Source organism: Artibeus jamaicensis, unplaced genomic scaffold, assembly GCF_021234435.1.
Source record: "Artibeus jamaicensis isolate MK-2021 breed Jamaican fruit bat unplaced genomic scaffold, CSHL_Jam_final scaffold_1689, whole genome shotgun sequence".
NCBI classification, from domain to species: domain Eukaryota; kingdom Metazoa; phylum Chordata; class Mammalia; order Chiroptera; family Phyllostomidae; genus Artibeus; species Artibeus jamaicensis.
This window is the reverse complement of record NW_026522029.1, coordinates 2931090-2991479: the sequence shown is the minus strand read 5'-3', so window position 1 is coordinate 2991479 and position 60390 is coordinate 2931090. Positions and strand designations below refer to the sequence as shown.

The following is a 60390-nucleotide window of genomic DNA, read 5'->3' as shown; positions in this document are numbered from 1 at the left end:
CAGCAGCCAGGGCTTTGTTGCCCAAACTTTTGAGGGAAAAGTAAGGATGTGCATTATACACAGGTAGTTGTTGGAGACCACTTGTGTGGTTTTGGAGGTTGCAGCCCCGCAAGAGCAGGCTCTGAAAGGGGCTAGAGGTCTCCCTGGAGAACCAGGTGATGTAGGTGATAGACCTGACCTGACTCTAACACTGAGGGTTCTTGTGGGAATCAGGCCTGATAAACACATTGTATCCACTGAAGCCTGCTCTGCTTTGCCCAGCATAGCCCCGTCATATAAACCAGATGTTTAAGTTCAAGGCAGAGGAGTAAACTCCTTATCTCATGAAATGTGTCTTAGAGACCCTCTGGCGTCAGCATGACTAACAGACCCTGACCTATGACAAATCTCTGTGTTCCTTCAGTTGTTACCTATAGATAATACCTGCTTTTGTATGACTATAGCCTTTCAACATTGATTGATGAGCCATGCATGTATGCTGTGTACCCCTGCATATACCATTCCCAATGAAAGCCGTTTGGGAGAAGGGCTCGGGGCACTCTCCACTAGAGGGAGTTCCTGCCCCCTTTCTCACTGGGCAACAAGACTGTGTGTCCGGACGACTCGTTTTTCATCCGTCACAGGAGGAGAGCTCTGCTGGACTGAGTTCCTACCACAGGCGGTGCCTAAAATACCTCGTATCTGTTCTCGCATTTTGTAATTACTTCTTACATAAAATTTCTTGTACTGTGTGTTCAAAAATAAATGCTGACATTCCTTTATGATATAAAAACAAGTATCTAAATATCAATAAAGAAAAAATTGAATTAAAAAATTAAAACAAAAGATTCTAGTCCTCAAAGTTTGGACCAAAAACGTGGGAGTACATTATACTTGGCAAAATATGGTACAACCGGTTTTTTTTTAGTGCTGATTCTTTTAGATAAGATAATGCTTTGAAGTAGCAGCCTTCCTAACCACAACACAGAAACAAACAGTGAAGTCCGTCCCCTCATTCGCCTTCAGCCCCTTTCATTCCGTGAGCTCCACACTCCGTGCAGAAAGTTCTCTCCATCAGGGTTGTAACTGGAGGTTCAGTTTTCATCAACTCTCAGCAAGGGAAACTGTCAGGAATACACTCTCTGTACTGTGTCTGCGATTATGAACAGTCGGGTTTCTTTCTTTTTTTGGAAGAAACGATGTAAAATCAAATTGATCAGAATTCCTCTATGTATAGGGCACAAGTCCTGTGGAAGGACTTCAGTGGACATGTCTGCTGAAGTTGCATATTTTATGAATTTAAAAAATTAATAACACAAAAAAACTTTTGATCCACCAAGTTAGAACGAGGACTGAATTCATTTTATTCTCTCCATAGAAAATAGTACGGAGTAGTTGTTATGTGAAGAGGCCATCCCGAAATGCAGGAATACATGTTACGAAGCTGTACCAGCCATAACTAATTGAAATATGTCATTCTCTAGATCATTGTGGCATTTATTAGCTTTTTAAAATTCAACACGTGTTATCATTTCTGTTCTCATCCTGTATAAATGTTTGCTTTTGTACCTGACTCTGTATCTGTAGTGTTTCATGCTTTTTCCCAAAGAAGGCCCTTAAAGCACACACATTCCAGGCCTCACACAAATCAGCCCCGGACCTAGACAGACGAAGACCTTCGTTCTTTCCCTTCATAATCTCGCCACCAGATTAGAGCAGAGCCGAGTGTCAGGTGACCCTCTGTCTCAAATATCAAACGTGCATCATCAGAGCAGGCAGGGGATCCGTCCCAAAACCTGTTCCGTGACCTCGGTGACGATCCACCCTGCGCCCCCTGAGGCGCTCTGACAGGACGCTTCCTGCGAGGTTTAGGTGAAGCAAACAATAATCCTCTGAAGGCAGAATTAGCTGCCCCTCTAGTGCAGTCAGATGACCGGGAATCCTCCAAATCAGCGCCTCCACCCCAGACTGTTCGGGAACTGGGCCCAGGGGAGAGGCGAGTACTTCCGGGCTCTTGTGCCCTGTTCTTCCAAGGTGGGAGCATCTCTACTGAGCCCTCTGCTCTCGACCATCACTCATGTCACCAGTCAAGTGCGTTTCCATGCTCCCTTATGCTGAGTGGCAAGCCTTGCTGATGACTAGAGATGACTGTGACGGAAGAACGCAGGGCTCCTGACTCTGGAAGGTGGCTTTGGGGGGTAAATATTAGCCACCCCTGGTGTGCATTTCCAGTGAGAGAAGTGACCATCCCTTGGGTGCGGGCCACACATTGATGTTTCTCCCCCTCTCTTCCTCCCTCCCTTTCTCTAAAAATAAATAAATAAAATCTTTAAAAAGAAATCGAACTGTATACACAAGTCACATGGTCGCTTCGGAGGCATTTCAAGAGATTCCAGAGAACAAAGATGTCTCTTCTGTTCCGCTGTCAGTTCACTGTGCCCGGAGGTGCCTGGGGCTCCCTCGGAGGCCCCCACGAGGAAGGCCCCCACGAGGTCAGCTGTGCTCTCGTCTGTTCTGCACACTGGGGTTCTGCATGCTGTTCCCATTGTGGCAAATAAAGGGGTGCTGCTGCGTTTGAAACTTTGAAAACCACCGTGCTTGCATGGAATGCCCCCTCCGTGTCCGGGACCACTTGTTTCTGACGAGGGCTGAAGCTGGGTTCGAGTCGGTTTGTGCCAGAGAACGAGCCGCTGCAGACTTGATGAGCCAATCGATGTAAAAACTGTGGCGTCCCTGATTCGTCTCCCCCTTCTCTACTCCCACCACCACGGTTTCCAATATCTGTTTGGTTGGAGTAAGAAACGTCCAAGCCTGCAGAGAATGGCTGTGAGTTTATCTGAGCCCAGCTGACAACAATTGCTGGTAAGCAAAACCTCAACGGTTCGAGAAAACGCTCGGGAGAATGGCATTTTGCAGCGTGTTTCATGCGTTCCAGTGAAAGGCGGAGGCATGCAGAGGGCCACGTGAAAATCACTGGTGGTCGATTAGGGAGGTGGGAGAAAGCAAAGCGGAGAAATCTGAGATCGGATGAAGAGGAAAAGGAGGCGATCAACGCTTCCTGTACTCGGTGGACACAGGGCAGTCAACAAAGAGCATTCACAGTGCATGGGGGGTGGGCAGCAAGGCAACAAAGCCGGGCTCTGTGGCGGGTGCTGCAGCGGGAAATCGTGCCCTGAGGGGTCCCGGGGAAGGGGATTACTCGACCTTCTAAAGGTGTGTTATCTTAGATGCAGGAAGACCACAGACAGACTCTGTTAAGGTAAAGCCTGACCTCTGTCCAGGAAGACACGGCCTGGGACAGAACTACCTGCCCTGACCCGCTTGGGGTTGAGAAGTCCTCGTTTCAGACCATCGTCCTGTGTGGTTGTTCTGAGTCTGGCGCCCCCACGCCGACCTCCCCAGAGCTTGTCAGGCTTAGTTTGTGGTACCCCCCACCTTTTTGGGTCACAGTTTCCACCACAAAAAGCCTTTTGTCCTGAGGTCCTGCTCTTTATACCAAGTTGCCAAGTGTGACACCTAATTTTCTGTGACAACCTGACAGGGCCCCAGGATGCCCAGATACTGAGCTGTTCTTTCTGGGCGTGTGTGAGGGTGCTCCTGGACGAGGCCGGTACACACGCCCATGGGCTCGGTAAAGCAGGCTGCTCTCCCCAAAGTGCATGGCCTCATTCAGTCCACTGACGGTCTGGATAGAACAAAAAGGCGGAGGAAGCTGGAATTCCTTCTCTCTGCGCCACTGCTGACCTGGGACATCGGTCTTCTCCAGCCCAAGGACTCGGCCCTCCTGGGTTTCAGGCCTCCAGGCTCGGGCTGGTGCTGTTTCAGCGGCTGCTGGGTCTGCAGCCTGCGAACGACAAACTGCAGGACCTCTCCGCCTCCGTGATGCATGAGGCAGTCCCTGGGAGTCATTCTCTCTCTCTCTGAAAAAAAATTATCCCTATCTGTCATCTATCTATCTATCTATCTATCTATCTATCTATCTATCTATCTATCTATCTATTGGTTCTGTTTTTCGGGAGAGCCCTAATACACCAAGATAGAAAGACTTCTGGACTGGGAGACTTCGCCCCACTTTGGAAAGAGGGCTTTCCAGGGAACAGATGCAGGATGGGCGGGGCTGGGAGGTAGTCAATTTTGGTCTGTTTTGCCCCTGGTCTCAGGGGTGGTGCAATCACTCAACACAACAACCTGGTGCTTCCAGGGGTTTTTGAGCTGAGAAGCAAGCCCTGCCTTGCCCTGTCCGATGGCAGGTGGTGAAGTGCGGAATGTGTGAGCCCGGAGCTGCTGGCGTCCAGGGCTCCAGCCTTGAGAGAAAAGCCCGCTGGAGAGCTGGAGGCTGCCCTGCGGTGGGCAGGACAGGGCCGGGGGTCCCAGAGGCCTCCAGGCTCCAGATCCAGCCATCGGTGATGGCCAACCCTGTTCCTGCCCCTCTAGTTTGGGTTATATGAGTCCGCAAATCTTTCCTACTGTTTCAGCTGGTTAGAGTTGTATTTCTGTCATTTTTTTTAAACTAAAATATCTTAAACAAAGTACAAGCTAAGGCAGCACAATTATAGAGCTCGATAAAAGAAATGAAAACAACAAGAGACATGGAGGATTCCTGGTGATTCCCACAAACAAAATAACTACAGAGAAAAAGACCTGCAGTCGCGGAGTCTGCAGGGTACAGAGTGTGGGTACTGGATGAGTGACCTTGGGCTTTGAGCTCAGGTTGACGAGTGTGACTGTGCCCGCTTCCTTCACCCCGGAGGGCGGGGTGGGGTGAGAGGCGGCTGTGGAAGAGTTCCTCTCTCTAAGGCAGAGCCGGCAGGAAGGGGTGCAGAGGGGACCACACACAGGGATGAGAGCGCCTGCCTGGGAAGCCACAACCAGGAGTGGGGGGAGCAGAATGGAGAAGTGGTGGGGTGGGGGGAGACTGGCACGTGCTCCCGTTGTGCAGCCAGACGTAAGAAAGGAGGGCACACTTCTGAGGAGCATCGAGGTCTGCCTGCTGGGCCGGGGCCCAGGGGCGTGTCTGGCCCTTGGGAGCAAGGTCCCAAGGCTCCACTGCAGACAGTCCGGGAGGCAGCAGCAGCGGTCTGGGTGGCAGGCAGCGGCGCAGGCACGCTGGCAGCCGGAGCTACACTCGAGGCAAAATGGATCCACTCAAGAGCAGACAAGTACCGTCTCAAGGTCAGTCTATGGGCGGAAGCCAGGCTGCTCGAGTGAGTCAGATCCACCACGAGAGTCAGGAGGAGTGAGGCGCAGGTAGAGGGAGGAACCCAGGAGCAGAGGCAGGAGACCAGAAGAGGCTCAGCTGGGGCGTGGGTGTGGACGAGGCCAGCAGCGGGGCATTTGCACGTAGCATTCCCCCAGGTGGCCATCCGCTGCCGCGCCGTCCCCTCATGCTTGTCCATCTGTGTCGGCTGTGCCCTCAGGGAGCAAAGCGTGAGGGGGCCTTCGGATGGCACCCAGGACAATGCCAGGAATCTCATCCCACTGGACTCGGTGTCTGGTGAATTCTCCTCCTGCCTCAGAGAGTTTCATCTTTCCTAATTTAAAGAAAGAATGAGAAGGGCTGCTTCCCGACCCTCACTCTGGGCATCCTGCTCAGCAGAGTACAAGTTGCAGGGACCCCGACAGAGGGGCCAGCCTCCACGAAGCTGGCAACATCCAGGGCCCGGCCAGGGGAGGGCCCCGCACCCGGTGTGAAGCAGCTTTTTGCAACATCCAGAGACGGGTTGGGTGGATCTCTTCGAGATCAGGAGGAGACAGAGGTGCCCTGGACGGGTGGCTCAGCTGCTCAGAGTGCCGTCCTGACACGCCAAGGTCGAGGGTTCGAACTCCGGTCAGGGCACGCACACACACCAACCAGTGAACATGTATAAATGAGTGGAACAACAAATCAGTGTTCCCCTCCCTTCCTTCCTCTCTCTGCCTCTCAAAAAAAAAAAAAAAAAAAAAAAAAAAGAGAGAGAGAGAAAAAGAATAAAGAAAGAAAGAGGCTAATTGGGGCTAATTGTGTTTTGTTAACAGATGTTAGCAAGAAAGCAAGCTCTTCTGATTGTACTTCACTTCCAAGCTCTCCATCGAGAAGGCTGATGTTCCGAATGGAAAAGGAAGAACTGATGCTGGTCAGTGAGAGTGAAGCCACATACAACTGCTATGAGCAGATGTCACGTGCCCAGTGAATACCTAACGGCCCCAGCAGGATCTCCCCCCCACCCACCCCCACGGTGCTCCCCGGATACTTCTGCGGGGCCCAGGGAGCCCGGCCCTGAACGCTTGTCTCCCTCCCCAAGTCCGTCCCTGCCGCCAGTGACACTCAACAGACTGGTCCTCAGGAGGCCACAGCCAGCCCGCCCCATTGCTGCGGCCACCAGGCAGCCTGGGGTGAGCCATGCCGGCCCCCCCTGCGCCCCCACCCCAAGCGCAGGACACAGCATTCTCCAAACCGCCCAGAGCACACCTGAGACCTCTCAGCCCTCCGCCGGGAACACAAGGGCAGGGGGTGGGGTCCGCCCCCCCACCCCCACTTATGTAATCTGGGGTCTGGGACAGTCGCTGGCAGGAGCTCTGTAAATCTACAACTCTCAACAAGTCTTTTCTAAACGCTCCAGAATAAAAGAAAAACCAGGCAGAATAATTAACAATAATTGCTAATTTGGGGTTTTCGGGTCCAGATTTAGGAAAGCCTTTGTACAAATTACAAAAAAGTGCCCTATTGAGTGGGCCCATGGCTTTGCATGCAGAAGATGCCTTTGTAAAGGATTCATTGGGCTGGCGAAATAGAAAAAAAATGTGTCCCCTCTCCCCGCCCCCTGGGAGTGGCGTTAGAAGGGAAGTCCGGTTGGGGGGCACGGCCCCTGTGGGCCAGGGGCTTGGTCAGTAGGTGGTACCTTTGTGGGAAGACAAAGGGTTGCCTTTCTCCAGCAGGCACAGCCCCCCCCCACCCCCCCAAGGTGACACAGCTCTGTTCTAGGCCTTGCTGTCAGCCCCTGACCAGGGTCTTCCTTCAGGAACCAGCTGCACTGTCTGCCCCGGGGCTCCCATCCCGCCAGCATGTGGCGTGAACCGGTTCAACCTCCCGTTTGCTGGCACCCTGGACTCCAGTCTGCTCTGCCCGGGATCCCCGCCCCTGCCCTGGCCCCTGCTCTTGCCTGGTGATTGGCAGTGGGCGTCCACTCCTTGGAAACCCAGGCCCGTGATCTGGTCCTGCAGTAGCCAGTAGCACAGCCCCATCAGAACACAGTAGTCCAAAGGGCTTTGGGGCCATTTGGTCTTCAAAAATGCCCCATGCGGGACAGAAAGAGTCCCCCCCAAGTTATTCTACTCCCGGTGTCCCAAGTTCTCTTTCACGGTCTCTCTTCGGGGGAGAGGCACACACTGTGGCTGAACAACCCCCCCACCCCACCCTCTGGGCTCTCAGCTCCTGCCAGCAACGGCTTAGGCAGCACACACTCTCGGCTCAGGGAGAGTGAGCAAACGCTGTGATTCCCTGCATTCGTACAGTTAAGAAATATTTTTCCCTCTCGCTAAAAGCAAGGTGCTCATAGAGGCTTCGCTTGGGCTCGATCACACAGAAAAACATACTCTGCCAAAACCAACATTTATCCTCCAGACCTCAAACCACCATCCAGATTAACAGTGACTTCACATTTGTTTCCAAGGGCACGCGCTCGGCCCTTGCTTCCCAGGTACCCATGGACGTAACACGGTGACCCACCAAGTGTGGCCCAAGGGTTGACTGACCGTCGGGGTGGATTCAACCCGTCTTCCTTCTGGGACAAAGATCGATGCAGGTTTGCCTGGCGAGTTTCCAGCACTCTGCCTGTACGGTCCTCAAAGACAGAGTGGGTGCCAGCTTCATCCAGGGCCCACTCATCACAAAGCGGTCACCGAGGGAATGTGAAAGACCTTCCTCCTCTCGGAAGTGGTGTGAAGTCTCTTGGCCTGAAACTATTTAACGCTTGCCTGTGACAAGGTCGCGCAAATGTCCTTGCTGATTTCCATCAGTAAGCTTCTAGGGACTGTGGAGAACCAGACAGCCCAGGAAGACTTGCCAGCAAATGTTGGGAATGCAGGGAAGGGGAGGAGGTGAATGTCGAATATCACAGAATGGCAAGCGACCTGGATTCTGGGGAGTATTCACGAGTGAATTGTTCAAAGGGAACTTCTGAGCACCCGCAAGGGAACTGGCGCTCACTCAGGGCCCGTGGGGGTTCGCCCCTCCTGTCGAGGCCCAGGAGCTGTTTTTCCCCTTTTGAGAGAACTGTCACACTCGGCGGTCTGCGAGTCAGCACTCGTGTTGCAGGACGGGAGCAAGACGGTCGGTTCACTCCCTCTGTGACCCTGGAAACCGGAGGTTGCAAATTGCAGTCCCATGGTTTCCTGTGTTTTGCTTGGCTCTGCCCAGCACTTATGATGCTTTGGAGTCTGTTGCCAACATTTAAAAAGGGAGTGTGGCAGCTCGTGGTCTTGCCCTAGGGATGCTCTGCCCCCCTGCCCGCGGCCACATGAGCAGCCGCGTGTCCCCCAGGAGGTCGGGGGCAGGGGCGCGTTCATCCTCTCCTCCCTCCGGCTTGGCCAGGGCACGTGCTTTGGCCGATGGGGTGTGAGCGGTGTGACCCACGCCACCTGGCATGGCGTCTGCTCTCGGCCAGGATCTGGAAGGAGAGGACAAGACATGCAGAGCACGGCCACCGCCATCGACGGTGACGGGGCCAGAAAGGAGCCTTTCCTGTTCCAAGTCACTGATAGTGTGGGACTGCTTGTCACTACAGCCTGGCCTAGAAGACCTGATGGACAGACGAGACGTCCCCTAAGTACCTGGGTCTTCCACCTGCCTCCGAGGGTCAGAAGGTCCGATGACACTGTCCCCCAGGTCCCCCACAAACGGCTGGAGATGAAGGGTGACCAGTCTCCACCTGCCCGGGGTACTCGTGCACGGCCTGCTGGCCGCTCTAAGCTCCGCCCTCAGAGCCCCACGCCACCCAGGTCTAACGGGAGCCACGGAGCGCCTGTGGGAGCCTGTCCCGGGCATTAACGCCCTCTGTTTGCGGCATTTGTCACATCCGCCACGTGGCTTCCTCCGCTCCCGGCCTTCCTCACGCCCCTGCCCCCACTCCTCACTCCAGCCTCAGCACTTCTCTAAGCTCCTCCATCGCAGGAGGTTCACCCACAGCACAAACCCCGAGAGAGGCAGGGGCTGCCTGACCCTCTCCCCCCTTTCGTGGCTCAGTGCTGGAAGCCGGACCCCCGAGGTCACTGCCGCACAGCTCCTCCACATGCTACCTGCACGCCCCGAGGGACACTCCACTGCGCCCTCCTCCCATAGTGGAGTCCTCAGCAAGTGCTCCTTGGGTGGGTGAGCGTGGGAGACGGCGGGTGGGGGTAGAAGTGCCCAGGGTTCTGCTGTGTGGGTGTTGTCACGTGGAAGCCTCTGCGCGTGAGCAAAACTCCAGAGTCTCAGAGATCTACTCCCGACACTGGGTGGCCACAGCCGCCCCTCGCTGACATCTCCACATCTTCCTCGGCCTCTGCCAGCTGGACAGCGCCAACCCCACTCATCCAAAATGCAGCTGCCTGGTCTACACACCCTGCACGTCCCCTCAGAGGGCACCTTTAGGTGCCAAGACCCTGAACACATGGGTTAAAATGTAACAGCCCTGAGTGCCTGGGCCCCTCAATAGCCTCCCTCCAGCTGGGCCACAGGCCCTTTGCATATCCATGGGCACCGGTGTGCAGCAGAGATTCATCAGGGTCCACCACCCCGGGCAGGTCACTACTGCGGGGCGAGGGAAGGCAGAAGGCAGAGCTCAGCCAGGGTAGGGAGATGCCACTGCCTTCTCCCAGAGCCCATGGTTTTATGGACCAAGACCCAGAGGGCACCTGCCCCCTCCCCTGGCACAGGGCGGAGGAAAGTGGAAGCAGCTTCCCAAGCTCCCATTGGCTAGAGCCAGGCCACGGGGTCCATGCTGCCCTCCAGCTGTTAGGCGCTGGGACCCTGGGCCGGCCCCAGGACAGCACCACACGCTCGCCTGTCCTGGCCCCTCTCCTCTGACACCCAAGCCAATCCCGTAAAGCAGCCTGACAGGCTGCCGCCAGAAAGCGCCTCCTGAATGCACCTCTGATTATGTCATTCTTGCTTCACGCTCTCTTGCCTGGTTCCCATTGCTTTCAGGATAGAGTTCAAGCCTCTTACATAAGAAGCAAGTCTGCTCATGATCTGGCCCCGCAGGCCTCCCTGCCCTCCCCACCCCACCCCCACCTGCCCTGTGTTCATGCTGCACCAAACTGCCCAGCGTTCCTCAAACCCACCAAGCTGTGGCTTGTCTCCTGCGCTCCCTCATGCCAAGGACACGGCTTCTGGCTTCTTCTCCCCGCCGATTCCTCCTCCAGGTTGCCTCCTTCAGCCAGCTTCCGACCCCTTGGGCCAGTTTTGATGCCCCTCCCCTGAGCTTCTGTGTACCCAGTGCTCCCTGTGACCGAACTGCCACCTGTGGCCCACGCCCCCTGGGAGCAGGACTCCACATGCCCGGCGTACGCATAGTTCCTGGCATCAAGTAACACTTCAATTAACATGAAAAACTGCAAAGAGAATCATCCCACTGTATCATCCTTCCTTCTCCCCACCCTGCGGTCTACTTCAACCCTTACTGTTTTTGCCATTAATCCTCATGTATATAATCAGGAAGATGGCCCTTGGGATTGCTGGTCTGTTCATTCACTGATTCATTCACTCATCAAACACTCACGGAGCCTCTACTCGGTGGCAGGCTTTGTGCTGAGTGGTGGGGACACGTGGGACCTTACATGCTAGTGGCTAGTGGAGTGAGACGGTGGCCAACAACTCGGTCACTGAGCGACAAGCTAGTAAATAGAGACTGTGTCAGGTGTGTTATAAAGAAGAAGAAAACAGTCCAGGGCATAGAAGAATGAGGTAGCAAGTGATCGGGTCTTTTATTTGGGTCACCTTAGGGAAGCCTCCCGGATAAGGCAGCATCTGAACGGAGACACGAACGGAGGCATTTTGGGGGCAGCTGGGCACCTCCGTCTGTGAGTAGAGACAGCCTGGCAGTTCAAGGCTAAGTAAGGTGGCCAGTGTGGCCGGGGCAGAGGGAGCCGGGGGGAGCAAACAGCTCAGAGAGGCCACATAGTGGGGGGGAGCAGACAAGGTCGGGCCCTGCAGGCCCCTTGAAGGACTTTGGAGTTTACTCTCTGAAATGGAAGCCCTTTGAAGGTTTTGAGCAAGGCAGTGATGTGAAATGGCTTTTGTTTCAATGGGCATTCTGGCTGCAGGGTGGAGAATAGCCTGCAGGTGGACCAGGGGAACGCAGGCAGGCTGGGAGTGGGCCAGAGCTGTCCTGTGTCCTCAGCCGGCAGGAGGGCAGGTCGGTGCAGACCCTCCCAGGGAGATCCCCAGGGGAGACTACCGGCTCCACCTCCTGCTGTGTGAGCCAGGGGCTGGGGCAGCATCAGACAGGGCCTGTGAAGACAGTTCCCGTCTGAGGCTTCACAGGCCCCACTGCGTCTGCTGCAACCCCTCACCTCTGCTGCTGGAGCGTGAGAGCAGCCGCACGTTCTTAACGTGTGAATGAAGGGGCAGACCGTGTTCCAATGGCGCCCTGTTTACAAAAGCAGTCAGCCTGCGGAGCCCGTGCAGCCCGCAGACCCCGAAACACCAGTCACTGCAGTCCGGTCTTCTCCCGTCACACATTTCTAGCAGAGGCAGCCGAGGACGCTGTCATTGCGCAAAGTTTGTGAGACAGCCACTCCCAAGGGGCCGCTTTTCTGGTAGTAACACTTGTGGCATAAGAATGAATCACGGCTTCCCGCCGTCTTTGAGCAAGTTGTCTCTTGACAAAGGAAATGGCTCTCGGCAAGACCTTTTTATTATAGTTCAGGCTCCTCAGCTATTCTTCTATAATGAGATGCCTTTATTATGTGTAATTAAGGCAGCCACCGAGAAAAGATGCAAATGTGTTCTTAAAAATCTGACTTTGCAGCAGCTGGGAGCTTCGCAACCTTTTAAAGAGCAGGTTTAAACGGAATCACATTTGGCATGTGCCAAGGTGGGGGAAGGAGAGAATAGAAGCCAAAGAAGTGAAAAGATAAGGGGCTGCCGCTTAGTGTGCAGGGATTCGTGCCTGCCTAGTGGACCCCCGTGCCCCGGAGGGCCAGCAAACCGCAGCAGCACCCTCGACGCTGGCCGGGACCCCAGCTCTGCCCCCACGAGGGCCCCCTGCCCCAGCACTAGAACTGTCACAACCTGCCACGTTCTCTACCTTCACGAGCATTTTTTATTTTTGAGAATTTCTTCCCTCTCTTTGCACGACTGGGCTGTGCAGTGTAACAAGACAAGGCAACTGGCAAACAGGAAAAGACGCTGGAGAAAGACAGAGAATATCTCACCGCCTCATTTGTGAGGAGCTGCGGAGGCCGGCAGTGAGTGACCCGTTCTCTGTGCACAGCGCCATCGACGCAGCTTCCTGTGGCACTGAACGTGTTCTGTCCAGTCACTGCCGAGTGCGGCAGCCACCGGCCCCTGCGGCTGCTGAGCACTTGAAATGGGGCCGGGGGGACTGGGAACTGGATTTTTAAATTTAACTCCATTTTAATGAATTTTAATCAAAACGCATGCGGCTGCCGTGGCTGCAGTGTGTTGACTAAGGACTCAGGCTCAGGAGTCAGACTGACCCAGGTCTCCATCCTGGCTCCCCACTGGCTGTGACCAGGCAAGACGCTTACTGCCACGGACAATGTTCGGTGACGTCATTTGCAGGCTGGGTGGAGGTGTGCCGACCACAGGAGTGGTTATGAGCGTGACGTGAGAGGGGAGGTGAGGCACTCCACACAGTGCCAGGCAGGAGGCAAACGCACATCAAACATTCACTGCTTTTGTGACTCTCCAAGGACCTCAGCCACCTTCCAGGTGGTTCTGAGAGGTGGCTCCTCAGGCACCGGTGTCTCCCACTGAGGCTTCCTCGGTCGTGAGTGATACTGTTACCGAACAACAGGAGGTCCGAGGGAGGGGCAATACAATATTTGGCCCACCTAGGGATGCCCAAAACTGCTATACAACAGGGGCCCCTCCCAAAAACAAAATACTAAAATCTACTGGGCCCTTCTGTCCGCCGCTAATTGGAAAGACATCCTTAATGCCAGAGATTTGTGAAAAGGAAACAAAATGTTTATTTAATGCTATTCAGGCCTAATGCCTCCACTAAAATATTAAAGTCCTTTAGGTTGTACACCTACACCCACACAGCGTTCCCTTCTCCCACTGTCCCAACTCCGGGTACCGTAAATCAGGAAAAGAGCACACGTCTGTGTTGCAGGCTGCTGGCACCGTCAGCTGTGTCACTGTGCAGGATCTCGAGTTAATCCAAAGTACTGTGGTACCCTCTCATGGTCCACTGGCAAGAGTCCTTTGTACCCAGTTCCAGTCAAAGTCTCTCTTGTTTTCCAGGCCACGCGGCCAAAGGGGGCACCCCAAAGCCGCGTGGGCCTCTTCTACCAAGGCTGCAGGAGTCCGCACTCCACCAAAAGCATGTGGCTTTCTTCTTTACCTGGCTGCAGGGATCTCCATTCTGGCAAAGCTGCATGGTTTTTCCCTTTCACCTGGGAAAGAGGGGGTCCACACCCTGCCAAAACCACGTGGCTCCCTCTTTCACCTCACCAAGAGGGGGTCCTCACTCTGCTGAAACTGCGTGGCTCTCTCTTCATCTGGCCAAGCGGGGACCCTTCATGTCTCGGAGCCAGTCTTTTCCAAGCTCCCACCCAGGCCTTCTCACTCAGGAGCGCAGACCCTTGTTACATTCTGAGTCCAAGCCCTTCTCGCTCAGTAGTGCAGACCTTAATTACATCCTCCTGAGTCCCCGTCCACTACCTTCTCCCTCAGGAGTGCAGCCCCTAGTTCCCATCTTGAGTCCCTGCCACAACCTTCTCCCTCAGGAGTGCAGCCCCTCGTTACATTCTGAGTCCAAGCCCTTCTCACTCCGGAGAGCAGCCCTTAGTTCCCATCTTGAGTCCCCTAGTTCCATCCTCAGTCCCCACTAGTTCCTTCTCTCTCAGGAGTGCAGATCTTAGTTACATCTTCCTGAGTCCAAGCCCTCTCACTCAGGAGCGCAGCTCCTAGTTCCATCCTGAGTCCAAACCCTTCTCACTCAGGAGTGCAGCTCCTAGTTTTTCCATCCTGAGTCCCCGCTAGTTCCATCTTGAGTTTCCAAGCTCTCCTCACTCAGGAGAACAGCTCATAGCTCCTATCTTGAGTCCCAGCTACTCCCTTCTCCCCTCTTCCTCGGCCCCAAACTTGGCCACAGTTATTTAACATATCTATGAAACCAGTTAAAGGTTATAGATATGTTAAATAATCATTCCAGAGGTTAGCTGCAAAACTGTTGCTATGCAAAACAGCTCTGAATGGCCTGGCTCCATTCATCCCTTCCCCCTGGGGGGGGGGGCGGTGAGGACATCTTATATGTCTCTCCAATATTTTCATACACTTTGAATTCTGGACACCATTCCAAATCTGTTTCTTTGGGCCCCCCCTCCCCTCGCTGCACCCTGTATCAATACCACACAAAGAAACAGAGCTGATAGCCACCAAATGAGACCTCTCACTACCTCTGACTGTTACAGAACAGAGGTCCAAGGGGGGCAATATTTGGCTCACCCCGGGATGCCAAAAACTGTTACAGAACAACAGCCCTCCACACAAGGACAGTATACTAATATCGTCTGGACCACCTACTGGGCTTGTCTGTCTGCCACCAGAGGAAAGATGTCTCTCAATGCCAGAGACTTGTGAAAAGGAAAGGAAAGATTTATTGAATGCTATACAGACTTAAAGTAGTGACCCAACATCCCCATTAAAATATCAAAGTCCTTTAGGATAACCACAGATGCCCACAGTGCTCCCTTCTCCCTCTGCCCTAATTCGGGGTACCGTAACTCAGGAAAAGAAGCACATGTCCGGGATCCAGGCTGCTGGCACCATTCGGTGGGTCGCTGTCCAGGCAGGATCTCTAATTACTCCAAAGCCATGTGGCACCTTCTCATGCTCTACTGGGAAAGAGTTCTTTCACCCTTTTTCCAGGCAAAGTCTCTTCTGCTTCCCAGGCCAGGCAGCCAAAGGGAGTACCCCAAGGGCGCGTGGGCGTCTTCTACCAAAGCTGCAGGGATTTGTACTCTGGCCAAAACCGCATGGTTCTTTCCTTCACATGACTTCAGGAGTCCCCACTCTGCCAGAAGCATGTGGCTCTCTCTCTTCACTGCCACAGTCCTGTGGTTCCCTCTCCTTCTCACATGGCTGTGGAGAGCTCCATTCTGGCAAAGCCACATGGTTCTTCATCAATGGCTGCCGTGTCTGGGTTTTAAATCCTCACCCAATTTCTGACTCCTCCCACAATTGGCTACCCCTGCCAGCATTCCCATATATATTTCAGCTTTACTGGGCTGCCATAGTGAGTCTGGGCAGGCGTGGCCCCATGGCGGGGAGCCAATCATCTCCAAGCTCTCACGCAGGCACTGTAACCAGGGGTTACATCTTGGTTACATCTTGGATGGAAGTCACTCCCTTCTCCCTGGCTCAAAGCATGGCCACAGCTATTTAACATATCTATGAAACCAGTTAAAGGTTACAAATATGTTAAATGATCATTCTAGAGGTTATCTGCAAAGCCGTGGCTGTACAAAACAGCTCTCAATGGCCCTGCTCCATTTGTCCCTTCCCCAACTCACACCTGTGTCAGGGGAGGGGTGAGGACATCTTATATGTCTTTCTAATATTTCCTGGACACCTTGAGTTCTGGACCCCATTCCAAATCCCTTTTGGGGCCCCCCTCTTGGCTGCGCCCTGTTACACAACCACCACGACCAGACTTCTTTGGTGAGGCAAAGACTTCTAGTTGCCCAATTCAATATTTAGGTGGCAATGTGCTCAGTTAAAAATACTGTATTTCCCAAGCTGTCCTGAAGTTAGAGGTGGTCAATAAGAAGTAAGCCAACATTGTTAACTGAAACTTTTCAAGAATCTTAAGAGGGGTCAGGCAGTATATGCCCCCCTTTGCCTTTTATTCTTTCACCATTCCTCCTACTTCCTACCTGGAATTCAGACATAATGGCTGGAGCTCCAGCAACCTTCAGGAGGTGTTGTGAATGAAAGCCTTGAACTACTACAGACAGAAGAGCAAAGATAAGCTCATGAACAGCTTATTCATGAACACTGAATGAACCTGGGCTCATGAACACCATGGAACCACCATACCGGCCTGGCGCTGCCTGCCTCAAGATTTCTTTTTCTGTAAAAGAAAACTCCATAACAGGGTAATGCCATTGTTCTTTTTGTTTTCTCTTACAGGTACCAAGGCATAACATCACCCGTGGATCATTCCTGAGCGACGATAAACTATTCACACTCAGGTTTTTATGGCATATATTTGATGCATAGAAAGAGCTTGAGAGCATCAGTTCAGTCCTTGTTCCTCCATCCTGCCTGCAGAGGGCGCCTAAGCCTAGGAGTGACATTAGAAACCATCTATTTTGGTCTTAGAAAATATTTTTTTCTTTTTAAATCATCAAGTCTATTCATTATTTTTTCTTCCATTGATTTCAAAATGTTTCCCCCCATCGATTAAGTTTTGGTTGGTTTGCTCATCATGCAAACATTTACCAACCAGAGTGGGCATCTGTCACTTGGGGGCGGTCCAGCATCTGACCCTCTTCCTGTATTTGGGGAGTTCTCCTAATAGAACAGAGTCTCTGAGACTGATACTAACGTGCATCTCTGTCCTCTGGCCACAGGACAGGAGCACAGAGCGCTTCAGATTAGCCAACCGGATGGTCTCCCCGGGCCTTCGTATCTGGAGTGAGTGAGTGACACCAGCGGGGCCACCGGCAGCAGCATCCTGTGTCCTTGAGTGGTGGCGCCAGCGGGCCAGTGCCTGGTGCCCAGCGCACCCCAGCCAGGCTGCTCCTGTGGGGTGACCTCGGCCGAGCGCCTCGTCACTCGGTTTCGCCTGTTCGCTGCCCACGCCCGGAGCCTGGTCCTCCCACTGTTCTGTGAGTCCTGGAGCTGGCTGACACCTTCCCAATGCACTGCTCTTTTCCTGACGTTAATCTGACTTGCTTTCTATTCTTTGCAACCAAGAACCCTGCCTGATGCCTGTGCTGAGCGACACGGTTTCACTTGTGATCCACACTTGCGATCCTCACTGCTGACAGCATGACAGCCAGACCGAGAGACAGACTGCACATGAGCCAGCGGCTGTAACGGGGTAAATGCACGCCTTCCTCTGAGCTTTTAAAACACTCAGCGTAGTTTTCTCCATTCCTCCCACTGTGGGTCCCTAAGGACTAGGAACTCCAGCCTGAAAACCCGCCAATCATTGTATTTGCTCATTGGACATATAACGAGTGGAATCCCAGGCTGTTGAAGTGACTCGCTCCACACACCAGGCTGCGGAAACGACTTCCCAGTGAGGGCCACGCTGTGTCTCGCCTGTGAACGCGGCCTCTGGAAGTCGGGGGGGGGGGCAGTGGGTGATTCGCATGGAATGTGACCTCAGGTAGGGGCCTGGCGGGGCAGCAGGCACCGACTCTGTTAAGGACCCGATGAGAAGGGCAGCCCAGAGCAGGTGGGACTCTGAGGGCGGGGACCCAAGAAGAGGTTTGGTGGAAAGTCCGGAAAGTTCCCGAAGCCACAGACTGACATCCAGATGTGCTGCGTCCTGCTGTGGTAGCGGAAGGTGGGTTCGGCTGCCGCCGTATTCGGAGCCACACATGTGAGACCAGTGCTGTTCCAGTGCTGGCCACCTGAGAACACGGGGCACCCCCGTCCCAAAGCCGATCTTAACACCTCAGGGCAGGCAGAGGTTTTTGTCCGGAGGGAGAGGGAAAGCCGACGAAAGGGGGAGGGGCCGTGGACACGCAGGCCACGTCCTTGCCGGGCCCCGTGTGCGCTGTCGTGGTCAGCGTTGTCGTGGTCAGCGTTCTCCAGCCGGCCATCTGGTGTTTTGTCAGCTGAATTCCTGTGCCTGGGCCGTGAGCACGAGCCAGGGCCTTGGGGTCAGGCTACTGCTTGGGTTCACGCAGGAACTGAATCTGCTGAACTCGTCAGTATATACTGAAGACTCCTTTTGACATGCCAGCTTCGGTTTTGAGAGAAAAATGGGCCGAACACTTACTGAGAAGGAGGTGAGTCGTCGTGTGCGAGCAAAGTTGCGCTCGTTCCCCACCACACCCTGAGAGTGTGTGACGAGAGGCGTCTGAAACCTGCAAAGCAGACTTCTGAGATCACTCACTGTAATAAACAGTCCTTCACTTAAACAGAGAAAGGGACACCGATCTCTTAGGTGGCAGGAATTTTGCTTTGCTTCTTTATTTGCTACAACACCTTGAGGCGGTGTCATGATCCCCATTTCCCGGATTGAAACCCGGGGCTCCTACAGATGAAGTGAGCAGTCAAGGTCACACCGTCTGGAAGCGGCGGACCCAGACCTGCGTGGCGGCCTTGTCGGGGCCCCAAAGGCCCAGTGCTTCCCATTCTCCCCGGCCACCTCCCAGGCTCTTCTGACTGAAGAGGCTCAGTTCACAAAGATTAGCTGTGCAGGCGGTTTTGAGAACCATCCATTGCACACAGCATTATGTGTGCATTATGTAACAATATAAGGATAAATATGGATCCCGTACAAAAGAAAGGGAAACGATAGGGGAAGTGTGGCTAATTAATGCAGCAGGAAACCGAAACACTCCAGGAGCAGCCGAACACACATGCCCGGAATATGATACAATAAGCAGCTTCATTAGGAAGACAATGCATGTGGTGAGAGAGATAATAGCAGGAGAAAGGAAAATGCAAAAACAAATTAGTCTACTAGAAAACACTGATGTGAGAATATTTTATAATGATTGATTTGTTAGAAATTTCTCTGCAGTAAACATCCACGGAATCCTTGCTTTTAGAGATCTTAAAAAATAGGTCAGTGTCTCTGGGTTGGCAACATGTAGGAATGACTTTCCTCTTTGCGGGGGAAGGGACCAGCTGGGTGTTTCCAGAAGTTCCCTTTAGTTGAGGATTCTGAGGTTCCACTATGGGCACTTTCTACGACTGTCATTTTTTAAAGCTGGTCAACTCAATGGCTTTATTTCCCCCCCCTCTAAATTCCCCACAGGGCTTTAACAAAATCAGGCCACATGTGGAGTCTGTGCTACTTTCTGGGCACCTCACTTAAAAGGGACATTGACCTGCTCTGCCTCCAGAGAGTGGAACCAAAGTGAACGGGTGCAAGTCGCTCAGAGGTGCCTTCTGACTCCACATGAGAAACCCCTGTCTCCTGCCATCCGAGCTCGCTGACGATGGGGTCGGCTGCTTTCTGAGACAGCTCGGTCCCAGGGGCGGGAAACGCTGAAGCAGGGGGTGTTTCAGCAGCTGTCAGAGTTGCTCTGGGAGAGATTTTTATAAAAGTAAGTTTCCTTTCAATTCCAGCACCATATGATTGATTGATCATCTAACTCTTCCATATGTTTTCAAGTCAAAAGCTCCTTTTGAGTTCCTTTGTCTTGATCAGCAGCCTTTTCTCCTTCCACAAAAAATTTAAAAAGAAAGTTGGCAGAAACAGTACAGAGTGACAATAGCTGTTACAACACCCAGGTCTTGCTGTCACACTGTGCTGTGTTCCCTCCACTGGGTTGTCTATTGATTATCAAAGCATAGGTCTGGAGGACAATCGGGGTGGCGGCGATAGTGCCGGCACCTTCAATGGATCCCCGGGCAGGCCCCTGCGCACAGATGGGGAGCCGGGGGACCATGCGCCCCCTCGGCCTTGCCCTGTCTGCTCTGCACCTGTGCACGTCTCCAGCTCTGTCCCACTTCGAGCCCCCATCCTGGTCCCTCCAACCTCCTTTCCACCCACATCTTCTCCCTCGGGGGCGCTTCGCCTCGGATCTTCCAGGTGCCGTGGAGGAATCCTCTTCCCACCCCTCCTGGCCTAGTAAAGGCTCACTTGTCCTTCCCATCCCAGGCAGGGGTCTCCTCTCAGCCCGCATCCCCTTGACCTCGCTGCCAGACCGCATGGCCCTGGAATCCGGGGCACAGCTCCCACGCCTCGCCCTCCCAGCACTTCTCCCACCTGCAGCTATAGCTTCACTTCTGTGATGACTTGGCCTCTGGGAGGGCAGGAAGCGTGCCCAGGAGCCCCCGAACCAGTGAATGCAGAGAAGCTGCTGCTTGAGGGTCTGCTCTGCGCTTCCAGGGGCTTCCAGAGGCCAAGGAGCCACCTAGACGCAGGCGGTGGGCATTGCTGCGGCGCTCTCCAGCCCTGGCCCCCTCCCCACCCCACCCCTGATCTCAGCAACCACCGAGGCAGCAGTCTATGCCTTGGTTAAGCACTGTCCTCACATGCGAGTCTTCTTTGTGACGCAGTCAAGGGAGGTGAGGTGCCCCTAACACTTGAGTTTAGCCAGCAGTTTAATCTATTCCTAGAACTCTCTGGAGAGCAGTATTTGAGTTATACGAGAATACTGAGCAGCCTGGAGGTGGAGACCCTGGAAGGATCTGGGAAGGAAAGGAAGGACTTCTGTACCGAATGCCAGGCACTGGTGCCTCTTGGCCTTCGCAGATGGGGCCCCTGCTGTCTGGGAAGTGCTCCTTTGCCCCTTGTCAAAATCCTAGTCACTGTCAGAAGCAAGTACAAGAGACCGTCACCTTCAGAGCCTTCACTGGTCTCCCGGAGCAGAGTCACTTCTGCTCCGAACCACCAGGGCACCTGGCCCAGATGCCCACAGGTACTGGGCTCATCACGCCATATTGCGAAGATTTGCTTCTAGGAAGGTGTCCCCTTGCCGGGCTGTGAGCTCTCTGAGAGCAGCGCCCTTGTCTTGACACCTTGGTGACCCCAGTGCCCGTCACAGTGTCCGGCTGTATTAGTCCAGACTTTTGGCTACACATTATAGAAATCAATTTGATCTCTTCACTTCAGCAAAAAAAATAAAAATAAAAAAGACAAGCCGCTCTTGTTCACTTAGCGTGCCCCGGGCTCACCGAGCTTCCATTTCTCAGTAGCTGAGCAATCGTGTGAGCGGGCTCCTTGCAGGGAACAAGCCAGCAGAGGTGCGTGGGACACGGGAGGGTAAACGCTGGAGGGGAGAGGGGGGCAGGGAGCACGGGCCGAGGGCAGGAAAACGGGGCGGGAGGGGTGAGGCTGACGACCAGCGCACCTTCCTCCCCGTTTGCTTTGGGGCCGTCGCGATGTTCCCAATGCACCAGGGAGTAGGGGGTGCCGGTCAGGTCTCTCCTTCCAGTTTCCCCTCCTCACTCTGCTCTTCTTTCCTCAGCTCAGCTCTGTGAGCCCATTAAACTGGGGAAACTGAGAGCACCACGCCCACCGCGCCAGTGCGCATGCGGGGCTGGGGCCGTTCGGGCCTCCGTGTGCTGGGTGCAGACCGTGCCTGCAGAGTGTGAGGACCAGGGGCAGACGCCTCCTCCCTGTCCGCATCTGCGTCTCTGAGTTGTCCTTGCTGTTTAATTGCTCGCCTTCTTTTCTTTGTTTTCCTAGTTGAAGGCTAACCAAGAATGGGTTGGGTGTTTCAGCCCGTTTGCGGTCATCATTAATTTTACGGTCCTCTGCATTTATTAAGTCTTACCTCCTCCCCATAATCTCCTTTCCCGTGATATTTGTGAAGGCACATCTTATTCTCTCCCTAATTGCTGCGGCTGGTGTGATCGCCTTGCGATTTTCTGCCGCTCTTATCTCTTCCCAGGAAGCTCTAACTGATGCAGCATATTCTTGTTTAATTCTCCCCGCTTTCCTCCGCCGGCGGAGCGCCTTCCCTTCTCCGCAGCTCTCTCGCCAGTCTTGGGGGGAGCCGCACGGACTGCGTTTTGCTTCTCCTTTACACTAAGTGCCCGGCTGGGCTTTAATTATGGGTGGACGCCCTCCTCCTCCACATGCTTCTCCCCTGGGCTTCACCCAGTCTCTCCTGTCTTCCATCTGCAGCCAAACAAGTGCTCATCACCCCTCACGGGGAGGTACCGCCTCCTCTGGCCGCCTCCAGAAGGCTGTGCCTGGGGCAAGAAGGGACAGGGGAACTGGGGCCACCCATTAGCAGCTCAGGCACGCGGGCCGCAGGTGGTGAAGCTCACGGCTACAAAGACGCCGCACACCTCCAGGGGTCGGCGCAGGGAGAGCAGGGCTCGTTATCGATGGCAGAGGGGCCCAGTCCTGGTCCGCCGGGACCCCATCCGAGCGTCCACCTGACTGCTGTCCGTCACTCGCTTCTGGCCTGCAGGCACCGAGACGACTGCTTCTTCCCCTGTGTATTTCGCTTACTTAATAACATTTCTTTTGCTCTGCCTTGGCTTGTGGTTACTCATCCACGTGTTTCTCTCACGGGGCCAAAACCAGAGTCATCATCACCCCCATTTGTGACCCAAACACACTTTGGACCCCACAGCCCTCATTCCTATTTACATCACTGCCCGAGTGGTCCTAGAAATGTTCCTCAGGGGCCCCTTGTTCCTCAGCCTCCACGAGTGACAGTTTGCTGATGGGCATCTTGGATGGCACCCCTCTCTGTTGACACTGGATGCCCCCGTTACACCTGCGCTGACCACGGTACCCAGGGTCGCGGCGGACGCACACCTACCCCCTCCCTCGGTCACCACGCGGGGCTTTCTTCCCAGCATCCACGTCTGTCCACTTGCTGAGAGCTGACGTCTTCCCGTCCCTCCAGGGAATGGAGCGCGAGGCTTCTATCTGACCCCCAGTGTGAGTCACCCCTGGGTATTGTCCTGGGGTCGGGGTGAGCACGTGACCCCGTTCGGGCCAATCAGATTAGAGAGCACACTTGCGGAAGACCCGGAGAAGAGCTTCCTGATGTGGGACCTGCGTGTCTGGTGGCCACCTTTCCCCCCACGTGGAAGAGCCCGCCTGAACACGGAGCCAGCACGGAAGAAGCAGAACAAGAGACACGGAGAGACTGAGCCCTGATTTTGTTACCTGAGCTCACGGAGGCAGCGGCCTGAACCCCTCTGGGTCTTTGTCAGGCGCCTGCACCCCACAGCCGGCCTCAGGGAGGCCCCGCGGGCGCTGTCTGTGAGCTGCTCCCACACTGCAACCCCTCCTGCAGGCCTGCCCCACCTCCCCGGCCCTCTGGCTCGGACCACGCAGCAGCCTCCACGGGGGTCTCCCTGCCTCCACCCGTGTCCCCTGTGCACCCTTCTCTGCAGAGAAGACCCGAGATCCTTTGAAAACCTTAAGTCGGATGATACCACGGTGTCACTCAAAACCTCAGCTCAGGAACCTCACCTTGGCTCTCAGGGCCACATGACCTCTTTGCTCCCCTCTGGCCTCCCCCTTTCCACTCGGCCGCTCCGTCCTCACTGCAGGGCTGTGGCCCTTCCATCAGACGGCCGCGAGGTCTGCTCCCTCTGTCCTGCAGGGTTCTGCCCAACTCCACCTAGTCAGTGAGGCCACCCCTGTGCAAGCCTCCCTGAAGTGGCACCTCCTCGTCACCCTGTGTCCCCCTCTGAGCACTTCTGTATCTGTGTGGCTACTGTTATCTCTATCCGCCATTAGTATGCACACCCCACGAAAAACTCGGGCTGCCTGTCTGCTGCTACAGATCCCGCGCTCAGACCAGCACTGGCGCATGGCAGGCGCTCGGTAAGTGCTGTCAACTTACTGGCTGAGTGAACGAATGAATGAGCTGATCGCCTCCCTCTGTCCAGCATTTTCTCTTGGCTTTATGCCACTGAGACAAGGAGTTCTAATACAGCGTTCAGTTACTATGCGCCTAACAAGGGGACAAATACCTCGGCTTTGGTCAGACTGTAAGTTACAGTCTCATAAAGTAACAATACTGACCTGTGACCCCCCCCCCCATTTGAGTCCCAAAGCAATGTCCCACAGAGTGTCCTGTCAGATGCTTGTGCTGGTTTTGGGGGCCACTGGTGCCCTCCCCAATGCTGCAGGGCAGCGGGGTTCGGAGGAGCTAAGCACAGAGCCCTCGCCTGCTGCCCAGCCCCCCCACCCTCCCCCTGCTCCGTGTGACGCTTCTGTCGGCACCCGGGGCGCTTCCCAGCACCATCCGCAGCCCTGGGGGAGTGCTAGGAAATTCTGGTCCATGTGGACTTTATTTATCTAACATTTCCAAGTCCCTCATCTCTGAAAGTCAATAACACTCTGAATCTTTCCCACATGAGATCTTGGGCTCTTTGGGAGAAAGAAAAGCAGGCATATGGCTCTCAGGAAATCAAATCTGCCTTGTGAGAAAAATTTCCCCTGTAAATCAGTGCATAGCATTCTTCACAGCTGCTTTTTACGCGTGGGGGCGGGGGCACAGAAGACAACAGGCATGCACTCGGCCTTGAGTGGCCGTAACACAGGGCCACTCCTGTCCCAGAGCGGGATCCTGCCCCAGCTATTCCCCACGGATGACGTTAGCTCCCTTTTTAATTCCTTTCCTCTCGACGCACACTCTGATGTTACTCACCAACCCCCAGTGGGCATGTGGAGACTTACTCGGTTTCCCATGTAATAGATAAAACAGCAGGGGCTTCTAATCAGAAAACGTTTTCCAGGCTGCAAAAGGCTGAAGAAATCCAACCACAAAGCTCCCAATATGGCTCCAAGTTCATTAATACATAGTTGGCACAAGTTTGGCACCCGACACTGCCCCGTCCCCCATGGGGAGAGAAGAGGGATTAGTTACATGTTTACAGAAAAAACCCACAGGGGAAGGGGGCCTTCCGGGAGCTCCTTTGTTCCGTTTTGTGAATCGGCATTACTGATAAACACTCGATACACAAAGAACTGCACACGTTTAATGGAGACCGTGCGGCGAGTTTGCGCATGGGCAGAGACCCACGGTGCCCGCCGCAGCCCAGGCGTAGCCACGCCCAGCACCTTCTGAGGTTTCCTGTGTCCCTTCATTTGCTTGCCTTTGGCCATAAGAACACTTAACATGATGGTACAGTCGTTATGGAAACAGTATGGAGGGCCCTCAACAAATTAAAGCCAGAGCTACGACACAATCCAGCCATCCCACTTCTGACGATATATCCGCGGAAAATGAAATTGCCGTCTCAGAGAGGTGCGCACAGCCTCGTGTTCAACGCAGCATTCCTTACAATGGCCAAGATGTGGAAACAACCTTGGTGTCCACCAAGAAATCTACATATATAAAAAGGCTATGTATCTCTACAGACGATGGAATATTATTCAGCCATAAAAAGGAAGAAATCTTGTCCTGTGCAATGATAGGGATGAACCTAAAGGAACGTATGCTAAGCAAATAAGCCGGACAGGGAAAGACAAACACCATGTGATCCCACTTGTGTGTGGAACCTACGGAGGCGGAGTCCACAGAAACAAAGGGCAGAGTGGAGGCTGCCAGGGCTGCGGGGCAGCGCGGGGGGGCGGGGAGATGTGGGCAAAGGCACAAGTTTCCAGTCGCACTACGAGTAAGTCCCAGGGCTTTAGCGTACACCAAGTCCTCGAATACAGTTTCGTTCAACGTTCTTTTGTTATCACACGGACGAGATGCCACAGGCACTTCACTTCCATTGACATCCATGTGCCTGTGGTAAGACTGGTTTTGTTATACGTAGTTTCAAATGAAGTCCCAGGACTGATGGACGACGTTAGGTGGGAACTTCCCACACAGCCTAACGACCGTAGTTAACAACAATGTATTATATGCTCGAAGGGCGCTACGAGGGGAGATCTTAAATGTTCTCACCACACACGTGCAAAAACAGAAGCAAGCATGTGAGATGATGGAGGTATGACCTTACCGTGTTGTGGTGGTCATTTCACGAGAGATACATGTATCGAACTACCACACGGCGCACCTTAAACTGACACAGTGTCGCATGTCAATTATATCTCAGCAACGCTGGGGGAAAGAGCCCTTCCGTGAGGTCTGCCCCCTTAACAACCGGTGATGTGCACACCAGCCGCGCCGATAACTGCAGGATCCTGCTGCACGCTGCGTCTCTGGACCTTACTAGTCTCCTGTCCTAACTGAAGCCTTATGCCCATTAAACAGTGATTCTCTTCCCCAGCCCATCAATGACATTGCATTCTCTGCTCCCATGAGTCTATTTAGAGACCTCGTACACGTGGAATTGTGTGGTATTTTTCCTTCTGTGACTTCGTGTCCACCAGGTTCATCAATAGTGTCAAAATGGCAGAATCTCCTTCTTTTTAAAGGCCGAGTACTGTTTCACTGTGGGCCCTCACCACGGCGCCTTTATCAGGGGACACCTGGGTTGCGCCCCATCTGAGCTGTGGGGAAGGACACTCCTGCATGTCTGCTGGAGCCCAGTCTCACGAGGCCCAGAAACACACGGGCAGTAGCTGCTCACGGGAGCACAGTGCTACGGGTGGCTCAGGTCTTCTTCCAGTTGAAAGCTCATGTCCACAGTGACCTGATTTGCCCCGTGCGTTTTCTCACTGAGAACGCAAGCCTGTAGTAACTGGGTGGGCACAGCTTGTGTTTTTAAACAGCTGCCGATTCTTTGACCTACTTCCCACCATGAGACGGGTGGCTAGTCCCCTGGACCTAGGCTTCCTGACTCCCTCATCAGGGTGAGTGAGTGGAAATGGCACAGTGGGACGCCGAGGCCAGGCCGTAACAGGCCAGACGGTGGTGCCCGCTCCTCCTGGAGCACTGGCTCTCTGGCAGCCACCTCCCCGGACCCTAGCCCTCTGAAGGAACTTTCCACTGTGCGGAGCCCAGTCCCAGGCTTGGACGTGTGTCCCCCACGCCCAGCCCAGCTCTCCCAAGGCCGGCGTCACTCCAGCCACTGGAGTCTTCCAGGTGGGTGTGGGTGCTGGGGGAGTGGAGTCAGGGAGTGGCTGAGACCAGGACCCATGGCCGGGCAGGTGTGAGCCCTGTCCACACCTTCTGTGAGCACCATAGCACGATGGTCACTTGTGCCACTAAATTCACGGTGGTGTGCTGAGCATTCCAAGAGCTGGACCCACTGGGCCTTGGTCAAATCCGCAGTCAGACTATAGAGAAGGCTCCTTTTTCATTGCTTTGCACTCTGCAGAAAGAGCCAGACTTCACAGCAGTCGGCACGGAGTTGCTCTTGCTCTGAGCACAGCCTCCTGTGACTTCCTCTTTGGCCAGCCTGCCCCGCTCGGCCTCTCTGACCTCCTTTCCTTCCCCTCCGCCCCCTGTGCTCCTCTCTGTCCTCAGACACAGCAGGGCGGCCCCTGCCGGGTGTGCCCCTCCCCCATGTATTCACCCACCCCCAGCTTCTTCAGGTCCTTGCTCAGAGCCACAGCCTCGGTGAGCCCTCGGTACCCACACTCTTCGAAAGTGCAGGTCCCCCACCTCTCCCCGTGCTGCGTTGTCCCCTTTCCTATCTTGCTTTTCTGGAGAATTTCCACTCTCTGAACACTTACATGTTATTCGTTTATGCTATAATCTGTGTCTTCCCTAGATGTAAGTTCCCTGTGGGCAGGGGCCCATCCCAGGGCGAGGAGAGTGCTGGCGGGAGGGAAGTAGTCACTGAACAAACGGGTGAACACTGTGTAACAACAGTTTTGGTTCCGCCACTGTCCCGGGCAACAGACAGAATATGTGCCTGTGACGATACGTATTTGTCGAACGAGTAAGTGGAAAACACTAAGAACGCACGACCTTTAGGAAGGAGTATCATTTCACACTGCCCCCCCCCCCCATCTCCCTAGTGTCTTTATAAACCTGCATCCGTGAGACTTTTAAGGTCTGGCTTAGGCACCCCCTCCCTGTCCACCTGAACCTGACCTTCGTGTTTTCAAGGGCACGGTGGTTCCTGGGTGCCGGGCTCACCTCCCCATCAGCCAGGGGCCCAGGTGCCTTGCTCATCTTGCAGGAATCCCACCCCCAACCCCCTCCCACGCCTCGTCCTTGTCCCCAGGCAGCCTCAGACGCAGATGGGGTACGGGAGTCTGGGCGGCGGTGGGACGGGGACAGGGGGCAGGAGGGACGGCGCTCAGGTGTTGAGAGCTGCTCCGGTCGGTCCCCGCTGCACTAACTGACACTGCGATTGCTGAGAAACACAAACCCTGAACCCCAGAGCCTGGCCTCACCTCCTGGCCAAGTCTCCACGGAAAGTCGTTTAAGTTCTCCAAGCGTTGGTTTCTTCATCTATGAAAGTGCTTATGCTCCAAGGATATTGTGTGGATAAAAGAATATCGTTTTTTGAGGGGGAAAGTGTAAACCGAAAATACTATGTAAATACAGTTTGGATACACAGGTTAGGGGTTCTAAGCAAGTACAATGAGGTTAGCAAGGGTGCAGTTCAGGTTGTGGCCAGAGGGTGGCAGCAGCAGGCAAGGGCTTTGCCCAAGGTCTTTTGAAATAGAGCAGAACCCGAAACTGCGGAAGGGGATAGATTTCCCGGTTTGGTAACAGTGATCCCTGCGATTGTTCTTTCTGCCCAGCTCGAGAGATGGCTTGCCTTCCCGGTGCGGGGCCTGGCCAGGGACCGGAAACCTCCCCTCGCTGTCCCTGCATGTTTTTCCCAGCCGCTCTCACCATCCTGTCACGGTCTCGAAGTGTTTCCATGTGGTCGGCTTCTCATCGGCGACCGTATCTGGCCCTCCCCACAACTCTCTGAGCCACCCCGAGGGAGTGGGATGGTCCCCCCGGCCCACCTCACTGTTTTAGGCCAGATCCCACAGTAGCAACGAGGACAAGTCAGAATTCACACTTTAAACCTGCGTCTTCTACCTTGACCTCCATCCCGGCCCCACGCCTTTCGCCTTCTCTGGTCAGTCCACGCAACCAGTGTTTACCTGGCCCTTGCCGTTTGCTGGGGAGCCGCGTGGACCTCCAGCCCTGGAGGCTGGGCGGCCCCTCCCCCCGCCTAGGCCAGCCCTCAGTCTCCCCCTCACAGGGCCTCCGCCTGTCTCCTCTACTCGGGGAGCCCCCGGCACCACCTCCTCACGTCCCTGGCTCTGTTCCCAGGCCTGGCAGCTGAGAAGCCCCGCGTTTCCCTGGGTCCCCTGGGTCGCATTTTAGATGGCAGGTTCACAGGTCCTGTAGGCATCCTAGCTGAGCAGTCCTGGGAGGACACTCGCAAAGAGAAAAAGCAGAGAAAAGTGATGCCCGCACGCCTAAGAGATCTTATGGAGTGTCTTCGTTCTCGCTGGCCCGGAGTCCCTGACCGAGCCTCGCGCGCTCCTGGCTTTTGGGTGTTGCCCCCTTCCCGGTCTTCTAAGTGCTCTTTCTGCTCCCGAAGAGAGAAAGTGAGAAAGTGCGCTGGGGAGCAGGGCGCTGTGTTTCCCCAGCCGCAGCCTCACACGTCCTTCGGTCCCCATGTCTCTGCACTGCATCACTGTCTCTAGTGCTTGAATGAAACTTGTGTTGTTTTATAAATTTAGTGGAGTGTTTACAAAGCCTCCATTAATGCGGAGTGGTGTCCTGGGCCTTCACAGTCACTGCGCTTGTTCATGGCCTCACCCCAGGCGACTTCCCGGCCTGCACACTCCACTCTAGGCCAGTGCCCTCAGCAGGTGCACCACTTTTTATCGCTTCTTCTTACTCTTTGTGTTTAGATACACGAATACGTATCACTGTGTTACAGTTGCCAACAGCATTCAGTACAGTAACGCGAGGCACAGGTGTGCGGCCTGGCAGCAGCAGGCTGGACCACAGAGCCTCGGGGTGCACCACGCACAACGTCCAGGTGTGTGCAAGCTGGCTCTGTGATGTCCACGCAAGGACGATGCCACCTAACAGCGCATCTCTTAGCATAAATCCCTGTCATCAAGTGACATATGACAGTAGTGGTAAACAGGGAAGAAAGCTGGTGTTTGTTGAGGGTCTGCTAAGGGCCAGGCACTGCCCTAGACACCGGACGCATGTGAAGTGTTTGTCCTCTTTCACAAATGTGCAAACTGAGACTCAAAGACTGCGTACCTGTCTCCATGCATCTCGGGTGAGGTGCAGGATGGCCGGTGTGGCTTGTAGGCCTCTTCTTTATAATCACGGGATCACACAGCTGGTGACGGAGTTACATACTTCTCTCAGAGACATTAACACGGGGCGGGGGGGACTTCCAGGCTGGGTGACTGTTGCGTTGGGAACCCAGACTTCACACAGGAACTGTTTCCGTGGGTTGGTCTGTCTTCCCTGCTGTGTGGGCGAGAAAGAAAAGAAAACTCAGTTCCTGCCCCAGAGGAGGTAGCAGCTCTCAGAGGAGCAGGCTCTCGGACACAGGCCCCCGACTGCGAAAATGCCCTGGTGGCTGGCTGCGCGAGGCCACCCTGGTGAAAGCACCCTGTTCCTTGCCCACCCATGAAAATGGCTATGATTCTGAGCTGATGCTGATGACCCAGATACAACCAAGCAGAACATCACCGGGGCCAGGCTGCTGACACGGCATGGCCTTGGTGGTCATTGCTGAAGCCATGGCGCAGTTTCCAGTTTTAAAAAATGCTACATGCTTGCCTCTTTTTCCCTGTCCCCCCCAACCCCCAGGGCTTTTGGGAAGGTCTAACGAGGCTCCTAAGGGAGGGGACAGATGTGGTGTGGGCAGGAGAGCCGGACTTGGTGATTCCAGTGTTGAGAGGGCACACGAGGTGGGGGAGGCAGACAAGTGTGAGGTCTCTGGGGGGCGGGCACACCCAGAACCTCCCTGGCTCAGGACCCTTGACTGAAATGTGGAGAGGAGACCGGAGCGCTTGTCAACTTTCCTTCTGCTCTAAAATCTAACATTTCAAGACCTTGAACTGGGTGTGAACCGCTACAGCATTAACATGACCTGACACTCCCTGGTGCTTGACCTTGACTCGGAGAAGGAGGTGGGTGTCAGCACGGAAGGTGTTTTCTGTCCTGGTCCTCCCTGGTCCTGTCCTGGTTGGGGACAGGAACTGGTCTGAAAGCCTGACCTCTGGGAAGGTTGTCCTGCTCTTCCTCCCCCTCCTCTGTTTCCTACTGGCTTTCCTTTAGTCTATCTCCCAGGAGTGTTCGTCTGGGTAAGAAACAGAGTCGAAGAAGGTAGAGCAAGAAGACAACCCCCAGCCTGCAGTGAGGATGATGGGGGAGAAACTGGAATGAGTCATCGAGCAGGTTTTCCCGGAACCTCACACAGGAAAGCAGGGACTGCACCCAGCCTCAGTCCTGGGAGCTTTTGCCTAAGTGGGAGGCCCCCTTAGAATGAAAAGTAAACCCACTGGAAAGCAACACACATTCAATTTAGAAATATTACAATAGCCAGGAGGATCAAGGACAACAGAACAGGAGCCGTTACCCTACCACATGGCCAGCAGCTTGGTGAGCGCCTTCCAAAAGACACAGTTCCACATGCTCTTTGGAAAAACAAAAATGGGACTATGTTGCTTCCTGTGACCTTCTCTTTCCCATGTTTGGTTTGTCATACATGATTTGCTTAACCACTCTCCTCCTCTGGGACACTTAAATTGTTTCCAATTCTGACTTGTAAAAAAGGCAAGTTTATAAATCGCACAGCCAAGCCTTACCAGCCCTGCATTCGTTTCTTAAGATGAAATCACTGGTGTCTGTTTGTTAGGTCAAAATATAAACATCTGTGCTGCTTCTGACTCACAGTGACAAAGTGTCCACCAGGCATCTACACCTGCCCACATTTCTACTGACCATGCACAAGAACGTGTATTTTCACTTTTAAAATAAAAGGTGAAAAACGCATGTATATTAAAATGTACATTTTCTTGATTCTGAAGCGTGTTGCTCGGCTGTATTTCTGCTTTTGTCAACTGTCGCTTTTCTGACCTTGGCCCATTTTAATATCAAGGTCTCTAACTTTGGACATTTACAAAACAATTTTAACTTCACTTCTATATTTGTATTAACCTTAGTCATATATCTTGCAAATAACTTCCTCTTTAGTGCTCTGTCTTATCGTGTCTTTGGTGGCTGTCACACACAAAAGTGCTAAATGTCACATGCTAAGAGCTGGCGCTCCCTCCCTGTCCCATGGGCTCTCCCTGGAAGAAGTGGGCGAGACGAGAGAGGAGCAGAACGAATGTGTCCACAAGAAGAGCAGGAAGCCGCTCCACAAGAACTTAAGAAAAGCTCTCCTGAAAGTGGGAGGAGGAGGGGGGGCACCCTTCCTTAAAAGCTGAGGCAGGTTTCATGGGGCCCCCACCACAGGGCCCGGGCGGCCAGAGGGCTGCAGCTGTTCGGCTGGTCCCACAGCCGGGGAGCGAGATGCTGACGGTGCCTCAGAATCTGCACTTACGTCTGACAAAACAGTGTGACGAAAAAAAACCTTTCCACTATAAAAATAACATGTGCTCATTACCCAAATTTCCAACTTCACAGAAGCTGGTAAGTAAAAAGCGAAAATTTCCTTTCAGCCACCTGAAAATCTAAGCCCTGAAAGGAAAACACTGCTGAAATTTTGGCATAAATCTTTCCAGACTTTTTTCCAGGCATACACTAAATATACCATATTATATCCTATTGTATCATATTATTCTTACTCTTAGGTCTACTTTATTCTATTTTAACTGTTATATAATATTTCATAATATGAGTATACTATATTAGTTGTTTGCAACTTATTACAAAAAATACAAAAAATCCTCGAGTAGAATTTTTACATATTTATGCAAATATTTAGGTAAGATCAATTTCTCAAATTAAAATTATAAGGTCAAATATATTTTTATATTAATAAAATATATAATATATATTTTAAAGTTTGGTGGAAATGATCAAATTTCACCCCCTCCCCAGGATGTATGGATTTATAATCCCTCTAATATTGTATAAAAGTCCTGTTTCTCCCCAAATTTTTTGTTGAGAATGTAAATTATTATTTTTTATAATTTTGCCAATCTGATAGTGAAAATGACACTGTAGCTACGCTCTGTGTGTGTGTGTGTGTGTGTGTGCATATATATTTGGTGACATGAGATGTCTTCTCATTTTTATTGACATTTCTTCTATAAAGTATTTCTCCTATAAACTGCTCATTTATATTCTTTACCCCCTTGGAAAAAGCTCAGTTTTCTTTTTCTTACAGATAGGAACAACATGTATCTTGCATATAGATAATATTTCAAATTTATTTCAGCTCTTTCCCCCCATGTCTTCTCATTTTGCTCATTACCTCTCTGCCTACACATAAATGTTATATTTATGTCGTCAATTGTGTCCATTTTTTCTTTATTACTCTTGGATCCTACCGCGTGTCGGCAGGCCTTCCACGTGCAAAGAAAAGAAAAGGCCTTCGTACATTTTTCACACTATTATAGTTTTTTTAACATCCAAGAGTGCAATCTAATTCTGTTTTATTTCTGTGGAGGTGAGCTCGGAGCTTGTCGCACACTCGTGGGGGAAACGTTCTGTTCAGGCTCCCTTCGACCCCGTGGTGGAGACCCACGGCTGGGCTTCATTTCAGTTCCTGGGCGATGTTTTGGAGAGAATATCTACATTTGGACCTACAGTTGAAACGGAAAACGAGCGTAGTTTTTAAGATTTTTACTCCCTCTTAAGGAATAGTAACAGTGGACATTCCCCCTGAGCTCTGGCCCCGGCCGGGTCATTCTTGCGACCGAGCTCCGCACTTCTAGCAGCGCTTTCAGCCGCGCATGCGCATCGCTGTTCCTCGCCCTGCGCCTTGCATTTTCCTTCCCTTGCTCCTTCCAAGTGCCCCATCCCTTCTCGTTCTCTTATTCATTCCTTTCTTTCCTTTCTTTAACTATCACAGCATTTGCCATTTAAATGTTTTTTGAATGATTTCTCCTGGTTGTTTAATAGTATTTTACAGTTTCTATGCATTTTTTGTTTCAGAATAACTTTTTACTTACCTAACTGCGAATTTCCAATAGAGTTATACAAATGTATGCTAAATATTAGATTTGCGTATTTTGAGCATTTATAGCCAAGGCTCAGTTTGTATTTGTTTCTTTTCATCACAAAACAGTTTTAGAACTCACGAACACTTTTTTAGAAAGAGGAAAAAATCCACTTTTGTAATTATTTCGTATGTATTCTTTTCCCAATATTTATAATCATAGGATAAGTAGTTGTATTCCGCTCTTCCCTTTTGAGTATTTACACCTATTTCTACATGGTCTTCTCAGAGATATCACAGCAGAATGCACAGTAGAGGGGGCGGATGGGAGAACTCGGCTCCTTGTTAACTGACGGGTGATATGAAGACATTTCCTTGGCCTCAGTGTGTCTCTTTCATGGGGGTAACAAAACCCACCCCAGGTTGTTGTGGGAATTAAAATGTGATAAGAAAACACACACTCCTACGTGTCCTCCTTTAGCAGAGCACTTCAGCAGTGTTGGTTTGCCCTGTGTGTGTGTGTGTGTGTGTGTGTGTGTGTGTACGCACTCTCTGTGCTACTGTAAAAGAAGCAGAAAAGAAAGACACGTGGTTAAGCTGTCGGGGGTGGATTCCATCGGTCTTGCTTAAGTTCCTTTTGCAAAAGCTCAGAATCACAATAAGGAAACTAACCCCAAAGATGAGCCTCGCATGTAAAATCCTAGCCAGCTTCCTTCTGATTTTCATCCTTTCTGCCCAAGGTAAGTTGGTGTGTGGGTCTCCACAGGCACCGTGACAGGCTCCTTCGGAGACTCTGAAGTAACTGTACAGGCTAAGAGGTCACAGCCCGGCTTTCACTGGCGGTGAGTCTCAAGGCCTCAGTAACCATCCTCTTTTTACAGGGACAGATATCATTGAGGCCCAGGGTGCCCTGAACGAAAACATCACCCTGAACTTTCCCGACCAACAGCCTGGTATCGTGGATGACATCCAGTGGTTCAAAAACGGTACCAGGATTGCACGAGTCAAAGGAGGCAAAGTGCGTGACCAGCAAAAAGAATACCAAGTGTTAGCCAGTGGAATTCTGGCAATTAAACATCTGCAGAGAAGTGATCACACTGACTTCAAGATAATCATATATAACAAGGCTGGATTCGAAATATTTACCAGAACATTCAATGTGAAGATTCTAGGTAAGTCTTTGCTCCCTAAATTCCTCCATCTTAATATGGGTGCTATTTAGCAATTTGGGGGATAGCACTTATGGAATGTCCCCAGCCCGGACCTCAGCCCTGGGGGATCCCGAGAGGAAAACCAGCGCATCCCCCCTGCCTCAGGGAAGGCTCCCGTCCTGTGGGAGATGGAATCCACATGTGGAAGTACAGAGATGATACCACCTATCTTCCTAAAACTATCTCTTCTGTGGTTATGGGAATGTGGGGCTGAGTGGAGAACCTGGCTTAAGGTGCCATTAATCAGGAGGAGGGAACAGGTGTCGCCAAAGAAAAAGGTAGGCATTCCAGGGGGATGGTGAAGAGGCAAGCTAGGAGTGGAGCAGGGAAGGTGAGGCCCAGCGGAGAGCCGTGGGTCTTCCAACTAGAGAGAGAATTTCAAGCCGAGAGGCCCTGAAGAAGTAGTTGCATGGCAGGAAACGGCTGGAAATAATGAATTTAGGGGTGAAGAGACCTTTTTCTGGCCTGTTCCACATCGGAGAGGTCCAAGGCAGAAGATGATTTTGCTGACTTCTGTAGGCAATGGCAGGGTGTGGCTCCGTGCGTCTGAGCGTGGGCCGGGAGGCAGGAGTGCCTGCTGCAGAGGGGGGCAGGAGCCCAGCCAGGGAGCTGCTGCTGCTGCTGCATCCAAGTGAAGGAGACAGGGGCTGGTTTGTGATTCTTAACCCTGGTCGCATGTTAGCATCAACTGAGGTGCTATTGAAAGTTACCAGTGCCCAGGTTCCATCCCAGACCAATTAAGCCAAAACATTTTGGTGTGGGACCTGGGCATCAGCAGGGTCTAAAGGTCACCGGGTGATTCTGCTCAGCAGCGAAGGCTGGTACCCGCTGGCCTGGACTAAAGGGTGCCTGTAAAATGAGGAAGCGTGAGTGTCTGAAGTCATACGTGGAGAAAGCACAGGCAGGGTGGCATGGGTGTGGGACAGAGGGAAGAGAAAGTGGAATTGAAATGACATTGCAGCCGAAAGTTTAGGAGCTGCTTGAAAGGGGATGATAAGAAGTGAGAAGAGGAAGCTGCACTTGGCCTGGAGAGGCGGGCAGGAACCCCGGCACGAGCACAGGCCAGCAGCTCGGTGAGCGAAGAAACACTTTTGTGCTTCACACAGGAAATGCCATGAGGAGCAGAGCCTCCCGCCTTCTACCTAGGGTATCCCTCCAGCCCTGTTCATTCTCAGAATGCAGACCTGGCTGCCGCCCCTCTCCAATAATCCAGACACTGCCAGCTCCCTGCAGATGACAACTTTCTACTCCTCGGTCTTCCATCTTGAATGGAGAGCACATCCCAGAAAGGGGGTGGGGTGGAGAATGGAGGCAGAAGGGGCCTCTGCTTGTGACCCTGTGGGCCGTGGGAGCCCCGTCTGCGGACTCTTGCCCACAGGGGCTGAGCATCCTGCCTGGACCAGGAGCGGCACCTTCCGTCTCCCTCAGTAATTTATTATCAGAGCGGGAGCTGTGCCCACCTGCTGGGTGCCAAGCGCTTTGCTCACAAGATCTTAGTTACGGTCACCAACAATCCTGAGAGGTAGCTGTCGTTACTCCCTTCTCATCTCCAAGGAAACAGAAGTGACTTGTCCAAAGTCTCACAGTTTGACTGCTGCGAAGTCAGGCTCCAAACCTGGGGCTTCTTTTAGCAAAGAGGGTGACATTTCTTCTTTGCAAAAAGCTTTCACTGAGACACAGTTCATGCACCACAAAATCACCCATTTAAAGTGTATAATTCAGTGGTGTTTAGTACATTCAGAGTTGTGCAACCATCACCAAAACTTGAGAACATCTCAAGTACCTAAAAATAAACCCTGCACTCTGGGGCCAAAAGACAAAGCTCTTTCCATGACACAAGAGTCACCCCACTGTGGGGGTGTGTGTATCTCTCATAGCATCTTAACTCCGTTTGTAGTCTGGTTGCATTACTTGCCGCACGGCCCTTAGTAAATTCTCTGTCTGATCTGCATCTGATTTTCATAATATGGACTGTAGGAGGTACTCAGTGAGACAGGGCTTCGCCAGAGGCAACTGAGCAGAGGTGCCTTATGGTTCCCCGGGACCCAGTGCCTGCTGGCTTAGTGCCCTCCCCCATCTCCCTGTCCCTTCATGGTGCTGCCCCCAGCTACAGTCCTGGCCCCTGAAGGCCCTTAATGGGGGGCTGGTGCTGCTGGCTGAAGAGGCGGTGAGAACCCCTTCAAAGCAGGCGTTTGTGGGGCAAGGTTAATCCTTGCAACCGGGAACTGAGGAGTTCTTGCCTGTGAGATGGCCCTACTTGACCTGGCCTCCCTCTGCTAGGAAGCTATTTTATGGACGCCCACAAAGGTTTGGCTTCGAGAAACTGCTCATCATCGTGTGGTTTATGTGAGTGAAACACTGGAAAGGATTTAAAAGTCCCCAGCAGTTGGAAAGTTATTCATTAATTGAAGAATACATCATTTAAAAAGATAGTGGTGATGTTACTTCATATTTTTAAGGGAACGACTTTCATAAAAGATCAGTAAAGATTACAAAGTCATATGATTCAGCTTCACTTTTGAAAACATTCTTTTTCTATGTGTATATAACACAGAAAACACCTGCTAAAGATACACCCCGAAGCATTAATAATCGTTGACTCCAGGTAGTGCAATTGCAAGTGATTTTTAATCTTGAAACCTTTAAAATAAATTTTTACAAAGACTGAATGTGACTTTTATAAATACAAGAAAGAATACTTCCATTTTGAAAAGACAAGGAAATGCCTTGACTGAACCCGCAAATCGCACACGGCCCCTGTCGTAGGCACGGTGGTGTTTCTTCACCCCCTGGTCCCACAGAACCCAAAGGTGCAGAAAAACACTCAATTTCTGCACGCTTATATCTTGAGACAGAAATGGTATTTGGTGGGAACTTTGGTGCACAAGGTATTGTTGCCTGGGGGCCAGGGAGTCACGGGGAAATGAGCCGACTGTCTGCCTAGTGAATGGAGAGGAACTGGGTGGAAAAGGTGGTGAGTCTGGGGAAAGAAAGTATGAGAAAAAGAGCAGCAGACAGGAGGAGGTCCCACAGCTAGAAGTGGTGGCGTGGGATTTGCGCCTGGCCCGTGTGACGCCAAGGCTCGGCCACTTGCACGTTCTGGTGTCGGAAAAGCAGAAGCAAGAAATTTAGGTCATGAATGTAATCGACTACCACCACCGAGGTCAGTGCCTAACACTCTGCCCAGGGCTTTGTCACATGTTGTCTCGGTTACGACAGGTGCAGGGCTTGGCTTTCCATCCGCCTCCTATAGGTAAAGTCCGATGAGGCACAGTGAGTAGCCAAGAAACTTCGAGCAAGAACCCAGCCAATTTAACTTCTCAGAGCCTTGGACAATCCATTGCCAACAGGAAGAAGGACGTCAGCCTTTCTGCTTGCTGGGATTAAATGATATCATGTATGTGGAAACATTTAAAAATATAAAACAGCACTTAAACATCTGATACATTTTTTACTGATATAATGTATCTATCAAATTTATCATAAATTTGTTCTGAATGTGCTGTATAAGTATAATTAAAATGCCTTTCAAAAACTGCTAGGGTCTTTGAAATTGCCCCCGGTCTCAAATGAACTCTGTTTCTCCACCTGTAAATAGGCATGTCTATCCACCATATCGCAATCAGAAAGTTGCCTCGTAGGAATTGGATCTTTATTTTCTTTTCAGAAAGGGTTTCAAAACCTGAGATCTCCTGGAATTGTACCGACACAACCCTGACCTGTAAGGTAACAAACGGAACTGACCCTAAATTAGAACTGTATCGAGGTCAGAAGTATATCAAAGGCGGCCAGAAGGTCATCCAATACAAGTGGACCACCCAAAAAAATGCATCATTCAAGTGCACAGCAAATAACGCAGTCAGTGAGGAAACCAGCGTGGCGGAACTCTTGTGTCCAGGTACGTGACAGGCACTAGTCAGACATGCCAAGTTCACTTCACAAACACAGCCTGCCAGGCCCATGGTGGGGACCCGCTCCAGGGCCCGGGTGCCCAGGCCCAGAGGCAGCCTTGACTCAGGGTGGGAACTGGAAACATACCTCTTCCCCTTGGAAGCCTGTACGAGAAGACTTAGAGGTGAGAAGAGATGGCATTGATGGTTGCCCATCTCGGGCATCCCCCCCCACAAGAGCACAGTGTGGCTTCAGGCCATTACAAAGCTCTTTCTGGAGAAAGTGTTGCAAAGTTGAAGTCAGAAGGAGCTGTAGAGGGTACCTGATGCCAACCTCCACTTCCCAGAGAGACGGGCTCACTTGTCCAAGGTCCTTCGACCAGTCAGTAGCTACAATGGTGACTCCCAGGGTCATGATGGAGAGGAGAGCAAAAAAGATTCCTTTCTAGAAGTACGGTGGCCAGCACCTCCTATCAGAGACATGGAGTTAGGGGGCTGGGAGAAGAAGAGCGTGAGGCCAGGAAGGGCCACAGATATCGTGAGATGCCCCCCTGCCTTCGAGAAGACAGCTGGCGTCGGTGCCAGCACCAGGAAGTCCTGAGATTCTAGGAGTCTAAGCTCTTTCCTGGTGCCGCAGCCTGACGTCACCCAAAAGTTCTAAAGGCAGCTGCTGCGGTGCTCGGCTCCGAGAGCCCGGAGGCCCGGACTTCTGGTTCGGGTCTGAGTGTGGTGGGAGGGCCTTGACCGAGTTCCTGACCTTCTGGGCTTCGGCCTCTTGGTCCACAAAGAAAATAAGCCCTCGGGTCCCCAAGAGTCTACTCGTTTGAGGCCCCGTCATTCTCTCCCCAGTGCTGTCTGGTTACGACCCCTTGGGGAAACTGAGCACAAAACACAGCTATTCGGCCAGACGTCCTGAGTTTTTAAAGTGACTATGGCCGATCAGTGACCCTAGGAAGCAGCCCTGGGCTGCTGTGAAGTCAGAGTAAGTCTTTTTTATATATATATTCTTTGAATTGGTTCTTTGTTGCCACATAAAAAAATTGTCCCACGTTCTGTGGCTTGATCAACAAGTAATCATTATCTCACAGATTCTGTGAGTCACGAGTCTGACAGCGCCTGGGCGGTCCTGGCTCCGCGTCCTGTGTGAAGCTGCTCTGCGGACACTGGGAGTACGTCTGCCAATCATGGCCAGGCTCTGCGGGGGTCCACGTCCAAGCTCACTCACGTGGCCATTGGGCTGCTTCGCAATATGGCAGCCAGCATCCCTTTGAGCAGTCTCAGCAAGAACAGGAAAAAGGGCTCAGAACAAAAGCCATGAACATTTTATTACAACCTCAGGAGTGAGAGGCATCCCGGCACTTTTGCTGCATTCTAGCCAGTAGAAGCAACCAGTAAGTCCGGCCCATCCTCAGTCGGAGGGGATGATGCCAAGGCAGGAGTACCGGCGGGGGTGGGGAGCTTTGGGGCCATCCGAGAGTCCGCCCACCACACGCTTAGGCCAGCATCGTTCCATCCTGCGTGTCTGCTCGCCAGCACCGCCCCATCACGGCGGCTCAGTGAACGGAGGGGCCCCTCCCTGACTTCACGGCCCCTCTTCTCCCTTTAGGAGGCCCTTGATTAGTTGCCAGATTTAGCAAATAAAAGGACAGCATGAATATGTTCCAAATGTTGTATGGGACATACTTAAACTAAAAATTATTTATTGTTTGATTAAATTTTCACTGGGCACTTGTCTGACTACCTACCCCATTTTTTAAAAAAGCTAGATCTCATCAGCATAAAACTGTGTGTGCATCAGGGATGGAGGGAAGGCCTTGGGGACGCTGAGGTTCGACCAGTGGGACCTTCATGGCCCTTCCTCTGGGGTAGAGCAGGAGCCGACCCGGGGGGAGAGCCACACAGCGGTGGGAGGAAAACTTGAGAAGAACGCGGTCGGGAACCGGGGAGGAGGAGGCGGCTCCTGAAGGCCCTGGAAGGGGCCGGTCAGTGACCTTAGGAAGCAGCCCTGGGCTGGGGTGAAGTCCGAAGTAAGTCTTTTTCATATATATTCTTTGAATTAGCTATTTGTTGCTGCATAAAAAATTATCCCACATTCTGTGGCTTGATCACAGGTAATCATTATCTCACAGATCCCGTGAGTCACGAATCTGACAGCGACTGGGTGTTCGCTGGTGGTCACTTCCAGGCCCAGCAGCCCCCCGGCCCCGGGGACGCACGCAGCGCCCCGGAAACCCAGTGCACAGAGCCCTACCCAGGGCAGAACTTCTTCCCTTTGTGCGTTGTTTTACAGTTTACAAAGTACTTTCACATCCATTATCTGATTGGCTTCCAGCAGCCACCGGGGATGTGAGTGTCATTATCTCCATTTTACAAAGAAAGGAAGGGCTCAGAGAGGTGGAGCATCTTGCCAAAGGTCACGTACCATATTTTGCCGTGTACACTGCACGCTTTTGTGCCCACATTTTTGAGGGGAAAAAAAGATACACATTACAACATGGGTACTGATTCCGTATCTACATACATGTTTTTAATTTGTTATTTATGCTTGCATGTTAAAAGTGTAACTCTAGAACGTATCTGTATGTTTAAATATAAATGCTAAAATTCCTTTAGAATACAAAATACAAGGATCTAAATATAAATAGATTAAAAATCAAATTAAAAAATTAAAAGGTTTTTTTCCTGAAAGTTTGGCCAAAAATGTGGGTGCACATTATACACAGGAGCGAATTATACACAGCAAAATATGGCAGGTCTTGCCTAGAGGGGAACTCAGACCGCTTCCTTTAAACACCGAGTCATTGTTACCCTCCCTGCGTTACAGCACTGAAGGAGGTCTGGGAGCTGAAGATCAAATCCACTCCTGCTGCTGACTCAGTGTGTGTCAGAGCTTCTCTCGCCAGGAAGTCTGGGGGAGGAGGGTGCTGCTGTGTGGTCAGGTCAGGGCTGGGCTGGACCAGCCACGTTTACCCTTGGTCTTTGGATGCAGCCTTCTCCAGAGAACGGGGGTGGGGGAAGATGGTATAGGAGGGCAGCTGGGGAACAGTGCAGAAACCCTGAGGCGAGGTGCTGCTTACAGGAACCACTCAAGGAGATACTGTGTGGCCTCGGGCAGCTCCTCCTCCCTCTCTGTGCCTCATCTACAAAACCAAACATGGTCCCTCAACTCTTCAGAGCTAAACTGCTGTGACAGTCTCCTTTGCTGGGGGCCATGGACAGTGTCGTGCCCTGGCACATGAAGGATCTGGGGTTCTAGTCTGGGAGGCACCCCCTGAAGGAGCCTCTGGAGGGGGCTGGTCCTGGACCCTGGGCCCTTTCGGGGATCAACAATCCACCACCCTCCATGAGCTTGGCCTTCATGAGGTTGAAAAGTCCCATTCATTAAGCTCTGTTGTCTGTTTCACTCCGGACGCAGGAGCCCTGGGCCAGAGCAGTAATCACCCCTCTGCCCAGGACCCTCCCCTCCATCCCAACTCCATTTGTCTTGCAGAGAAAGGTCTGGACATCTACCTCATCATTGGCGTCTGTGGCGGAGGCATACTCCTCTTCCTCTTTGTGGCACTCCTCATTCTCTTTCACAAGAGGAGAAAAGTGCACAGAAGGAGACATGGTAAGCTCCTGCCTCCGTCCCACGGGGACCGGGCAAAATCCCCGTGGAAACAGCTCGGGGGCATGACACTTGAGTGGGGCAGGAAAGTGATGGAGACGGGTAGTTTCAGAATGGCAGGGTTGTAACCAGCGGTTACCGTTTGTTCCATTTTGTGGTTAGCTTGGGTTCTGAAAAACACATTCTCAGTGGTGACAAGGGGGGAGCTGTAAGAAGCCGAGCCCAGGCTGGCCCCGTTGGAGCCCACCACCCGAGGGCCACTACGTGCAAGGCGGTGTGGACGCAGTTTGAATGAGCCACACATTTCTACGTGGGTAGGAAGATGAGCCTCAAATCTCCGTGTCTGTGAACGAGCACCCTGTCCTCTCCCTTGGGAGAGGGAGGTGGCCACGCCCCTTGTTGTGAAGCCCGGTGTTTACACCTCCTTTGCCAATTCGCTGTTCAGAGGGGCATGTTAGGGCTCTGAGTGTTTCTTCCTCAAATCAGCCCTGTCAGATACCCACCAAGAAAAAAGAGACCGTGCTCATAAGTGGGGAGCTGGCGCAAGGAGCATCTGGGCCGCGAGAGGCAGTGAGTTCAGAGGCAGCCTTCTCCCCTTCCCTGCAGGGAATCTGCCCCAACCCCCCAGTGGACAGAGGCCTGAAGCCATGGATAGTACTGAACCCTATATATACTACGTTTTTCCTACAAATACATCCTGATAATGAAGTGTAATTTATAACTTTAGGCACAATAAGAGATGAACAATAACTGATCACAAGAGAGAAAAATTGTAACAATACACTGTCATTAGAGCTACGTGAATGGCTTTGGGGCCATTATTAAGTAAGTGAGCGTCCCTTGAACACAAGCCCTGTGATGCCTCCCCAGCTGAGATCTGATAATCAGGTGGCCACTCAGGGACTGATGGTGGGGAGCGGACACGCGTGAACACATCCGACAAAGGGATGGGTCACATCTGGGCAGGACACAGCAGATTTCATCGTGCTGTGCAGAACAGTGCAACTTAGAATGTATAAGTTGTTTATCTCTAGAATTTTCCATTTAATAGTTTTGCACTGCAGTTGACAGCAGGCAACTGAAACCACAGAAAGTGAGACCGTGGACAAGGGGGACAGTTCCAGTGGCACACCAGGTGTCTCCACAGGTGCCGGGATGGGGCTGCTGGGACCCCCGGCCGCAGGTGGGCCCAGCAGGGGGCATCGGCCACTGGCAGGACTTGCAGCCAGGTGGGCAGGCCCCTCAGGTTCTGTGTAGTCTCACCTTCACTGTAGGACTGGGTCCCCTCACTCTGGGTCTCTTCCTAGAACGGCCCCCCCCCAAGGAAAGACCTGGTCTGACACTCCAGGCAGGGTGGTCTTGGGCTGGCTACCTTCCGACTTGACTTCCTGCAGGCCTCTCTCCTCGGGTCCCCTTCAGACCACTGGCCCTCCACCCTAAGTCACCCTACCCCACTGCCCCAGGTGTCCACCTCCATCCTTCCCACACTCTTCACCCCAGTGGCACAGTCGCTTGCTGAGTCCCATGACGTCCTCACTTTGGTGCCTTGCTCGGCTGTTCTCTGCCCCCTTGTCCCCTGCAAAGGCCCCTTCTCTGTCACCTAATGATCAGAGATCACTTAGTCTCCCAAAGCAGACCTCACACGCCACCCTCAACAAGGCAGTCTGTGCTTCCCCCGGGGCCAAAATGGCCAACATGATGACCGCCTCACGGGGATGACATAGATGCACCGGTCTCTGCAGTACTGCTTCGTATTTGGTGTCTTAGCCAACCTTCCAAGTGATCTTAGGAAATGTAACAATCATACTGTTCATACCAATGAGGACATTTAAGCTCAGTGGGGTTCAACGATTTCCCCAAGTTCGACAGCCAGTAGGCTGAGTCAGGCCTAGGGCAAGGCCAGCAAGGAGGAGCTCACGGTGCAAACTTTAAAGAGACCCTCTCCCTCGACCCTGCTCTTGCCCAGCCTTGAGTGTGAGGGCCCAGGTGCTTTCCTGATTTCACCCTGGATCTGGCCCTGGCCCTGGCCCTGGCCCTGGCCCTGGGTTGAGTAACCAGGAGATGACATGCAGGAGGAGGACACGGAGGCTGGAGGAATTCCTGGGAGCAGACGTCGGGCAGGGACTGCTTGGGGGGTGTGGGTGCCCCGGGGTCCTGCTCTGACCAGATGGTCTGGCTATGGCTCAGCCCACTCTGTCCAAGCCAGCCAGAGGCCTCGGTCACTTGGCCACATCCCACCCTTCCTCCTCCTCTGGACTCATGGGGCTCTTGGTCTGCACCCCTCTGGGGACCCTGGGCTCTTACTGGAGACTGATGCTGTGATTTGCTGTCCTATTTACTTGACTTTAGGCTTCCCGAGGACAGTGTTGTGTCTGAGCCACCACTGCCACTTAGCAATGGCACCTAATGCCTGGTGGCAGGGGATAAATTTTTGAAGGACGAATGAACAGAACATTGATGAACAGACTGGTGAAGAAATGGCCAGGCCACGCCTGCCATGTAAAGGATGAAAACGAATCCCCATGGTCCCACAGCTCCAAGTGGGGTCGGAGGACAGCCCTCTGCCTGGTGGCCTCCTGAGCACGACCTGGGGCACCAAGGGTCGGCACGGAGGACGTATCTTTCCCTTTCCACGCCCTTTGGTTTGTGCGCCTACAGCACACTGGCCTCTCACACATCCAGACCACGTCGCTGCCTTAAGTCCTCACATGGAAGCTGCCTGAGGCCGATCTCCAGCACTGGGAAGAAGCCTTCGGGTGGGCGTCATCACCCCAAGTCACGGGGTCACGCTCAGTCTAGAGGGCCTGTGCTTGCTCAGCCCTGTAATGACGTGACCCCAGGGAGACCACCCCCTTCCTGCCTCTCTCGGGAGTGTGCTGGGAGGATGGCCTTGGGCACAGGGGCTGGAGCACCAAATGGGTGGCCCGAAGGGGGCTGGAGGGGCCACTGAGGTCTTCCAGACCTCTAGCAGCTGAGCGCCTCACACATTTTCCGTGTGGTTTTAAAACAGCATAGGAAAAACCACGAGTCGCAGGCCTGTCTTTGGGGATGACAGCCACACAGAGCGCGACCCCCAGAGGGGGCCCAGCGGAGGGATTCTTTCCCTCCGAATAAGAGGATGGGACTTCCTTCTGAATTGCTGAGAAACTAGTAAGTTTCTAAGGACTGAAGAACCCCTCGTGGGTTCTCCAACCCTCACCAGAACGCGGGTTGTGAAGGAGTCACACACCGGGTGAAAGGCAGACCTGACAGAGACAGCCACCTGAAGGAGGGCCACAGCTGATGTCCTCTGTCTGCTCAGAGCCACTAGGATGGCACAGAGGCAGGGCTGTGGGGTCTCAGTGCCCTCTCTGCTCCCAGGAGACCCAGGTGCAAAGGCTCCCGGCTGCCTACTTGCTTTTGGCCCCTGGAGTTCTTAAAGCCCCAGGCTCTCATTCCACCTGGCTGGTGGGAGCAGCTTCTGCTTCTGCATCAGGTCCCTGAAAGCGGCCAGCGCTCTGCCTTGTACACAGATGTACACTCAGTGAATAGCTGCAGTGATCATTTCTTGCCCAGATGAACTCTGTAGAGGTTTTATCGTTGCAGGTGAGGAACTGGAAATCAGAGCACACAGAGTGACCTCCGACGAAAGGGGCCAGAAGCCCCATCAAATTCCTGTTTCAGCTCCTCAAAATCCAGCCTCGTCCCAACCTCCTCCACCACCCGGTCACCGTGCCAAGGCACATGGTCATCGTCCCCTGCCTCCCGGCCACCGCGTCCAGCACCCTCACCAGAACCAGCAGCAGAAGAGGCCTCTTCCCACCCCTGGCACACAAGCTCGGCAGCAGAAAGCCCCTCCTCTCCCCAGGCCTCGAGTCCAACCGAAATCTCCCCGTGGGGCCTCAGAAAACTTGTAACTGTCTCCTGGCAGAGCCGTTCCCTTCCTCTGATTAAAAGAGATAAAAACCGTCCCTTCCCAGGAAGGCACCGTGGGAGTCCTGCACTCCGGGGCGGACGCCCGCATGTCCACCAGCTGTGTCCTACTCATCCCCTCCCCAGCCCGCGGGCCACCGCCACACCTGCACTCCTGTCTCGGCCACATGGTCTAACGTCTGGAGTCTCTGGCCTCCTCCCAAAGCCCCACTGCACCAGGACGGCAGAGACAATGCACGTGGAATTGTTAGGATGATGGGCGACTGAGCACAGAACCCTGGAGCGCCCTTCGCCTGCCCGTGCAGCGTGCGGTGTTCACTGTGCTGCGTCTTGCTACGAGCGGCCTGCCTGTTCGGGAGACTCTGGGGCTTCTCATGCACCGGGTGGACACTCGCCCGCCGTGTCGGGAGCAGGTGTGAAATAAAAGCTTTGCCTGGGTCCCAGTGTCTACTCACTGTGGAAAGGGGCCCAACGCGCAGCCGTGGCATAGAAGAGAGGCTGCTGCCGTGGCAGCCAGACCCAGTCTCGGCCCCCGCTCAGCGGGGCCCTGACCCTGCCAGAACAACCGGGACACGCTCCCCAGGTCTCAGCTGCAAAGCTGGCCTGACCACCTACTCGTAGGTCTGTATAATGAACGGAAACCTCTGTGCACAAACTTCTACAAGAGCGACCAGAAAACGTAACCCTTCGTCTCACTTCTTTGATCATTCAGACATGGTCACAGTGATCTGCAGCATCACCCTGGGAAACAAGGAGTCCGCGAGTACCAGTGGTGCCGTGAGCCTATCAGATGATGCACCAAAGGGCAGGCCAGGCCGACAGCTCTGGGGGCTTGGGCGGGTGGGGGGTGAGGGATGGAGCAAAAAGGAAAGAGGACTCGTGGATATGGACAACTGTGTGGTGACTGGGGGGAGGAGGGGTAAGGGGATACATGGCAGTGGGAAAAGTACAATAAAAAATAATTTTTTTAAAGCCCAGGCTAAGAGACAACTCGGTTGAATTAATCCCAAGTGTCTTCGATGACCCTTATTAAAAGGTCACACCCCAGCCCCAGTTAGAAGCATGCCAGCTATACTTTGGGGGAAGTGGGGAGAACAAAAGGATTTTCAGTTAAGGTTCTGAAAAATAAGTGGTGAGAAGGCACCTGCTTTGAAATGTCGGCGCCATGGCTGCGGGCCGTCCGCCGCCTTCTCCTGGGCCCTCACACTTGCTAAATCTTATCAGGCTCCGGCAGGAAGTTCTGAGGTCTCAACCACAAGGTATGTGTGTAGTTCAGGACTTCCTGTGAGAACTCAACGGGGGTTGAACTACTTATCCCTTAGCACCCACAGTTAATTAGTAAGGATGGTGACGAGTGAAACCCCGCAGCCCCCCAAAACTCATACATTAAATCCAGCCAAGTGTCAGTCACCCCAGGATCCACCTCGGAGGAGGGGTGAGGGCCTGCTCCCTGCCCCCTTCCCATTCCTCGTGGCAGCCCTGAGCCGTTCCATCAGCCGTCCTGCCAGAACGGCCTTGGCCCCCTTCCCTTCCCTTCACGAGCCACCCTTGGCCTTTCCAGCCTGGTGCTCCGCCTTTTTTCTGAAATCCTATGGCTTTACTTTTGATACAGTTCATGTATTGCCTGTAACTATTCAGCCTTATTATCATTCATTCATTGGACAAACATTTATTGAACTTCTCCTGCAACCCAGGCTCTGTGCTAGGTACTAGAAACTCAGAGGGGTGTGACTGTATCTCAGTTATCAGGACCTCACAGTCTAGTTGGGGGAGGGGTGGGCCAATTACAGGATAAATGCAGCGGTGTGATAGGTCAGTGGCCCGTACAGGCGGCCGGAGGGAAGATTTGGACTACAGATTGGGTGGTGGGGGGAACACAGAAGCCTTCCCGGAGGAAGTGGCACTTGAATTAAGTTGAAATAGATTAGTAGGTCTGGCGACGCAGAGTGTGAGTCACGCTGTAGAGGGAATGGCATGAACACAACCCAGGTCCGCTACCCGACTACACAAATATGTCGTCCCTTTCTCAACTACTCTGTGCCATCGATTTGAAGGTACTGTTGATTTTTAAGTAGCACCATTATTTTATGTACCATTAAAAGAAAAACTCTCAAGTGCATTATAACAAAGCTAGAACACAATCAACTTTTATGCACACCCCCATTTCTGAGACGTTAAAATATGAAGAGATGTACATCTTAGATTGAGGAAATGCATCGTTAATAAGCTTCTTGGGGGCAATGACCACAGCACTTTGTAGAAACAGCCCTAGGTAATTGATTCAAAGGGTGAGCACAGCCTCTATGAAGGAAAGGGAGGTGATTGCACACACTCCCTGCGCTGCCGCTGCCGGAGTCTTCACCGGGAGGCAGAGAGCATGGGCCTTGCTCGGGGCTCTGCTGCCTTCCCCCGCCTGTCGAACCCTGTGCCGCCTCCCCCGACCCTGCCCAGAGCGTGGACTTTCTGAGACCAGCTGGATAATAGCTGATGGAGCTCCTCTGATTTGGTGATTAGGTTGGGCCTCAGTATCTTTTTGAATGATTTTATTTATTTATTTTTTAGAGAGAGGGGACAGGAGAGAGAAAGAGATGGAAGGAAACATTGATGTGAGAGAGAAACACAGATCAGTTGCCTTCTGCACGCCCCCAGCCAGGGACCTGGCCCACAACCCAGGCCTTTGTCCTGACTGGGAATCCAACCAGTGACCCCTTGGTTCACAGGCTGGCGCTCAAGCTGCTGAGCCACATCAGCCAGGGCAAGCTGCTGTATTTTTAATAGCCTCTCTAGGTGATTCCGACAGGCATTCAAGGTGGGGAACCATGGGTCTACTGGTCCTCCAATGATTAATCATTACTGACTGGTCAAACTCGAAGACTTTGTAGATAGCATAGCACCATAAGAAAAACAGTGATGGCCCAGGTAACAAATCTCCAGTGGGAAATCACCAACACAAGGAAGTCAGCCATGTTGGAAAAAAGTATCCAGGGACTGGAACATCCTAGAGTGCAATATGAAGATAGAAAATTCTGGGTTTTTCGTTAGCCTTCCTGCCCTCCCTAAAGAGCCGTCTGAGCCTAGCAGCTGGAGACCTGGGCTGTGGTCCGACCATTCCCTCTCTGTCTTCTCTATGCTGTCTCTACGGGGCTCGTCTGGTTTGCCCACGGTCGCTGGTCTGCAGCCGCGTGGTTCCTCACGCTCCCCAGGTGCTCCCCTCAGGGCCACCGCCCACACTCTTCCCTTGTCCACATGCTTCCCTCAGAACTCAGGTTGAAGCTCTCTGAGTGGACTTTGCTGAATTCTGCTGTGACCTGAACCTTGTGAGGCCATCCATCTCATTTCTGTCCCATTCTGTGGTCATCTTGCTTGGAGTAGAAGGAGATCTGTAAATACGCCAGCCAGAAAGTTCTGAGTCTCTCTCACTGGCTTTGCAAGCTGGAGACACTTACTCAGCCTCTTTGAACAATTGGTTTCCACATGTGTAAAATGGGGATAACACCTCCCGGGGTTGGAGTGCAGATTAACTGGAAATGATGTACAAAATGTGAATCGTATGCCCTGGCGCACAGAAGACGTGGTAACTATGAGCTTGCCTTCTGGCTTGCTACCAGCGAAGAATGCCCTGCACAGCAGATGTAAAGGGCCCAATACCTGGGAAGAGACACAGCCCATTACAAATCCATAAATAAGCACTCTGCAAGGTGACCAGTGTGCTATGAGTTTGCTTTACCTTAGTTTTCTAACACCGGCCGCAAAGGACAAATGGATGATGCCCCATACCAGATTCATCAAAACCTAAACAACAGACCTGTGAAACCACCCCACAAAGCCTAGACTGAGCCACCAGCCTGTTGTCCCCACCCCGGCCACACAAGCAGGGCCACTCTGATAACACATCTGGCCACCACTCCGCTGGACAGCCTGGCGATTTATTCACAGCAATACAGAGCTGAGGAAGGTGGGATAAGGAAAATTCTGGTCTTTCTAATTATACCCTGCCAGTCCACATGGGCCTGCCTGCCAGCCAAGGCTGGTGTAGGAGAGGGGCTCGCAGCAAATGTTTGGGGTGGGCAGTCAACTTTCTTGGATTTGACCAAACAAACAGTCAGCCAGTCCTGGAGGCCCCAGCTGAACCGGCGCCGCAGAAGGGGATTTCTGGTGGAGAAGAACAGCTCAGCTCCTGTGAAAGCCTTTATTCCTTTCTGAAACCTCCCCCCACGAACTTCAAATTTAACAAAAATAAAAAACAAACCACAGGGACAAAGAAAACAGAAAAAAAAAACACCCCAGCACAATGTGAGAACTTGAAAAAGCAGAGTGAAAGGTGGTAACTAAGACAACTTGAAAAGTGGAATCGGTCTGCAGGCCGCATTGAAGAAAGCCATGGTGCAAACTGATTCACGATATTAAATCCTCTAAAGGCAAAGGTACTTCCAGAAGTGGGAACGACATGAGGCTAAAACAGAAAGACTGCTTGAAGATCTGCAGAAGATCCCCCGTTGGTGTGGCTCAGTTGGTTGGAGCACTGTCCAGTAACCAAAGCATTGTAACCGAAGTGTTGTGGGTTTGACCCCTGGTTAAGGCACCTATAGCAGGCAACTGAGTGTTGGTTCTATTTCACGTTAATGTTTTTCTCCCCCCCCCCCCTTTTTTTTTTGGTCTCCCTTCCTCTCTCTTACAAAAACAATGAAAAAATGTCCTCAGGTGAGGATTTAAGGAAATCTGCACAAGAAACAATTACCTCCTAGATTCTGTCCCCTATCCTATTCAGATCAGTCACTGCTTAGAGAGGCTTACGGGTTAATTCTTTGCACAAGGTAAAACAGAGGCCTCCTAGGGGGAGGGGGGACGATGCCACACATAGTAGATAGAAAGAGACTATGCTTTTTATTTTTATTTTTTAAATATTTTATTTATTTATTTTTCGAGAGAGGGGAAGGGAAGGAGAAAGAGTGGGAGAGAGAAATATCAATGTATGGTTGCCTCTCATGCGTCCCGTCCTGGGAACTGGCCTGCAACCCAGGCATGTGCCCTGACTGGGAATCGAACCGTGATACTCTGGTTCACAGGCCCGTGCTCAATCCACTGAGCTACGTCAGCCAGGGCGAGACTATGCTTTTTAAAAAGAGAAATTAAATAAATTTTTTTCTACTGAATGTTGGGACTGAGCTCCTACTCTGCCCAGCTTACAGAAAACAAAATATTCATGATATTTTTTTAGATAGCATATTAGGAAAGACTTATCAGCTTGAAAAATATCTGATCAGCTCAAGGAAAAAAAATCCTAATCACACTGAAGTTCAGGGTTTCCCAACAAAACCACCAAGCTGGTAGTAGGTCTGCAGGGAAGACCACAGTCAGTAATCCCCTCCTACCCGCACGCAGATTTCAGTCATGACGGTTTCCCTCTTAAAAATGAACAGTTGAGGATCTCCAAGGAAATGAGGAAGGCCCCTAACATGAAAGAAAGGGGCTCAAACAAATACACATAAACATCAGAGGCAAGGGAGGAGAACTTAAAAGGACACCACCCCTAAAGTGTTCAAGGGGTGAGAAAATACAGCACCCATGGGAGAAGAGCAGAGCACTGTGAAAAAGGCATATTTACAACAAACAGTGTTTTTGGTTCTGGTCAAGATAGAGGCGCAGGTAAACATAGCTCAACTCCTCACACAACCACATCAGTATTGCAACTAAACTACAGAACCGCCATCATTCAAACTGCCCCAGACCTGGCTGAGTGGAAGTCCTACGACTGTGGAATTAAAGAAGAAACCACATCGAGACTGCTAGGAGGGGCGGATTTGGAACAGGCTGCTCCTACTCCCATGTGTGGTAGGTAAAAATTAGGAGGGATATCTTGGGAGCACAAGGTCCCAGCCCCACAACAGGCCCCCCAGCCCAGGGTTCCAGTGCCAGGAAGATAAGTCTACAACTTCTGGATGTAAAAACCAGCAGAGGCTGAAGTTGTGGAACAGAAACCAGAGTCCCAGGCAATTCCTTTTCAAGGGCCCACACATGTGCTTACTTGGACTCACTCCTTCTGAGCTCCAACATCAGGGCAGCAGTTTGAAAGAAACCAGAGGCCTGTGGGAAGGAACTGAAGTATCTGGCATCCAGGTGAGAGCTAGGGGCAGCTTTCTCCCAGACAGTGGAGCTGGAAGAGGCCATTGTCCCTTTGGTGAGCCCTCCCTCCACAGAGCCATCAGGCAGGTGCCATATGAGAGATTCATTCCATCAGCCTGGATCACACAGTTTACCCTGCAGTGGTGATTCTCTGACGCTCCATCTCACCCAACGTTTGGGCCCACCAAGCCGTTTCCAGTGGCTCTTCCATACATATGGCTTATCTTGGCTTATGCTTCAGATATTCCTAAATTCTCTCAAATAAGCAGCATCTGGCCTCAGTGAGCCATGTATCTGCCTCTTGCTAAGTGGCTCCAGACCCAGTACTAGCAGCATCTGGCAATGGTTCACAACTTGGCCTGTCTTGGGCACCTCCAAACCCAGCACAAGTAGCAGCCATCTGCAGACAATTTTGTAGCTTAAGCTGGGTGTCCCTGAATAGAACATTGGCGGTGGCTGACCTTGTCATGCAAAGGATGGCCCCAGAGCCTGTACACTCAGCAGACAGCCACAGACCACTTTGGAGTACTGCTGTCCAACCACCTATCCTCTATAGTGTTTGGAGGTCAGTCACAGCTAATGTTTGCAGCTGACTGGCCTGGGTACCATATTTTGCCTTGCATAATGCACACCCACATTTTTGTGCGCATTATACATGGGATTATTCTACCCATTTTACACCCATGGCATGTAGTCACTATACCCATGTATAATGCACATCCTTATTTTTCCCTCAAAAGTTTGGGCAAAAAGTGTGCATTATGTGATAAAATATGGTAAATCCCTCCCATGGACCTGCCAACAGCAATCAAAGGCACAACTATAAGAGAGTAAACACAGCCCACATGGTGGACATGCCTCAAGTACCTTGCTTGAATGAGAGGGTAGGCTGTGTTACTGAACCCTATAGGACACCTACTATATTGAGCCATACTATCAAGTGTGGGAGATGTAGCAGTTCTACCTAATACACAGAAACAAACAGGGAGGCTGCCAAAATGAGGAGACAAAGAAACATGCCCCAAATGAAAGAACAGATTAAAACTCCAGATAAAGAGCTAAGTGAAATGGGGATAAGCAATCTATTAGATGCAGAGGTCAAAATGCTGGTTATAAGGATGCTCAGTGAACTTAGGGAAAGAGCAGATGAACTCAGAGAGAACTTCAAAAGTGTAACAAAAGACATGGGAAGCATAAAAAAGGAACCAGTCAGAAATGAAGGATACGTTAATGAAATAAAGAACAACTTACAGGGAAACAACAGTAAAGTGGATGAAGCTGAGAATCAAATCAATGATTTGAAATTTAAGGAAGCAAAAAATGCCCAATCACGATGAGTAGAAAAAATAATTTAAAAAATGAGGATAGTGCAAAGAGCCTCTGCGACAACTTCAAGTGTACCAACATTCTCATCAGAGTGGTACCAGAAGGAGAAGAGAAAGAGATTAAGATATTGAAAACCTATTTAAAAAAATAATGAAAAAACTTTCCTCATTTGGTGATGGAAATAAATATACAAGTCCAGGAAGTGCATAAAGACCCAAACATGATAAACCCAAAGAGGTCCATCACAAGACACATCATAATTAAAATGCCAAAAGGTTAAAGATAAAGAGAGAATCTTAAAAGCAGCAAGAGAGAAGAAGTTAGTTACCCTCATAGGAGTTACCATTAAGACTATCAGCTGGTTTCTCAAAAGAAACTTTGCAGGCTAGAAGGGACTGGAAAGAAATATTCAGTCATGGAAAGCAGGGACCTACAGCCAAGACTGCTCTACCCAGAAAAGCTGTCATTTAGAATTTAAGGGCAGATAAAGTGCTTCCCAGACAAGAAAAAACTAAAGAAATTTATCATCACCAAACCATTATTATATAAAATGCTAAAGGGACTTACTTAAGAAAAAGCAGAAGATCAAAACTATGAACAATAAAATGGCAACAAATACATATCTATCAACAATTGAATCTCAAAAACAAACTAAGCAAATAAGAAGAACAGAGACAGAATCATAGATATGGGGAGTGTTTTGGTGGCTGCCAGATGGAAGGGCATGTGAGGGAATGGGTGAAGAGGTGAGGGGATTAAGAAGTACAAATAAGTAGTTACAGAATAGCCATGGTGATATAAAGTACAGTATAAGAAATGGAGAAACCAAACAACTTATACACATGACCCAGGGATGTGAACTATGGCTTGGGATTGCCTGAGAGAGTGGGAGATGCTGGGTGGATGAAGAAAAAGTGGGACAACTGTAATAGCATAATAAACAAAATGAATACAAATAAAATCAATATGTAAAAATAAAATAATATGAACAATAAAATGGCAATAAATACATATCTATCAACAATTGAATCTAAAACACAAAGCAAACAAACAGAACAGAAACAAAATCATAAATACAGAGAACATTTTGATGGTTGCCAGAGAGGAAGTCAGTTGAGGGGATGGGCGAAAGAAGTGAAGGAATTAAGAAGCACAAATTTGTTGTTGCAGAAAAGTCAGAGGGTATAGAGGACACATGGACAAAACCAAAGAGGGGTAGGGTCCGGAGTGTGAAGTGGAGATGGCTGGGGTGGGGGGGACTGGTGGGGAGGAAATGGAGACAACTGTACTCGAACAATAATGAAAATTGTGAAAAAGCATTGAAAAATTTAAAAAAAAAAAACAGTCAGAGGGATGTAAAGTACAGCTTAGGGGATGTAGCAGCCAAAGAATATATATGTAGGACCCATGGACGTGGGCAAGAGTGTGGGGATCCGGGTGGAGAGGGGCAAAGGAGAAAAAGTCAGGACAACTGTAACTGCATCAACAACAAAGTCCTGTTCAAATGTTAAAGCACAGAGTGATTTTGGAAAATACAAATATAAGAGCAGAAATGGAAACTCAGCAAAGGGTCCGAAAGATGATATTGGGAAAATTTCTTGGGGTGTTCAGAAGAAAGAGGAGAAACAGAACAAAAATGGTAGTAAAGAGCTTTTAAAATTATAGAACAGGTCTGGTAAATCCAAAATCTAAATAATGGGTACTCCGGGAAGAGAACAGTGGAGGCACAGAGGGTTTATTGTCCATGAAATAATAGCAGAACTTTTCCCAAGTAGAAGAACACACGTTTCCATATTAAAAACGTTCACTAAGGGCCTAGCACCATGAAAGAAATTGTATCCACAAAAAGGCACATGATTGTACAACTTCAGAGCACTGGGACCAACCCCCCCCCCCAAAAAAAAAATGAAGCTAGAGGGAAAAGAATGAGAGAAAGAGAGAGAGAGAACATTAAGGATCAAGAATTAGAAAGAATTAGAATGATACTGACTTCTCACAATGAACTGTATAGGAGGTGAGAAGCCAACTGAGCAATGCTTTTGAATTCTGAGGAATTTCCAGCCTCATATTCTTAGGCAAAGTATCAATTAGGTGTGAGGGTAGAAAAAAGGCATTTTCAGAGATGCATACAGCTTAAAAAATGTATCTCTAATTTAGTTCCCTTTTCAGGAAGTTACTAGAAGACTGTTCTTAGCCAAAATGAAGGTGGAGACCAAGAGAGAACGTCAAGACACTGCAGAGCAGGCTTAGATGTGAATCAGTTCTGACCGAAATGGTCCCTGGGCCCTGGAAAAGAGACCAGGAGAGAATTATTCCAGAAGGCGACATTGATGAATCTGGTGTGTTTAAGCATATTAAGAAAAGATTTATATACTGAGAAAGAGTTTGGAAATAAATTAGTGATAAGTACTGAGACTATTACTCAACAAACAAAAGACAATAATTAATTGCAGGAAAAATAATAACTTGCACAAGAAAGCAAATCATTGTATGCCATGTCATTAGCAGTTAAAGGACCATTAATAATATAAACACAGCATATTCATGTATCCAACATTACAGGGTTAGTTATTGGGAGAATTATGAGTGAGGAGTCATAATGCCCAAAATGGAAAAAATTAAGAAGTCACTATACTACATAATCATATAATTTAGAGATGGAGATGTAAAAACCAGAACAATCAGTTTAAAAATATGAGGATGGTTCTTTCTGGAGAATGGGAACTGTTCGGGAGGGGAAATCAGAAGGCAACTATTAAGATTATTATTATTATTTTTGGTAATAAGCCTTGTGGAACTACTTGATTCTGTCTAAGGATGTCCAAGCTTTTATGTCTCTGGGCCACACGGGAAGAAGAGTTGTCTTGAACCACACGTTCAATACACAAACACCAACGAAAATTGATGAGCAAAAATAAGGTCGTTTTTTCTATATCCTACTTTCTTATTTTAAAATATATTTTACTGATTATACCATTACAGTTGTCTCATTATATTTCACCCTTTTATTTCCCCTCCACCCTGCACCCACCCCTCCACCAGCCTTTCCCCACCTTAGTTCATGTCCATGGGTCATGCATGTAAGTTCATTGGCTTCTCCATTTCCCACACTATTCTTAACCTCCCCCTATTTTGTACCTACCAATTATGCTTCTTATTCCCTGTACCTTTCCCCCCTGTTCTTCCCTCTTCCTCTCCCTGCTGATAACCCTCCATGTGATCTCCATTTCTGTATTCTGTTAGTGTTCTAGTTATTTGCTTAGTTTTTGTTTTTGTTTTAGGTTCAGTTGTTGATAGTTGTGAGTTTGTTATCATTTTACTGTTCGTATTTTTGATCTTTTTCTTAGATAAGTCCCTTTAACATCTCATATAATAAAGGCTTGGTGATGATGAACTCCTTTAACTTTTCCTTATCTAGGAAGCACTTTATGTGCCAAGGAAGCACACACCAAGGAACATCATAATTACATTACCCAAGATTAAAAATAAGGAGAGAATCTTAAAAGCAGCAAGAAAAAAGGAGACAGTTACCTACACAGGAGTTCCGATAAGACTATTGGCTGATTTCCCAAAAGAAACCTTATAGACAAGAAGGGGCTGGAAAGAAGTATTCAAAGTCGTGAAGGCAAGGACCTATATCCCCCCCCCCAAAAAAAAAGGTTTTAAGTAAATTTATGATTTTGTGTTGGCCACATTCATAGTCATCTTGGGGTGCATGTGGCCCTTGGGCCAAGGTTTGGACACTCCCACATACTGGTATGCATATTAAACCTTGATAAAAATAAAAATTAAATCTACTGAGGAAAAGGGAGAAAAGATAAGGCTGATTTTTTAAAAGCATAGAAAGATGATAGAATATGTAAACTGGAACCCAAGACAACCTCAAGCGGAGGCAGTTGGGCTTTATTAAAACAGACATGATTGCGTGCAGCTTTAGCTGTGACTCAGGCAGTGACACAGGACTCCAGAAGTCAACCCTGGGATACCACATCCTGAATCAGAGAAGTGTTGAGAGCAAGGTGTCACAGGAGTGTAAAGTGGGAGAACTATGGTTGGCACAGGGCGATGGTGTTTCAGATAAACCAAACATGGGTGGTGAAACCTGACTCCATTTCATCTGTTTGATTCCTCTTTTGTGCTTTTTGTTGGTAATGTTATCATTTCAAATGGTCCCCAAGCTTAGTGTTGGTGTTATTAGTGAGTTCAAGCTGCCATAACAAGATACTACAGACTGGGTGGCTTAAACAACGGAAGTTATTTTCTCACAGATTCTGGAAGTCCATGATCAAGGCACCAGTAGCATTGATTTCTGATTAGAGCTCTCCTCCTAGCTTGCAGGTGACTGCCTTCTCAAGGTGTCCTCACGTGGCCTTTTCTCTGGGCACCTGTACTTTTAATATCTTCCACTTCATATGAAGGCACCAGTCCTATTGTGTAAAGGCCCCACCCTTAGGACCTCATTTAACCTTAATTGCCTCTACAAAGGCCCTATCTCCAACACATTCACATTGGTGATTAGAGCTTCAACATATGAATTTTTGGTGGACACAATTTAGTCCATAACAGTGTTAAAAATGCCATCCAGTGTTTCTAAGGGGAGGAAGGCTTTGATATGCCATATGCAGAGAATACATGTGTTAGATACACTTCACTGAGGCATGAGTTATGGTGCTGTTGGCCATGAACTCAATGTTAACCCATTAGCAATATATCTTTAAATGGCAACACACATAAAGCAAAGTTATGTATTGATCAGTTGATGAAAATATTGTGATCAGAGCCTCACAGGAACCCAATCATGCATTTCCTTTGGGAGCAATAGTTCAGTGTTTGCTAATTCAGTGTTCTTGGTGAGTCTATGGCACATAACTACTATGAACAAGGAGAATTTGGCTGTTCCTTTTTTCTTTTTTCACTGCCTTCAGATTAGCACCCCTACCCTTTCTCTGCCGTCCTCAAGCTGATGAACTGTCCCCCACAACTGCTGTGGTGATGGGGCTGACGACAGCCCCAGATGAGGACGGGGGCAGCAAGCCTGGAGTTCACAAGGTCTCCCCTGACCGACCTCTCTTTGCCCCAGTTTGTGGACATCCGTCCCCTCGTGTCCCCTTGCTCACACCCCAGCTCACAAGAGCCTTTTCATCTTCTCAGGGGGTCTCAATTTTAGGTTAGTTTTTCATACTCATGCTTTTTTTCTCTTCTCGAGTTTGCCAAGAGTTAATTTTGGAGGAAGGGACCAGCAGCACCAGCTGGTTCACTGGCTTGTCAGAATCTTGATCAGGAAGAATGTTAGTAATGTAATACAAGAACAACCAAGCAAAATAGCAAATGTGAAAAATATAATAATGGAAACATAAGACATAATAGCTGGAAGCAGAAGAGATACATTGAAAGAATGAATTAAGGAGCTGTAAGATCCTCCTGAAGATTCTAGAAGGCAAGGGAAAATATAGATATTTTTAAAAATAAAGAAATGTTAAGAGATATGAGGAATAAAAATACCAACATTTAGTTAATAGGGATCCCATGAGAAAGAAAAAATAGAAAAGAAAATGGAACCTCTGATATGGAGCCAAACTGCAGAGATAAAAATCTCCAAATCAGACACATTATTCTGATTAGAATCATTGAAAACTAAGAAAAAAATTCCAAAATGTTTCCAGAGAGAAAAAGCAGCTCACATACAAAAATAACAAGAAATAACAAGTATCAGATTTACATCAGACTTCTCAGTTGCTGAATGCACTAAGATTTTAAAAAATAGTGTTTTTAAAGTGTTGTACATAGAATTTTTAGATCCAGCCAAATTGACATCAAAATGTGAGGATATAATACAGAATGTTTTGAATATAGCAAATATATTTTTAACATAAAAACTTTAGTAACTGTGCCATACAGACACATTTTGAAAAACCCTGGAAGAAATATTCAAAAAAGAGGAAAATAAATATAACAGAGTCCATAGAGAAATGTGAAGTTACGGTGATTAAATAACCTAGCAAAATTCATTGTCGTGTAAAAAAATGCAAAGGCAAAATAAAAAACAAAGGAAAAACTATATTCATAAGAATTGAGAATTAAATGTGATCTAGACTATACCAATGTTGTGTGAGTTGTTGTTGCCATTATTGTTGTTGCCATTGTGTTTTGGGGTAGGAAGAAGGACAGAATCCAAAGAGGTAAGAGAACATGCTAGACTATTTTTCTTGTTGGAAAGAAGAAATAGCTATTGATAACTTTAATAACTCAGGTGAATATATAAACAAATATATGTCTTAAGAGCAAGAATGATGAGAACAAAAATAAAGTATGTTCTTTTAAACAAGCAGAAGAAAATCACATCTACTCAGGAATAAGAAGGTTAAGACAGAAGGAAAAAGAGGTACCAGTAATTGAAAATATGGAAATTCTCCACGGTGGCAGCCTAGGTAAACATGGCTGACCTCCTTACACTAAAATTTACAATTAAACTATAGAACAACCATTATTCAGGACTAGCAGGAATTGAGCTGAACAGAAGTCCTACAATTGCAAAATTAAAGAAGAAACTACATCGAGACTTGCAGGAGGGGAGGA

The 60390-nt window shown here is 50.8% G+C and overlaps 1 protein-coding gene across 1 annotated transcript; it reads left to right on the top strand.

Annotated features, from left to right (window-relative positions):
• Positions 1-34334: 34334 nt before the first annotated feature.
• Positions 34335-47320, top strand: CD2 (CD2 molecule). Its single transcript, XM_037135099.2, has 5 exons — positions 34335-34485; positions 34627-34917; positions 38624-38854; positions 42337-42456; positions 46039-47320. The coding sequence occupies exons 1-5, from the start codon at positions 34425-34427 to the stop codon at positions 46347-46349; spliced, it is 1014 nt and encodes a 337-aa protein (XP_036990994.2). The 5' UTR covers positions 34335-34424; the 3' UTR covers positions 46350-47320.
• The last annotated feature ends 13070 nt before the right edge of the window (positions 47321-60390 follow it).

What these genes read in the sequence shown, in the direction of transcription:
- CD2 (XM_037135099.2), top strand. Translation starts at nt 34,425, where the DNA reads ATGAGCCTCGCATGTAAAATCCTAGCCAGCTTCCTTCTGATTTTCATC. An exon ending in TTTCATCCTTTCTGCCCAAG is followed by an intron (nt 34,486 to 34,626) that starts GTAAGTTGGTGT and finishes CTCTTTTTACAG; the next exon opens with GGACAGATATCATTGAGGCC. An exon ending in AGTGCACAGAAGGAGACATG is followed by an intron (nt 42,457 to 46,038) that starts GTAAGCTCCTGC and finishes TTATCGTTGCAG; the next exon opens with GTGAGGAACTGGAAATCAGA.